This window comes from Xylocopa sonorina, chromosome 15 (assembly GCF_050948175.1).
Source record: "Xylocopa sonorina isolate GNS202 chromosome 15, iyXylSono1_principal, whole genome shotgun sequence".
NCBI lineage: Eukaryota > Metazoa > Arthropoda > Insecta > Hymenoptera > Apidae > Xylocopa > Xylocopa sonorina.
The window spans coordinates 4,012,765-4,084,853 of record NC_135207.1 but is presented as its reverse complement, the minus strand read 5'-3'; the positions used below and the strand labels follow the sequence as shown (position 1 = coordinate 4,084,853).

The 72,089-nt window shown below is 50.0% G+C and overlaps 1 protein-coding gene across 1 annotated transcript; it reads right to left on the bottom strand.

Annotated features, from left to right (window-relative positions):
• Positions 1 to 25,358: 25,358 nt before the first annotated feature.
• LOC143430591 (zwei Ig domain protein zig-8) lies at positions 25,359 to 44,742 on the bottom strand. Its single transcript, XM_076906936.1, has 5 exons — positions 44,139 to 44,742; positions 32,897 to 33,096; positions 28,982 to 29,210; positions 27,997 to 28,296; positions 25,359 to 25,543 (listed from the first exon to the last, which is right to left on the bottom strand). Exons 1-5 carry the CDS (start codon positions 44,197 to 44,199, stop codon positions 25,443 to 25,445), a joined length of 891 nt encoding a protein of 296 aa, XP_076763051.1. The 5' UTR covers positions 44,200 to 44,742; the 3' UTR covers positions 25,359 to 25,442.
• Positions 44,743 to 72,089: the final 27,347 nt, after the last annotated feature.

Sequence of the window (72,089 nt, the reverse complement as noted above, 5' to 3'; positions counted from 1 at the left end):
TGTCCGCCTCGAATCCATTCGACGATTTGCGAGGGACTCATCGAAGTCGGTTTACGTGAATGGAACGCGTTAAACGCGAGCACACGCACGGGATGGCCGACTAATTATGATGTTACTTTTGATAATTGGCTCGTTAGGGGACCGTCGTAAAGCGAGCTTTCGAGCGAGCTTTTGTTGCCTTTGAATGGCAAGCTTTTTCTTCGAAAGGAATGCCCTGGATGTCGCGGTAGTTGAGCCGGTCGTAGAATTAATTTTGCTCCAGCAAAGCGTGAGATGCGTTAAATGCTACTTAATACTAAATTTCGCGGTCCATTAATACGCTGCATCTACGCGTACCGTGCGCAATAATTAATGCGATGCATTAACGAGGCGAATCCCGTCGAACGGTTCGCAACAATTCCGATTTTTCCATCGTCGTGTTTGCGAACAGCGATACGCGGAGGTTTTGATTGAATAAACTATACGGGGCGTCCGCAAATAACAATCGATAAAGTGCCTTTACAATGCCCCCGATATTAATTTATCAACTATCAGGCGTGCGTCGACGAAACCTGGGAAAACCAGTGGCTGTATCGACGATGAATGATCTTCCTTTGAATACATTATACCACGTGACCCGTAAATTTCCTTCGAGAATTGGTTTTGGAACGTTTCCACGGGCAAAGTACGTCCACAAAAACCCTCGACATCAGCAACGTAATTGGCTGTCGAATAGCTTTAACGAGGGCTGAAGATTTATGCGTCCTTTTTTTATTCCGTCGCGAATCCCAGCAGAGGTAAAGCGTACGGAATCGACAGAAATTCGCCGTGAAAATTGTTATGCTAATTAGCCGGTAATGTAGGTGGATTAAAATCCGATTAAACGCGTCCGTGATAGAGGATATCGTCCAGTTATGGATATCCGTGTATATAGAAATCCTGAGCGATTTAATCGTAATTAATAACGACGAAATAATACCGTCGAATCAGCTTTCGGACAATTGTTTTTCTTCTCTGCTCGCTAGAATTGATTAGTGGACAACCTGGTGGTAACTAGAAACATTTAGACACTTTATTTTGTACTATTTAATGGGTCCCTCGATGGGTAACGTTTTTAACTCCATTCGACCAAACATCCCCTCATCCGTTCTCGTTCGCAAAGTCCGCAAAGAGGTTCGTATGGAATTGAGTTTCCCCAGAAATTTTCATTCCTTAAACCGCGTACTCGAAATGGCTTAATTTCGCCGAGTAGAAGTAATTTCCTTTGTAAATAACTCGCCGGGTGGAAACACCGTAATATCCTATCGAAATTATACGAAACAACAAAGCGCCTCGGCTCCTCTATTATCATGCAAAGAATCCCAAAGCAGCTTCTCACGGATTCTACCATTCGGCCCTAACGACTTCTCGTAATACGCTGCACAGCAATTAAGAGTTTTTTTGTTCGAGCGAAGTGTATTCACCCCAGGGAGAAGAGCGAGGGGAGGACCGAAGGGTGGATATGGAGGCGACCAAAGTCGGAGCCGAGAGTTGAGAGTCGAGTCGAGTCGAGTCGAGCCGAGTCGGTGATGAAAAGGTGAGATCGTAGAATAGGAAAAGGGTTCCTGAAGAACGAATTGTGGTACGGACGAAGGGCCGCAAAGGAAGCGATCGAGAACAAAGGGGGTTGGCGAGACAAAAGGGTCTCTTCGGTTGCACTCTTGATTTTGCGATCGCCCAAACGAGGAAAATAGCGATTCCATGTAGCTTGGTCTGCTGTGCTGCTGTTGCACAAAAAAAAAATGAGAGAAAAAAGATAAAAGCTAGAAAAGAGGGAAAAAGAGAGGAGGATCTGGTCCGCCATCGATTCTATTCTATTTTGATTTCATTTTCTGCGATGTAACGATATTGAACCGGCGGTGCTATTAAATATCCGTTAACCGATAAATCACTGCGCGGCCCCCATTGAGAACTTGCGAACCGACGTCCATCTCTATTATTCGAAACAGTTCGCGTATCAAGTAATAATATGTTATCTCAGAGAAACCTAATGGCCGGAATTTATTAGAGCCGCACGGATGCGGAAGTCTAATTATGCATTGACGTTATTGACGCGGATAATTCGCGAATACGTTGCACGCGAAATCAGTATAGACTGAATTAACAATGCAGCAGCCCCGTTTTGCGCGCGCCCCCAAAAGTACCAGGAACAGCGCACAGTAATTCCCGCGTCTGATAATATTCTGCGCGAATCCTGTCATTTTTCGCGAGCAAAACGAACAGCAATTAGACAGACTCCGCGATCGTGATTTCCATCCTCGTGATATCGTGTCACGAGAACAGTTGCCTCGAGCTTGGCACAAACGAACGTCTTTCTGCCGCACGAGCGTATTCTCTTTTACCGCCACAGCTCGCGCGTCGACGGAACAGAAGAATCGAGTGCACGTCGTCGATACGACCACGCGCGAACATAACCATCGTTGATCATAGACCACCGACTGTGCTGCATCTCGCTGTCGATTAATCAACGCGAATGAATCCGAGGGAAAAGCAATTTTCACCCTCGCGTTTAATGAAAGCTCGAAACCGTAAACATTGACGAGAAGCGAGCGATCCGAAGACAGGCTGCCCTTACGTTTCCACTTTCGAGGGGGTTGTGGCGGGGAGGGTGAAATGGCGTATTAAAAAGCGCGACTCGAGAGTCGCGTCCAGATGAAACATAAATTCAAAGAACGTAACACGACCGACACGGGGGATACGCGGGGTGGTATACACGGGGCTACTTGTTTGTTTCGATCTCGTACGTAGCGCGCGCGTTCGTGTTGGCACCGCGCGATCGATTCCGTCGCAATTGAAATGCGATGTTTGCCCTCCATTCAAGCTGTCTAATGTTTTTTGTTCGCCGACACATGTCGAGCGTTGGACGGTACACGGTGGCCGGGATCGGCGAGAAAAAGGTGCGCGGCGCGGGGTGCCTCGCGTATGGAAATTCACCTGTTCCAGCTAACGCCACGCGTATCGAACCCGAACCACTGAACCGTGCAACTTGTCAGAGTTATGCGGGCCGAGGGGGAGGATTATTTAAAAGCGAAGGCGGTGGAAGTCGCGCGGCGCATGGATCGCCGGTCGCGGTCGTCTGACCTGAATCCACTCTCGAGATATTACGAATCGTATCGGACCGAGGGGTGGCGCAAGGAAAAAGAGAGAGAGAGAGAGAGAGAGAGAGAGAAAAAAAAAGAAAATTCCACCCGGAACGAAGGGAATAGTTGCACGAACTCTCTCGCCAGCGTTCGAAGGAACACGGCGGATGGAAAAATCGTAAAAAGTTACACGCGGAATGTTAGAACTTCGTAGAATTCTAATAGAAAATAAAGATCGTCGGAGAGGGGTGGAGGCTGGCTGCAGTTCGTAATAAATTCTTGCCATAAATGTTAAGGGGTATCGATGCATCGACGGCTGTCGTGGAAACGCCACGCGGTATCGACGATCTACGTATAGCGATCATTTCTGATGTAGCATAAAATTGCTGATATGCTGCCCGCTGGAAAATACATTCGGGTCCCGCGAGCGAGCAAGTATTTTCTATATCGCCGTAAAGTAACAATCCTCTTTCGGGCTTTCCCAACCAAGACTAACGAAGTTCTCCGGCAGCCTGGAAAATCGAACGGGCGTGCTCTTTCTCTCTCTCTCCCTCTCTCTCTCTCTCTCTCTCTATCGTCTTTCATCGACCTGAATTCACGTCGTCGAGAAATTTCGCTAAAGAGACAATATGTAGCAAAGTAAAGGACCTTTCGGCTGTCCTCGCGGCCATCGGGGATTTCGCGTTTTCGTCCAATTAATTTTAATATCAGATTCGAGCCAACGATAAAGCTCGACGCTTTGCTCCATTTTTGTCCATAACTGAAGTTAATTTTACGGCGAAATTTATTAAAAAAAATAAAAGGAGGGAGAAAATATATAGAACGCCTGGGATAGTACAGGCTCTGCAGTTGTTTCCGTGTTTAATTGTTAAATTTCACACGTTTTCGACGAGTTTGCAAAGTTAAGTGATACTCGGCCGAGCACTCTAGTTTGTTAACGACTCGAAGACACTTAACCCCTCGAATCTACTTAAACAGACGAATCGCGCCGCGGATGAAAATTAAAATAGCCGGGTTAATCAGGCCGCGACGAGATAGACCAATAGCGCGACTGAAATTAAATCGAGTTCATACCTCGGCCCCGTTCGTCCCCGTTGAATCCATCGTTCCCGCTTGCGTGCGCACTTCCACCCCGAAGCATTTTTTGATTAATTACTCGCGAGCTGGCGCATTCGTACGACGGTCAGGAACAACTGGACTGCGTTATCTAAATGATGTTAGCTAATGAAATACTTATTCATTGTTTCGAGGCGAGACGGACAGTGGGCGACGAGAACGGATTAACAGCGAACAATTCCTTACGATACTGAGTATCCAACGATTTATCGTCGCGTTTCACAAATCGTTCCAACTAATCCATAGCGAGCAAGCTATTTTTCAAAATTGTTCAGAGCTCAGCCTACTATTTCGAATTTCGCGATCAACTTCAAGGGTAAATCCGTGGGTGTATTTGGCATTTGTTCGCTTCTTATTTTTTCAACGACGGTTCGAATGTTTTCTGATGAAAGAAGAACGACGCCAACCAATGGCGATTGGGAGAATATTATTTTCATAAGCTGGCGTACGACGCGAGGAGCGTCGCAGGTTCCTTCGTTCAACTGTCACGTATATCCCGTGACGATGGCCGGAAACCGGGGCAAACTTCTCGGACGAGAGAGCGAAGGATGATTGCTCGAGCCGAAAATGGGATTCGCCTTTTCGTTGGCCAGCGGAAAATGCGGTGGCTGAGAGGCGCACATGCATCGATGTCAAGCGGAAGCGCGCGCGGTGCGACCGCATACGAATTCGAGTTTATGTCAACACCGCCTGGCCCCCTCGACGTCCCTTGTCACGGATCCGCTCAGCTTCCGGCGCGCTTGATTCCATTAAAATCTGGGGAAAACGCGCGCGTAGACTGTTCCGCGAAGGTACACCTAAGTGCTGCTATTTGCGACCACGTTCCAGGACGAGATTTCCGGCGAGCGAAGTCGTCCTCGTGTCGCGGGCACCAGCGCCACCAGTTTATGGACTCCGTGCCGCATTGGAGACGGAGTAATGCGATGGTGGAACGTGTCGCCTGAAAATCTTCAGAAGGGAACGTGGGATTTGTAAAACGATCAGAAACGAAAGCGCGTGTCGCATTAAAGACGAACTCTGGGAAAGCGATACACTGAAGAACAACACGCCAAGGTGGACCAACGTTCGCGTCGAATTTATGCGAGATATATGTAAACGATTATGGTTAACGTCCCTTCTTGTATTCCACCGATCAATTGGAAAGTTTCAGGGGATCTCGGTTCACGCGACTGGTTCTGAGCACCCGCGCAAACGGTGAACTGTGCTTCGCGGTTTACCCACGTCCATTAAACTAGCCCACAATTCTCTGTTGTTTCCACGGTACCAAAGATGATTCACGACCTCGTATTAAATATTCCCTGGGTCTAGTGCCACGTTCAGATTAGTCATTCATTTGCGTTATCGCGACCTGAAGTTTGATTAAAGTAATTTGAATTAAGGCGAGCAATTAAACGGAGTATGAGAACGAGTGTAGGGAATCGAAGTGTCGTTTAAAATGCGATGAACGTCAGCGGTTTTGAACCGTTTAAATCGAAACGACGGTAATTCGCGTGAACTGACCGATCCGAGCGAGGCTTAAGTTACCTTTTGTATTCTGAATTTTCATCGTGCTCGATTAATCCGCTCGGCTAATCTGGCCGAATAATCTACAGAGTTTGGCGGGGACTTTTAACTTTCCCGGCAAACGACTACATCCGCGCAGAGCCAGCTCGGTTGTTTCTCATTACCGCGCACCGTCTCGAGACGGTGGCATTATACCGATAAGTAAGTTTCGAGTTTAATTGAAACCAATTTCAGCGGAATGGTGGATGCTCGGTGTGTACGAATGGCATCGTTGCCTGTCTAACAATACTGCAGTGTTTGTGTAATTTTCAATAAGTGCGCTACAAGATCGGATACTTTGCTCTCGTATTCCGACTGTTCTCGACGTACATTAAGAATGAATAATTACGCCCGGTACCAGTCGTATTAATGCATCCCCCGAGTCACCATCGCTTAATATCACCATTTACCTCGGAGTGGAACTCTATCGCGGAACGGTTCGCGACAAAAGCCTGAACGCAAATTGCGATCCTCGCCCGCGATAAGCTCTCTACAAACTAACGATTGAAACGCGATCTATTAAACAAATTGATCCAGAGCGTGAATCGAACGCAGCTGAAAATGTTCTTCGAGGTGTGAGAGTGAACTCACTGTCGTCTGATCGATCGTGGAAAATCTATCGCGTAAACGTTGACGCGTAGCTGACGAAACGTGACGATCAAGCTCGAGGCTGAGACTCGAACGTCGATGACTGATCGTTAATGGTAATTCTCGTTGGTTTAAACAAACTCACGTATTATTCGCGTGACACGACCAAAATTTGAAACAGATCTTCATGGTCCTCGAGAAAACTGCAGCGCGATTCTTCTGTCTTCGACCTCAGTCCTATCAACGTCGATGCAAACGCCCACCCCTTCTAACGGAGTTAAGAACGAAATTGGATTTCTTGTCCCCGGCCGACAATTGTGGCCGACTTTGTCGCACTCCAGTCTCTTTTACCTCCCGAATTTTCCTTCCTCCGTTTTTTTCCGCCCCCTTTAGAGCAATCTCTGCTAAGGAGAAACGCTTCTCTCCTCGGCTACCCGCGATTCGACGGAAACCAACTTCTTTACCGGAGGCTGGCGCTAGTGCTGACTGGCCGTGATCGCATCTCGCCGCTTTTGATTATACAAACTCGTTCCTGGAGATGTACAGGGTCTCGAATATGGGCGATTCAAATTGCCCAACCACTCGTAAGCCTGGTGTACCTGGGTCGCGCACTGCAATTGGGCAGGATATGACTCTACGTATAAAAATAAATCGTAAAAAAAGGAGTATCATATTTCCCTTTGACGAGTTGTTTCCGTGGAAATCGAGTTTGGGAGTCTATGAACTAACGAAGCTTTCTGAAACGGACAGAATTTTAATCCCAACTTCTCCGATTCGGTTATTACACGTGAAACTTTAATACTCTGTACAGTAGTGATGCAGTTAATCTTTAACGCTGGAAATGAACTTACAAATGCTGAGCATCGATCCGTAGTAATTTTATTTGAAAACGCACGCTTCTGAGAAGACGAATCGTCGACCAGCAGAACTGTGCGAGTCTCCAGCACCTTAAAACCGAACGAAAACTCCGGTACAAGGGTCTAATGAACGAACGAGGCTGCGAGCCGCTCGTCCTCTCCTCCAGCGGCGTGAACTTCGCGAGCATCCGGAAGCTTAATCTTCTGTGACGTGCTGACTTGGACTGGTCTCGGAAGTTGGCCGAATCTCGTGGGTGTGCTCGCGTCTCTTTCGCCTTCCGGTTAGCGAACGCGCCGGGTAACAAGAGGCGCACGCTCGTGTTAAACCATTCTCCGGGGTGCTATTGTTTGAAACACATTTCGGACCTATAAACTATCCGCTCGATTTCCAACGGGAGAGAGAACTTTTCTCTGGAATGCGCTAAGCATCCGACTGTTCGAGACGGCACGGTTCGTTCGGAGCGTATTAGTGGCTCCGAATTGAATCTTGAGCGTTCGAGAGGGGCTAAAGTTTCCATTTGGAATGCGAACAGTGCGCTACGCGAGCAGTTAGTATATGCAGAATGAAAATCGTGTAGAAATTTCCGGTTAAAACATCGTGCGTGAGAGGGAGGAATCGTAAAGATGCAGAGAAACATAGCTGAAAACGTTTCCATACTTGCTCTATTTGCAGGGCAAATATGAACCACTGGAGACAACAAATTGGTACGAGCCAATAAAGGTGCCTGTGTACACACCTCGGATCGTTTTCTTCGTTCCAGTGCGTCAGCCAATTTCTACACGTGTCCCAACAGCGTTGTTGCAAACGAGGTTCGTGGCGACTGGGCGAAAAAGAGTCGAGAGATTAAACGAGAAAAAGTTCGCGATAACATTTGGGGTTACATTCTTCCTAAACGTTCTCGCGTTATTGCCGATCGTGGCTGGATTCCAATAGCGAGCTATGGGTAACATTTGCGTTCGAACACGTGTGTACACACGCTGGGAATGTTCGTATCGTAACAAAGATGGCGGGGTCTTGGTCTCGAAGAGAATCTAGGGGGGGAAAACTCTAAGAGTTTGTGCAAACGCGGGGAAAGAAACATTCCGTTTCGATCTATCGATGTTTGTTTGCGCTATGGTTCGCATCGAATCTCGAAACGCGGCGGTCGCACGAGGAATGAATTCGCGGCTGTGTTGCCACGGCAATGAAAACGGACAGAAGGAAGGATCGATGGTGCAAGTCGAGGAAAAGTTTAAAGGCGATCACGAGCACGAAATGCAGAAATTGTATTTGCAGGCGAGGAGGGAGGGATCGGACTGGGGAAGAAAAATATAGTGGAATGGAGAGCAAATAGGAATGGTACGGCGCGCGGATAGCGTTCCGCGAGTTCTACCAGCTCGTATGTTATTCCACTTGGAGTGTCCAATCGCCGTGGCGTCTGCGTCGCGCACAGCCAGCCGGGACTTTCTTCCGTACGATGATTCGCCCGCTTTTGAACGTTCCCGCGGTCCAGCTTTACGATCGCGCGTATTCGTAGCCATCCATACACGCCGCTGCTTTTCTAAGAAGCGCATAGAGAACGTTTCCGCTTTATATGCGAGCTTCCCTCTATCGCAACAATCTGACCCAATATTCTTGGCATATCTGGCTCAATAAAGTCGCAAACTTTACGTAACGACAGGTATCTTGATCAGAGCTTCGTCGTACCTTTGCATTCTTTATCGTAAACGTTACGATTCTTAAATCATTATCTCGATACGAATTATCGAGAGAAAAGGAGGAAGAGAACATTCATTCATTAGAAACTATTCCACGAACGCAAAGCCACGGAACAAAATAAAATACTTCGATGTTACGAAAAACCTCGAAGGGTACAGAAGTCGTACTTGACGATGCCACGATTAAATTGAACCGCCAAATAGTTGGTGGAAATTTTAACGAGCACCGTTGGTCACGACAGACCAAGCAGCTCTCGACGCGGTTTTTCGCTGCGCAAAAGTACGAGGACTCGTCGTTCACATCGCAGAGGCCCGTTCTAATCTATCAGACTTCGAAACGGTCCAAAATTGGAACAACGAGCCTTGCCAGCGGATAAAACGCTTCGCAGGGATCAATGGCGCGCGACTAAAACCGCGATGCGTGTAATTAGAAAGGATATTTTCATAGTCGATTGTTCGATCGTCACGGACGGGAATTACGCGAGCAGAGTTCATCGCCAGCTATCGAAAACTGGTACGCGAGACACGAACAAGCTCGACGACAGTGCACTGCCCACTGAGCAGACTTCTTTCTCGTCCGTTCTTATGCAAATCGCGAATCAAACTTAGCCTCGACAAAATCGTGGATTCGTTACGTAAACAGAAGCGTTAAGTAGGTTAGTTTAAGAGGAAACAGAGGAAAGAAGAGGGAGCGTGCACTCGGCCACGGTGTACATAGAATAGAATTTTCGAAAGTTCCTTCTTTCGCGACCTACTTCCTCGACCGAAAGTTTCGAGCGGCCGTCTCATAGCGTCGCGACAAGCATCCCCCGACGTAGGAGTATTTTTCTTCTCTCGATTGCCAGGGAAATTATTGCCATCTCTGGTGACCCTCGTCGCCTCTTTACACTCGCACATACACGCCAGCAAAGTCGTAACAGGACCGCACGAACGCTTTGCATTCCGATAAGAAACCATTCGAAGATAGATGAACCGTGTAAACGTGCGAAGCGTCTCGGACACGACTAAAATCTGGACCCAATCGACGTGTCGAACGGTCCAGCGAGAAATCGATCTGGCTCGTCCCATTAATCTCGACTTCACGGACGCGAGAAGTCCGGTAAAAAGCGAAACTCGTTGCTTCCTGGTCTCGCGCGCTGGTCTCGAGCTCGCGGCAATCGGAAGCGGAAATACCGTTCGTCGATTCGACAACAGTCACGGAAGAATCGCCGCGAGGGGGAGAGTAAACATGCGCTGGGTGGTGATCGCAGTTTTACCCGTGAAATAATACCAAGTGTCGGATAGAGCCGGTTGATTGCGCACGAAGAAATTGAATTTCGCTCGGGGCTGCGACGAGCCAGAGGGCAGAGCGGCCAATAATGCCGGGGTCACAGATGATCGCGCGCGCCGCGCGTTCAAACGAGTGTGTATCTTGATGATTTCGTTGCTGGTGGCGGTGCTGGCGCTCTGGCTATCGGCTTCGTCGGAAAAAGGGGCGAAATTTGACGGGAAATTGAATTGCGAGATACAGAGGACACCGTGGAACACAAACAAACACCGGGAAGAACAAAAAATCAGACTCGCCATCAATTAAATTGGTCCTCTCTTGCGATAATCTCGATTCTCGTGCGAACCAACGATTGATCAGGTTTTGCATCGACACCATTGCTGCTCGCGCGACACAGAGAAATGCTTTTTGCGTGCCTAAAAAATTTGATACGCTTTTATACAGCAGGTTTTCAGCGACGCGCAGAAGAGGAAGTCGCGCGGCTAATATCGCGCGTGTTTTCTCCAGTGTTTAGGGTTTCTTTCCGGTATCGTTGGATGGAATTACCTTCGCCACGTATCCTAGCTGCTTGATTAAATGCTAAGCCGACTATTTAATCAAGGTTCGCCAGGTTCGACGTGCATGATGCGCGTTGTGGTTTAATTAAAGTTAGATGTAAACCAGCCTTTTTGCGTAGTTGGTTATTAGTTTGATTACCATCAGGATAATTCCATGTATTGGGGGGCGAAGGGGGTATTAAATTTTCCAAAGAGCGAGGGATCGCGTTGATGCAACAACGCCACATTTAATGCAGCAAATTACTTGATAGCGATTTCGCCTAAAGTTATGAAGGTACAGTTAATATTCGGATACCATTTTATCGTAATCATCGGGATAACTCAATGAAACCGAAAATCCGTCCAATTTGTGGAATTAATGATACCATAGTTATCTTCAATTAAGCGGTACATACTGAAATTAACATTGTACCATTAGGATAAAAATTTGCAGTTTCATTCTAGAATACACCGACGGTTCGATAATTGAAATTATTCAATTATTCAATTATTACAAATAACTAACAAGACCTATAGGGACTCGCATCCTCGAGAATAATAATCCAGGAATTAGGTCACAGTTCTACTATCACAGTAATCGCGAGGATATTGCGGAGCTCGATGTTATTCTCTTTACACGATTATCGTTCGATAACAGTTTATCATCGCGGAGTTGATTTTAATGCGCGTAAAACAATCGCTATTTCCGCGTTCGCTATTCGCGGTTCCAAACCGTTTCCGTTCGTCAGCGATAAATTTTCGAGGCTCTGCTAGGGTTTTTTAAAATTCCGCGGAGCCGCTCCGTTGCAACTTAAAAGACCCGCGTTGGTGGTAAAAAATTTATGGACAATGGCTAGAGTTGGGTGGAAAAGGGAGCGCAGAACGAGAAGAATTCGGCGGTGGAAACGGACACACCTGCACGTTCGATTCAGCAAGACAATCTGTGGAATGTACGAGCTACCGCGGTGGAAACTGTTCGTGCGGCGAATGAGTACAGATATCGGTGTTATGGCCAGCTTTCTTTGTCCCTGTCGAGAAATCGTGTTCAGTGGGCTCGCATTCTTTGGCGAAACTGCGAAACTTACCGCGGTTAGAACGAGTACAACGATGGATGCTCGCAAACAAAGCAATGGGACAGTAAAAACATCAAAAACCTATACAAACAACCAGACTAATAAGTTAAACAAATATAAAAATCAGTCGCGACGTTCGTTTACATTTATTCCATTTATTCGCTCGCATCGCGTCAGCCATCGGTGCTCGACTTTTCGAACGTTCATTCCCCCGTGAAACAACGATACGAAGACAGAAACGAGAATCGCGCGGACAAATGAAACGCGTTTATTGAATTTATACCCACCGCCCAATGTTTAATTCAATCTCTGTACACATTGACGAACAATCGAGCGAAAAGAGGGACCGACAGACGCGCATGAAAGATGAATGCGTACTAATAGCGGTGAAAGTAGAAGGAGGAAAGTTAGTGGAGCTATCGATCGGGGTTGGTTAACCGTAGGTGCTGCGGGCCGTGTTGCATACGCGGGAAGATTCGCGCGTGTTGTGCAATTGCCCTCATAAATTATGCCCTGAAACCAATTCGATCATCGAATGCCGAAAGTCAGGCGCGTCCAGTTACGCGATTAACAGGCTGAAAATGGAATTACTCTCGCGAGGCCAGCCACCGTGCGAGCGTCATTCGGCGCACGTGATCGCGTGTGTCGAAAATTCGTCGCACGCCTCGCGCGCCACCACCACCGCTCACCCACCCACCCCTTCTGTCAGTTGTTTCCCGTCCCTCATCTCGCGCCACGGTTATATCGGTATCGATAAGCTTTTGCTGGAAAAATCATTTGCATGCCTGTGTGGGGTGGCGTCGCACGAAATCAGGCCCCAGTAAAGCGGTAAGTATGCACCGTAACTGCGACCAGCGCTCGGGCACGCTCTGATTACAGGCTTTTGTGTACGCGATAAATCAGCACGGTCGATTTATCGTACGGTGTTTACTTAAATTTTCAATCTCGATGTGAATTGCCGGCCGCCAGGATATCTGTTTAAAATTGTCGCTCGTAAATCATCGGGCAAGAGTTGCGCGGGACAAAGAGAGTGTAATGCGATTCGCACGGAGCGTCGCGTTGCACGCAGAGAAGCCAACTGGCGTAAAAATCGTGGCGATTTTGATAAACGAGTGCCCTCGCGTGGTGAGTTAGAGCGACGCAGTGGCTTCAGCCGTCGCATCGCTCGATTTCCTTTCGTCTCTAGACAGAAAGCGATTCTCCAACCCTCTACCGTCCGAGGAGGAATCCGCAGGGGTTGCTGAGAGAGGCGTTAAGTCGTTCGTTTCGGCGGTGGGTCCAGAAATAGCTTGGCAGCGGGTAAACTATAGCCCCATAAATCTGAAACTCGTACGATAAAACGCGCTGACAGCGCAGCGACGGTAATTGCATCGAGTGGCTCGTAGACTGTGCATTTACATGGGACGCGTGCGCGCCCCTGTAAACAGCATACGCGATGGAATGTCGCCTGATGTTTCTCCCGGTGAACAAACTTTTCTGCCAAAGTCGTTGGCACATCTACACGTACGGTGAACTGGAACCCATTTGCCGTCCTAAATTCGCAGCAAACCCAATATCCACACCTCCTCTGCTCCTGCACTTTGCTATCCTGTTTACGTGCTGAATCGCGAGCTTTTACAGACTTGGCGGTGTCCCTCGAGCGGTGGTTCTCTTTAGCCCGCAATCCCTCGACTATCTTTTTGTTTGTCGCGATAAAATTAATTGCGAAATCTTGGAAGGCTGGCGGATCGATCGTAGAGCGCAGCTGAACGCCTTCGCAAGGCGTTCAGGCACAGAGGTAAACGCGACGTAACAATTACGCGTATCTGCACGCGAGGCGACGCGACGTCGCGAAATTACAGACGCTAGTCGGCGAGTTTCGAATCGCAGCGGCCGTTCAGCTGGCTGTCAAAACAATGCCATTTCTCATGCCGTTGTGCGCGGCCCATTTAAGGGACCACAGTGCCAGTGGCGTGCTCGCAATTCTACTCCGCTTCCACCACGCCTCGCTTCATTTCACTCTTGCCAAGCCTTTAACTCGCGACTCGATAAAATAACTCGCGACCCTTCGCTTATCCCCTATTAGCCAGTTTTACTTATCGAATTTCATCAATTACACTGCCAACTACCGACTGTCTCGACTCGTTCTCAGCTGTGCTTGTCCCGTTCGAACGTCGCGTATCGAGTCCGATAGAATTTTATTGAAAAATCAAATAGAGAGATTCATCAGGTGCGATACAAGATTGGCGTTTTGAAAAATTTAGAAAATTGTCCGTTATAATGGTCGTCGATGTCGAATGCGAGCGTTGAAGGCTGACGTCGCGTATATCGTACGGCTATACTACTTGCACCGCTGTATCGATGCAGCGACAAATCACTGGACGCGTCGCGATAGTTCATACTTTCTGTCTTGCTTTATTCCTAGCGTCATCTTTCACTGCTATTTGTTCGTTAGGTAGATCTCGCGGAATCGATTCGACAGGTTGAATTAACAGGTTTTCTCATCGTGGCTGCGCGTTAAATTCCGCTAGAGCAGATACGAACGAGCGTATTCATTAAAATATGCATTAAGTAGAAATGTTCGAAGATGATTTGAATTGACAATGATATACGTGATTAAGAGCGCGATCGAATTTTCAATGAGGTCATTCATTTATTTAATATTCAATCAGCCACTGATTGAATGTCTGCCGAATCCTAATAACAGTTACCAGGTATTTGCAGTCTAACGCTATCTATTGCTACGCCAAATTATATTTTAACGGTCCGTGACAATACCTAGAATATCGATAAAACCTTTCCGATAACGGTCGTTCTATTATTTAATGATAAAGCGTTCTTCGAATCAAAATCCATTCGCAACCATTATCTTTCGCCTCTAGGGGTAGAACATATTGACATTGTCGAGTTTCGAAATATTCTGCGCCTGTATTGGTAATACGGTTGCTCGATAAATTGCTGGAATTGAAAGGTTTTCCTTGACGCGGCGGGAAAAAATGACGGTGTAAAACGAAAATAAAAGCCAGCAGATTTGTTTGGCTTCGCGAATGTACGTATCTATTTTGCGCGTTTCCCCTCTCAGATTTGACATCGTAAATTTTTATAGTAAATTTTAATCGTAAATTCAATCTCGGTAATAGCATTGTTGCTCGCAGCGTGTACGCGCATTTTAATCAAACGTATCGAAAATACGAAATATTAATTCGACGATTAACAAATTTCCGAACGACGTCATCGCGTGTGATTTAGATTGGAAATGCTGTAAAAACGCGGCGAAATTCTCTATCTTTCGATCGCGCGGTAATTACATTCAGCCCCGTCGCGCGGTAATAACGTTGCTTAAATTAATAAAAATACCGTGGGAATAATATTATTCCGCTAAATGATACGTAACGATCGAACGGGGAGATTTCATCAGCGCGATAATGGATTCACTTTCGCGTCACATAATAATACCATCGAATTATTACCATCGAAATGCGTGCAATCAGTCGGAGGAGAAAATAATTTCATTGAACCGCTCGCGACGACTGATGACCGCGCCTAGACGTTTCATCGATCGACTCGAGGATTTTTAATCCGACGTCGATTATCCCGTTCGCGCGACGAGAAGACGCGCGTCGGCTCCCGCAGCAAAGTAATTCAGCCGAGCTTAATGCGCGACCGCGAACATTTAATCCGCGCTGGCCAAGTCGGGGAAATACAATCGCCGGCTACGTTTCTGTGTAATCTGATAACGTAGAACGAAATGAATTCGTCGGCGATCCGAGTAACGGCGCGTTTAAGCCGGCGCTTTCGTCGCCTTAACAACCCTGCGAGAGCGAGGTCCGTAAAATTCGGGCGCAGCGTCGTCCTCGGTGTTGGTACGATTGTTTAAAATGCTAATATTGGCAAACAAAGGTTGGTAGACGACGAAGTGTTCCAGCATCGAGGGAGTAATCTTGGAGGATCGGGATAGAGCGTAGTCTACGGCGAACTTCGAAACGAATAAATTTTCGCGGCCGCTTGCTTGCTTGCCGCGTTAAGCCTGTATTCGAACTTAATCCGTAATTTAAGTTTCCCGGTCACAGGCCCCGGATGCATCGATTCCATACGCCGGTGGTCGCGCGCGTTACTCCCCCTCGAACGATCGAAACTTGAGACAAATCTCGCGTACAAACACGGCCCCAACGTCGCCTCGAAGGGGTGGGCCAACCCCTTTCTTTTCCGCTCGGCCCTCCTCGTCGACCCGTCGCCCGGCTAAGGACTCGAGTCTGCTGCTTGTGCAAATTTCACCACCCTCCCCGAGCCAATTTCTCACGGTTGATTTGAATCGTTAATTGGAAGCGCTTATCGCCGTTCCAGCTCGTCGTCTAACCGAGCCCTCTGTGTTCGTGCGAACGATCCGTACATGTACAACTTAATCGCGACACCCTCGGTCCCTGCCTCGTATTCGCCTATCGTGAGCTCACCTTTCCACTCGCTATCATCCACAGTTAATTACCGTCCGCGTAATTGTCACCTTCTCCGGGAAATAACTTGCGCGATTAGTCCGAAACTCTCACACGCGACGCGCATCGGGATCGCGGTTTATAATTCTGGGTCCTGGGTCCACGTCTCATCTTCGCTCTGTATATCTCGTCGGTTAGATGAAAGTGTAATTACTATCAGCCCATTAGCGTGGATTTTGTTTTGACCGCCTTTTTAAAAGTTTCATATTTGTTGTTCCTTTGCTTTTTCCCTCTTTTTCCTTTTACCATCCGGTTTTTATTGGACGTGAAACACGGGCAATCTCCTCGAGTGAGCTGTGCAGAGTGGCGGCGCGATGGTGTAACGCGATCAACGTTACTTTTAAAAGGCGCCGCGGTAATATGTAAATTTCGGTAAGTGCACCGATAAAACAAATAACCGGCGGGAGTTAAGCGAATCAGCGAGTCCGCCTCTGAGCGCGCGACGAGAATTTCGGTGCTGGTACGATAACCGGTTACGTTTCTAAGCCGCTGAATGCGCTACCACTTTGTAATCCCTGTTTCAACCGACTCTGAAAGCATCGCGATAAATTATCAGGGTATTACGGTTCAGACATCGCCCGGATCATACTACCAGCGCAATCTCTATTACGAGTTTAACATTATTCTTACGCATTAATGGGGAGCTTCGCAATTGTTACCATCGTTGTGTTGCGAGATTAATGGGCGATTAGACAAGTTCGAACGATACGTATGGATATCGAACAACTGGTGGATCGATGGCTCTGGAACACGTTTCTCGACTTCTCGACGAGCGAGAACCCATCGTCGACGTTTGCATAATTAGAAAGCGCACGTCTGTTCGCGCGAGGACACGTCTGCGCGTCACGAGGTCAAGTTGAAACGGCAGGCTTCCGGAATCCATTCAGTCGAAAGGTGTTATTAGATTCTGATGGTCTGCCGCGTCGCAGACTCGTTACCGCGCGCGCTTAAAGGGATTTAGGCGAGCCGTCGAAACAAAGTTTCATGCGCGAAGTTGGATAGACGCAGGTATCGCGTCTGCGGTACATCGCTGCCAGCTCTCGAAGCTCGCAGGATAATTGGAGTTTCGAAACGAGCCGATCGGTCTCGAAAGGATGATTTATCGCGGCTGCGAGGCGAGCCGATGCTGGTTTCGGCAACAATCGATTCGTCATTAGCAGGATCTCTTCAGACGAGGTTTATCGCCGATTAAGAAGTGGTACTCGCACGTTAAGCGATCCTACGCGTTATTTACCCTTCCGTTAACCAAATTTCTCGATTACCTCACCATTTACATTTATATCAAACTCTTCAGCGATATACTGTCATACATGTCATTCTCATCTCATAACTAGTTCCTTCGCCTCGTTATAATTTCTCAGATGTATAAAAACAAATTGAATCGCGAATGGAACAAGAACAAACGTAACGTTGCTAAACATTCGCAGGACTAATCCAAGTGAAACGTGAATAATCTCCAACACGTCCGTGGCGGCGTTACTCTTCGAGACTGGTAAATTCGTCGGTGTCAAGAAAGAGTTAATGGAAAAAGGGTATCTGTAACGTGTCCAGCATCTACCGCCCCCACTTTCGCCACTGTTCTCCTGGCGTTCTTTTTATTTCCCTACCACGTTCCGGGCCATCTAGCCAAGGCTATAAAACGCTGCCCGTTTCTCACCCCCTCCTTCACGTCCCCTCTACGTCGTCCGCGCACCCTTTCGATCCCTCTCGTGCCGCTCATTCCGTCCTCTATCAGTCTCCATCTTTCTCCTTTAAACCTGCATCCAGCGCGAACGTGCCGTTCCACGGCTACGTTAAACTCGTCCGGCGCTTTTTCCGCCCGTGTCCCAACCCTGGCGCCCTAGCGAGCACTCTTTGTCGGTTTCCTTCACCCTTCATCGCCTCGCATCGCTGCCGTAAAGTCCGACGGGCAAATAGCGAGATATATTCAGGGGATGCTCGTCGGTTCTGATACGTTGTCAGGCCTGAAAATTCCAGTTAACTCGGGGAGGGGAGGTAGTCGACACCCCGTGGCAAGTGGTTCGACGAGAATGATAAAGCGATCGAAACGGAAAAAGGTTTTCGACGTCAACGGAGATGAATCGCGACACGGTCGAGCTCGTCCTTCCGAAATAAAACATTTTTTTCAGCCCCACGGTTTTCGGTTCTCCCGTCACCAGCGGCATTTCGGTTACCAGCCATTCAGCTCGAAACTGCGGAGATTCATGTCAGAAAATGAAGTTTAAGCGGCTCGTTTGTTGCCCGGCTGCCGAGGGGGAAGGAAATAACGCCCGCGGTTCCTACTACCGGTCGCGACAATGAAAACAATGAACGAATAAAATGGAAAGCATTTTTCATTTTCAGCGTGCAATGGTTTTCGTATTTCGTGAATTTTCGTGGGAGAAAGGGACATTTGAACTGAACAGAGTGTATCGTAAACTATGAGTATGCCTCGAGCCGTTGTAAATTTTTTACCCGAGGCTGTTATTCTTGGCAATATTAAAATATGATCATGTGCGAGGATAGTATTCGAGTGAAACGACTGAAAGAAATTTGCTTCTCTGAATAGGTACACTCACCTCGATTGCGTCCTCCTGGCGACCGCCGCAGGCCAAGTGACCAACCGTGACCATCCCCCTCGAGAGCTGGCTCGCATCGTTGCTGCGCTAAACGTGGAGGCGGACGTCCAACTACGGTCTCTGGTCAGGGCTCGTGATAAACCTACCTTGGGAACTGGCTACGTGTGTCTCGTTTAGCACGCCAACTTCTCGCAAGACGGTCAATGCGTGCGGAAGGCCGTGCACGAGGCTCGCCTGCTGCACCCCCGGCCGCCGTTTCGCTTTGTTCGCCTCCTCTTTGGGGAGAAAAGATGCGCATTACGAATGTAGAACTCGAGATTGCGAGGAAACGCGATGCAAGAGCGGATTGCCGGCTCGGAACGGTCGGCAATTAATTTCGCGGATAATTAGAAATTCCACGAAGACGGAATTGCGGGAGGGAACAATGAGGGCTGATTTCCAGTGGCGCGCAACCTTTTTTCAGGACAGAGATGGCGGCCACGTTGAATTAAAATTTGATCGTCCCGCGATCACTTTTGAACGGAGACAGACGAAGTTTGGAACGCGGATAATTCGAAGTTCAAAGGCGACGATGTACAAAGGCGCTTGTTTTCTCTTTGGACAGTCCCGTGGAATGTAATGAGCGTAATCGAGGAAAAGTTGGAAACGCGATTCTTTTCGTCAGACTATTTCAGTTCATTATTACTTACCCGTTTACTTTTTCGTTTTTTTTGTTCGTCGACCAATTTCCCTTCCATTCGGTTGGCCCGGAAAACACGGCTCTCTCGCCGCGCTTTTGCCACGCTCCTGGCTGCGTCCCGATGAATACTGCGCCCCGCGACAGGGTGAATTTCAGCCGTGGTAAAACTTGAAAAAAGATGTCCTGTCCGCAGCCAATTAGCCTTAATTTGGAGCACGGCCAGTTCGCAGTTATTAAGAACCGACAGACCGTATCCCGGCCGTTTAAAGTTTCAATTTTCATAGTCTTGCGAGATTACGAGCCCGCGGTGCCTACTATTTTCTTTTTTTCTCTCCCTACGTATGTATTTCTTCCTCTCGTATACCATTGTGCGCTGGATATAAAAAAGCATTCGCGCGTCACTGGTTTCAGAGAGCGATTTAGAGAATTTTTTTTCACATTTTCCGCGCTTCGCTATTTTCCTTTTTCGTTACAAGCGTTCCGGTTGTTTTTTTTTTTTTATAGTCCCTCAGAGCTATTTTTAACGATAGGCAGTTGACATCCCCCTTTTGTTACGTTCGATTCAATAACGCGTTAAATTTACACATCGTTGAAAGCGTGTCAGCTCGCGTGATCGACAATTTTAATTCCGCCAACACAACAAGTCCTCGCGTGAGTTAAATGGAAAATAATTTGTTTTCGACGGCGTATCGTCGCGAGGCGATCGCAAGATCCGCTTTCTTCGATTGCCAGGCGCGATAAAGGGCGTTCGGAAAAGCCGCGTGTTTACGTTGACCGGTATGATAACTATAAGCGTTGTGCACTCGTTGCTCGTTGAAATACGCGAGCCTTTAATTGGCCCGTTGCGAGGCAGTCACGTAACCGGCGTTATTCGAGCTAATGAAAGTTCCAAGTTTTTTCTAGTCGTTACCGGGTCGCGAAAGTTTCCATTAACGAGGCGATCGATGGGATTCACCGCGGGCCGGTTGGACTTCCGTCGATGGGGATTCAGCCAATCTAAAAGCGAGAGAACGCCTCGCGTCGCGTCGCCTCGATCCAAAAGGGTGGCGTTTCGGTCCCAGGGAAGTTACACGCGTTCACGGGACGATGCATAATTTCAGAGGTGAGGTGTGGGACGTTTCAGTGAGGGGGTAACGGGTGTTGGCTCGTTTCGATGTTTGCTGGCTCGTCCTGATTACAGAGAGAGCCGTTAACACGGCGAATGTATCGACGCGGTAGTAACACACCGTGAAAGGGTGTCACCGTGTGCCCAACGAGATCCTTTGACGCTCGTTACTTATTTATCACCGTCGCGGAGGGAACGGTCGCGATAAAGGATCATGGTCGACTCTGGATAAGTACGAATAAAAGGGACCACCTCGACAGGGACGCGCGCGCGTTTAGAAAGATCCGCTCGTTTTCGCGAGACGCTCTCAAAGACGGAAATCGCGACAAAGGAGCACAGAGGGGACTAAGAAACTGAGCCGTGAATACGGACGCGCGAGAAGAGCAGGACAAGAACTGAGGCCACTGAGAACACTGGAGAGGGGGCTGGGCCCGTAAAAAGTCGCGTGACACCTCTCGTCTCCCTTCGTTTCAACGTTTTTATTTATTAAACATCGTAATGTTATAGTATGTACAATAATATACCTATCTAATCTAACGATATCACTGCGATTACAGATTCTTCCGTGGTTTCTCTCTTGCCGCTCCCGCTCTTCAAATTCGTTCGCTCGCGTCGTACGCTTTGTTTTTCGCTTATTGTTTAGTATCGTCGATTAAGAGCTACAGGCTGTCGAGTGCGTTTACGACGCGCCGTTTTTGTTTCATCCTTTCTGGTTTCGTTTGTTTCTTTCTTTTTTTTTTGTTCGTCTATTTCTTTTTTCCCCCGTTTTTTCCGTTTCTCGTTTCCGCTTGTCTCCTTTGGTAGTCGTTTGCACCGTCGAACAGCCGTTTCCGCGGAACTGCGCGACGCGCACATGGCATTCTCGTTTTAGTTAGCTAGTCCGTTGGGTCGTCGACGTGTTGTGCATCGCGAGTCGAGTCGAGCCGAAAGAGAGCCGGAAAAGGGCGGAGCCAGCGGCGCTTTTTTGCGGGGGCGCGCGATCGGTGTTCCCGTTTTTCCGCTCTTTTTACCACCGCGCCAGCGCGCCGATATCACTTTTCCTTTCGAGGGCACGAGGAACGCGGCGGGGATCGGAACAAAGTGGGCAGCGCGAGGGCAAAGCGATTTGCGCACGGTCACGGGAGGAAAATCGAAGTTGGCCAGCGGGGGTTGGGGCCGACAACCTTTGAATCGAATTCTATCCGCGGCCGGAATTTGATTCGCGACGAGCTAGTCCACCCGGAACGAACGAAATACAGAGTTTGTTTCAACGCGTCGATCCTCCTTTCTATCCTCCGCCATCGTCCCGTCGACGCGCAGCGTTTACCTCGTTTCGCGTCCCCGCGAACACTGTCAAACACGGTATTTCGCCTTTGTAAATTTCTTCGGAACGCGACTGAAATTTCCACTGAGCCGGAACTGGCATCAATTTTCTTTCCGAAGAACAGACTTCGTTTCTAGCGATTTTTATTCTTGGTTCGAGGAACGTCAATTATTTAGCGTAACGCACGATGCAGCGTGCTTGGATATAATTTATCGTAGTCGCGCGAACCGAATGCAAGCGAACGAAAACAGTGTACACTCGTCCCTGAACAGTTTCGCGAGTTTAAGCAACCGCGAGACGCTATTATCAATCAGTGACGGATGAAGTAACGTATCGCCCGGTTTCCCGGGGAACGAGCGCAACGTAAACGCGATTCGCGAACGCGAGATCGAATCCACGATCCTGCTTAATGGACCGCGTCCTATCCGTTACACGTAGTTTCCGCTGAAAGGGAAGAAAAATCCGAAAACTTTCGCTCCCCCTAAGGTCCTGGCAATTATTCTCCGGAGTTCGCGCGAGCGTTCGAGCAGGGGCGCGAGGGGGTGGCCAACGTTCCGTTCCGTCGACCGCACGTGTATCGCCGTATCGACGAAAACTTCCGTTTCACCTTTGCGAAAGTTTCCACGAAACATCGGCTGGCTCTGCCCCGAATCCCGAAGGTTAGCCTCTCCTCCTCTCACCTTCTCACCCTCTTTCAACTTGGCCGAGTGTTCGCGCGTACGTAATCCAAGCAGGTGGAAAATAGCCGGCCACCGTGTTGGTAGGAACACAAAAAAGTGAGAGAGCATTCGACTCGTGCACGGCCGCCGTCAGAGAACGATTTTTCCCCCGCGCGATACTTTCGTGGGCTATCTGCGAGGGTATCACATCGAAACACACACAAATAGAAAGTGAAAACTGTCGCCGCGCCGTTTCGCGTCGAAGCAGATCCATCCGGCGATGATCCAGCAACCCCTGGTGGCTTACAATTAACGGGCGCGCGTGCCTCTCTCGACGCGGCTCTCTTCGCGTTCCCGCGTACACGACCAGCGAGAAGCCTTTGAAAGGAAGGAAAAATGTACAAAGTAGTAGAAAGATTTTCTCACGGCTCAGAGGGAGAATCGTCTAAACGTTTAACCTTGCGCGTGGGGCTCGCGGATCATCGACAGGCAGGAACGACCATGTCGTTTAACGAGGCTATTCAATAGCGATACGAGGCGGGATCATCAAGCTAGTGTTCACCACGCGCGACTTATTGCTTTCGATCGTTAACTCTTCCGTCGCGAACGATCGTCGCGTTCGAAGCGATGATCCAGCGTTCGTAAACGAAGCGAGCCTCGAACGGTTGGTTCACCAGCGAAGAAGGTCCGCTTGGTACCGTTTGCGGGGTCGTTCGCTCGGAACCACTCCGGCCGCGAAACTCGATTTCCACGGCGGTAAACGCGATTACTGGATCCACCGCATCGCGTCGTTGTTCAGGTGTGAGACGCGCGTGCACGCATTTACGCTCGCGTCGCCGGCGCGTAACTATCATTACCCAGCCGCAATTTATAACACAGACGCTATATGTACAGGTTCCTCGTGTTTGCTCGTCGACGCTAATACCCGCTCAACGAACGGCAAACAGACAGATTCGGCTGGCAACGTCATCCGTTGGGTCGCAACTCGCCAGCTGTGTTAGCGTTCAATTCGAGCGTCCAGGCTATGCTCTCGCATAGTTGCTCGCGGAACACCGCAGCCTTCCTCTTTTCCGCTTGGTTACTATGTACACGCGCGCGGGTACCTGCGATCGGTCGACGATGTCGCGTTCCAGTGACGAGCACCGCCGCTCGATCGATATCGATCGAACGATTAAACGTTTCTTGCGTTCGACTCGTGGTTCCGCCAGAATTGCTGCTGAGACTCGCGCGTTGATTGTTCTCGCTATGAATAATGTCTCTGAACGGAACGTGGTTTCTTCGTGTTGGTGGTTTTTCGTCGCCAACTAGCGCGCCTCGATTTAGCACGTTTATGCAGGATTTCGTTTCTAGCTTGCCAGCAAATCCGGCTTCGCACGGATCAAACGATCGATCGATTATCCGACGGTGGCGTCAAAATGAAATTGTTCGAAAGCAACGGTTACAGTGGCGGGTGAAAATGATTTATCGAATATTGGGCGGGTGGACGAGGAATCGGTAAGCCGGACGAACAATAAGCCGTTTAAACGATCCGAAATTAGCCGACATAAATTCCGCGCGCTTAAAACGCAACGATTACTTCGCCCAGATTGGTAATAATAATTTGCCGTAATTGTTTTCGATCGCGACACGATCGCGTCCGAAACTGTTTATCGGCTGCGAGGGATTTGCCAGCGTTTTTCCTCTGACACGCGACAATGATGCATGCCCCGACAACCGGTAACCGTTAATGCGCTCGCCTCCGAAATATTAACATTCGTCGCACGCGTGTACCTGTCAACACGGAATGGCAATATTTCCCGCTCTCGACGCTTCAACGTTTCTACTTGTTCGCCAGCGCTGGCTCGATGAAAATCGTCGGACATTTCGAGGGACAACGCGTGTCGCATTTTCGAGTCCGCGCGTCCCCCTTCGACTGATCAACGCGTCCCCGCGAAATTCCCCTCGTGTAATAACTTCGTCACGGTTACCCACTTCTGTCTACGACGCTCGAGGAAAGCAACACGGGACGCGATCGGACAATCGAGTCACGTTTTATCTCCACGGCGAACGCCGCGTCCCGCATTTCAAGGATTCGACCAGTCGTAAAGGGTACCCGCGAGACGGTTGTTTCGCGCGTTTACGCCTCTCGTAAATCGGTTTCCGGCCCGTCGCCGCGGAGGATCGCGCGCGTCCCGTTCGTTTCACCGTCGATGAGCGAAACCAGCCGCGCAGCCGTTGCTCCCGTCCTCGTTTCCGGTATATTAGCGTCGACGGTTTATCTTCGCCAAACGTTTCCCGGCAGACGTACAAAAATTTCTCCGGACACGCATACTCGTTGAATCACGATCCCCCGTTAAATCGGAACGCGCGTTCCTTTGACGTCTCTCTCTTTCTCTCGTTCGATGATTCCAGCATTGCGATCGCGCAGAGAACAACGGGAACCAGCCAACCAGAGGGAACGCGGACGTCGACTGTGGAGTAGCTCGGAAAGATCTGTGCTTCGTCCGTGAAATTCCCCTTTACGTTCGATTTTCTTCTCGTTCTCCCTTTTTTCTCTTGCTTTTCCTTGCGAAACGAAGGCAAGTCTTTCCATTTCCGGTAAAACTACAGACGATCAAAAATTGTTAGCGCGCGTGGAACTCACTGACAGGTACAAACATAGATCGAGCGTGGAAGTACAAAACTGCGTCGAACCAACGACTCGCGGGGAGGCGCGGACGAGTCGCGTATCGTTCATCGTTGAACGCTGACTCGATGCTCGCGCGGATCACTCTTCGATCGTCGGATGACACGCTCGTGGGTCCCGCACCGGCGATCTTCGAATCGAGAACGCGTGCCCCGACAGATTCGAGCCTGGGCCTTGACGCGGCGCCACGGCGACGCCCTCGTCCGTTTCGTTCGACGTCCGTTTACATTTACAACGACGATATGTACAAAATGATCAGAGACACCAAAAGACAGCTCGAGGATAAGATAGGTCCCGCCGTTCCGGTCTGCATCGCCTCCGGTCGCTCGCCTGCAACAAAAACGCAACTCGTTCTCATCACCGCGTGCACACGCCTCCCGCGCACCCTCCGCCCAGCGTCAGACAGCTTCTTGCGATGTCTGCCTAGGACGCATAGTTGCGCCTCTATAGAATGCTTTGTGCGACCTTCTGCCCGCGTGGCATTCGCCGCTCTTCTGATAAATTAATATCGGAAGTACTGGGATTCCTGCGAGCCAGCCCCTGTGACGAGTGATCGCGGGTCAAACAGCCGTGGTTAGCACTAAATCCACGATCCAAGAATCCCAGTGCACAGTGCGACGTTACGCGACTGATCTCGATGATCAAAAGCAACGCGACCAGCAGACCACGCGCAGCTAAATTTCTCGAATGTTTACGATCATCGAATTTACGGGCGAAGCACGTTGCCATTCATCGTTGCGAGGACTCGTTACTTATTAATCTTGCCCTGTGAAAGTTTTCAACGCAGATACATTTCAGTCGCGAACTTTAAAACAGCGAGCAACGCTCCAGGCGGTGGAAACAAGTTTTTCACGTTTTAGGGGTGAAAGTTGCGGCGGTGAGATTGTCGCGTCGCGTGGAAAGTAAATTCGAACGCAACGCAAAGTTGCGCGAATCATTCATCGTGGTGGACGGGACCGCGTCGATTCGTTTTAATCAAAACTCACGACGTCTGCTCGGACGTTGAAACCTGCGCGCCGCCACGCGAATACCTGTTCAGCGTTCTCGCGAGTTTCTTTTTCCCACCGCGTTATTTCCGAACGATATCTCGACCGGCAATGGAGTCCCGAAAGGCTGAAAATCCTGTTCGAGTCCCGCCCGTTGCTTCCTCCTTTGTCGAACGCCGCCCACGGCCGGCGGACTATTTTATGCGACCGATTGAAATGCAATTTCCGCTCGATTTCAGTCCGATTCTTCGAACTTCCGAGGAATTCCACGGCCAGCGGACATTGGAATCCGCGTAATTTACATGAGCAGAAATTGGTCGGCCTCGATCGAGATCCATCCCGCATTGTCTCTCGTGGAAACGACTCACTTTCACGCGAGGCCCGATTACAACGAACGATCGATCGCGCCGGCAGGAATTCGCCGTGGCCGCGTAATTTCGTCCCGTCGCGCGACCTCGCGTGCAAATATTTGAAGAGGACGCGCGCGAGCACGGTAAACCGCCGTCGCGAAACTTCGAACGCGGCGGTGAAAATTTGGAAAATTTCTACGCCAGAAGCGGCGTTAACGAGACGATTTTCCCGGGTGGCCGTGCCCTATCAGGAAGAACGACGGACCGGGAACAGGTTGAGGCGAACATTCTCGTCACGCTGAAACTCCTCGTGTTACCAGCGCGCGAGCCTCGCTGAATAAACATGCAAAACTTGGCGACTGCGTAATTGCCAAGTTCTGATAGGCTGATTGCGAGGTCCCAGATGCCTGGGAAATCTGGGAGAGGACAGGTGCCTGCGGTGCTGGTACGTGGCAGCAAAATTCTCCAGCTGCGCGCGAACGGATACGAGCCAGCGTATTAAAACGTGGACGCGATATTCCACGCGTGGAAATGAACGGGTTAAGAAAACAGGCTGGCGACGGAGAACGGTCTACGGCGGAAGTTCGTGTTCAGTGCCAGGGAAATTGTACGTCCGCGGCTGGCTCGACGTAAACGCGGTCGCCTCGTCGAACGTTTCGCGGACACGGCCGTTTTTTAATGGTCCAATCATCCGTGGAGCTCGTTTCGGTCGACGACGCGGTCCTATCGGCGACGTCGACGACGATTTTACTAAGGGACGCTGGGATTATTTCGCGTCGTTTTTATTATCCGCTCGCAAATCGGGGCGAGCGTTCCGCTCCGATCCGCCGGGGAAAAGAACCCGCTCGTAAATAACTCCGCGCGTTGCAAAAACTGAAGCCGTTTGTTGGGAAAATGTTGTTCTTCCCGCCGCGGAACTTTTGCGTGCGCGACGGGATCGATGAAAAATTTGTTGCACGCGCCTCGCATCGGTGGTAGGGACCATGAAAAATTCAAGCGTCTGCCTTTACGTTCGGCCATCCTGGATTCTGGCCGATAATAATAAAAATGCTCTTAATAAATCAACTTTATCCCGCTAACAACGTTACGAATTTAATGACGATATAGGGGCGCGGAGGGTTCAACGATTGAAACCATCGGTTTTGCTTGTTTTTAATCCTTCGTTAATCTTTTCATGTTACCAGATATCCATCATTTTTAGGGGACCGTGGGCAAAAATAAACGCGTGTTTTTGCAGAATTCACGGTTATTATTGCAACAGCTAAATTACTGCAATCACGAAATTTATTGGAGAAAATATAAATTTCTCATCTCGCAACATTTACAGATAGCTCAGAGCAACAGAAAATGAAAAGAGAAATCACGAAGCTACGAACAGAGTCGCTCTAAAGTCATAGAAATAAGGCGACAATCGCGACGAGTCGTAAGGCGGTCTGTTAACACTTACCATTTAGAACATGAACTTTGATGGACGCCGTATTGGCGTTGCTGGGCGTGCATCTGTACTCCCCAGAGTCCGAGGGTTGCGCCGTCTGGATAAGGAGCCAGGATGTGGTGACGTCGGTGCCCTTCTCGGTTATCACGGAGACACCGCCCCTGGGACTATCGTAGCTGAGAACGTTCTCGTTGTAGTACCAAAAGATGAAGGCTGGCGGCTCGGAGCTGAAGTGTATGGCGCACGTCAGGTTTATCGTGCTGCCCGCGCCCACGTAGAGATCCGGGCCTCCGAGTATCGTCGCTGTCGGCACTGCGACAAACAACGACTTTTCTTTCTTTCCCACCCGTCCGACCGTCCGTCCATCCGCCGTTTGAACCTTGTCGCACGCGTCACGAACCGCGCAAACCGTGTCTGGAGTCTGTGCGCGAAAACTTGCGAGCCACGAGAGAACCGTTTCCACGCGGGAAGCCACTCGAGGTACGACGACTTGACAAAGCGAAGAGTGACGAGGGTGCTTTAAAGGTCCGCGGAAAGTAACGAGCCGAAGCTTGTTAAATGGAGCCCAAGGTCATTGTAATCGGAATAACGAGGTCGACTTTGACGACATCGCGCTCTCTGGAATTAGGTTCCCAGGCCTGACTCTCGACGACGCTAACGGACGACTCGACTCGTCGTCGAGCGGCCCCGGGATACGTGCTGGGATCGTTATTTCGATTCGAAATGTTTCTCGAGAGCAATCGACAATTAAGGGACCGCGTGCGGGGCATTATGTACTTTGGCGTGCCCCAGGCGAAGAGCGCGATGTCGAGCTAACGATCGCAGTCGACGCGGATACTCCTCGAGGGCGCGGATATGGAGAATAAAATGAGGAAGGAATAATGGGTTTCCGTCTGATTTCTTATGTATCCGGGACGATTGTTCGCGCGTAACGCTTGCAACCTCTCGACGACGATCTTTTGTCGAACGCGTTAGATAATCGGTGGATTGAACTTACCGACGACGTTCAAGTGAAATTGGTGCGCCTTGACGGGAATAGTGGAGATCTGACATTCGTACAGTCCTTTGTCTCTCTCTTGCGCCCACTTTATGCAAAGAGTCCATTCAGACCATTCGCTATTTTGGTCTCTATTTTGCACGGGAAGCGCCTGGAATCGCTGATCGCTCGTGTACGTATAGTCCCCCGCCGTTAAAATATGAATGTCCCTGTGCCTGACCCAGGATACCTTGGCAAACGGAATTTCACACAGCAGTCAATATACGGTTATCGTCGAGGATCGACGCGCGAGGGCGAAGCGCGCGTCGACTAGTCGCGATAGATCGTTAAGCGAATTCGTTACGCGATATATTCGCGTGTGTATACCGGTATATTCGGTTTCCATCGAACGATTTGTTCCCAATACTCCAGTACGTCGAGACGCGAGAATAGCCGTTTGAAACGATGTCACCGTTGCTTAACCAAAAATTCAATACATCCCTGATACGCGAGCTGGCATCCAACCGTAGCGAATTTTCCTCAAAATAACGAACCGTCGAACCGGCCGTCGAAGGTAGTACCGAACTGCTGAATACTGCAACCGCTAAAAGTATCCATCAACGGCGAACATTTGAAAAATCTTGAAAAAATAATAAAAGGGAAATATTCACGAATACGCCTCGAAGAGGGGCGGGCGACGAACGTTGCAGTGGCCGATCAATATTTCAGATTCGTCTCGTCATTCCGCGGCGTTAAATATTTCAAGACGTCGGGGTGCGAGGCTCTGAAACTCGACGACGTGGCCCGCGCCATCGGGGCACGGAAATATTCCGCGGCTCACGTATAATATACATAATTCGTTTCGAGGATGGGGACATTTAAACTTCGGTCCCAGGTGAGTCTCGACGTCCTCCGAGACGACGGTAATTTCATCAGCCGGTGTATGTGCTCGCAGCTGCCGAGCTGTTACCGGCAATGAGAAAGTAATCCGATAAACTCCAGCCGAGTCAGCCGCACGGCGAAACTCGCTTCCCATTGTAGGGTCACGGGGCTAGCGAAATCTCGAAACGAAAGGATCGAACCTGGACCGACGCTCGTTCCTTTTCCGCCGTTTATGGCGAACCGAAACAGCCAACCCTAGCCAGCGTGGTAGATTCGGTTCCCAGGAAAAGATTTCGCTGCAACCGCGACTACTCTGCTAATCACGATCGAAGCTGAGATTTCCAGAAATCTACGAGAGAATTATGTCGAGAAGCTAACCAATCCAAGAATTTTACAATTTCACTTATTAACATTGTCTACTTTCAGAGATAGTTCAACGTAATATCCGCAGAGCCAATCAAGATATCGCACTTGGCCAAGTAGCGAGGAAATTATTTCGTAGCTTTATTGGTGCAAGAAATTGACTTCTCCACGGAAGTATTAGCAGCGCGAAAGGGGGAAGGCAGATAATCGGATGACCAATTGATCCGGGCAGGCAGTCTGAACGGAGCAGGGCTTCGGTGCTCGTGTTTAATCGGACATTAATAAAAATCCCGTTAATTTCGCCTGGCTCCTATATCTACGCCAAGTGGATTAAAATTCTTTCAATTACCCGTCGAACTTGAAGGAACGAACCCCGTGAAACGCGCAGCGGATCAATTTTTTCAACCCTTAACTTTACATACTCGAAGAAACGTTGCAGGAAGCAGAGAAAGTTTCGCATCGACGTTGAAAGTCTCTAACCTAGTCACGATGGTGGGTTCTCTTATTACCATCGAAACTAGTCGCTGGAAAGTCGATGTCCACGAGAAAACTTGACTCGTAAAACCAAAGGAAACTAGCGCGAGCATGAACAATGAGTTTTATTCGTCCGCCGACCTGCCGCCTGTGCTCGACTGCCAACAAATAGCTTCGTGTAATAGCCGTGGTAATAACGGGTTGGCATTAATAATATCGGTACGATGGTTCTCAGTGCGCGTCGTTTTCGTTCGTGAAATGCTTGCGGAAGAATCCTCGAACTAGCTCGTCCGCGGATGCATCCTTCGTAATCGAATTCTGAATGTAAACCGGAAAAGGCAGCTGTCTGGGATGATTCTGGTAGTCGCGTGTCTGTGTGTCGCGTATTGGCACCACTTAGCGTATTTACTTCGCGGAAGTTTGCGTCTCGCAGCGTCTGGTGAGGTTTGCAGTTAGTTCGCCAGGAACAGAAGCAGTTTAGCCCCTTCAAACTTAGTCATCGAGACGAAGGCACCGGCGGTGCACGAGGAACACGTCCGAGATGATGAACGTCGAGCTTTAAGCGGAACTACCGGTGCGCGCGTAGCTGCGAATGGTCCAACGTTTCGTCTGTCACGTGAAAGCCTCCTCGCGCAATGTGCACTGCATTCGCAGACAGAGTTCGCTGGAACTCTTTCACCTTTGCTGTGGTGCGCGTGCAGTGTTGTTCGAGGTAACGTCGATTTGAAACAGAACGCGGTACGTGTCCCTATTGGCGAGCCACGCGGAGGAGTAAAAGTGTTTCGACATGCAAAGTGGCGAGGATCACGTATCGAGGAAATCCGTGTGGCCCAGCAATTCGGGCGGCGAGCAAATAGAATTTCACGGCTGACGCGGGAACAACGAATGAAATTTAGATACCTCGGCCCTCGACTGTATAATGAATTTACTTAATACGGTTTTACACACTACGGGATACCGAAATTGAACTGGCTTGTTTCCGCGATGCGCCTAGCCTGTCCGCAGTTACGACCTCGCTCCTTCCCAAGGAGCCAATTCTGTTCTTCTTCCGCGTTTCTCGTAATCCTATTTTGTGTTTTCTGCTTTCTTATCTCCTCTGCTATCCTGTATCTTCTCACTAGCACGGGAGGCTCTTGCTGCTACGGAGCTCGGTCGAACTCTTGTTCGAGCATTTAATGACCGATGAGTAGCTCGATCGAATAGAATCAACTCGGTTACTGTAGGTTTCTAGTTGTTTTCAAAGTTTAAAGATCGACTTTGTTTTTCAGATTTTCTCGCGGTTTTAAGAAGAAATTCCGATCTTCGATTTAACAGAGACGATTATGCTTCATCCATTCGACTCGGATGAAGCCCTCTCGCGAATGAGCGATCGATGAACTTCCATGAAAACGTTCTCCCATAGAAGCAGAAGATGTTCGAAGCTGTCGATTCGTAATCTTTTCTAAAAGCAATTATCTCGCGTACGTTCGAACGCGATGCGAAAGAAAAGCGTGTTCGCAGCGAGGTAAGAAGCTGATACCAAGGAGAAAACCGTTCGTTTGGAGATCCTCTTGGGTCGTAGGCTAGATCTAACGTCTGCTCGCGGCTACAAACGAGGTATCGAACGCGTCGCGACAACTTCGCAGCAAAGGTTAGCAATGTAACGCGTTCGTGGCCGTAATCACCGCGCGTGGCTGTAATAACTCGTACGCACCCTCACACGTACCCTCAGCGTTGCTCTCGATCGAGCTGATACCCGCGCAGCGTCGATACCGCGGCCAGCGATAAAATTGAGTTTCCAGTTGCCTTGAAGGTCGATTAACGTCCAATCGAGCCCGAGCAACTCGATTATTCCCAGCAAATCGCTTTTCCTAAGGTCTTTACGGAGGTCGGATTTCCTCTCTCTCTCGCTCGACCAACGGGTCTTTGTCGTAATTGCCTGGCTGCCACAAATTTGTCGAAACCCCGTGGAATAACGCGGTTCCGCGAACGAGGCGGCCAGGGCATTTTTCTGAATCATTAACTTGTCCCCAGCACGATTTCTCGCATACCGCCAGCGAGCTCGACCTCGCGAATCGAGAACAGCTTTCGAATGGAAATAAATGGCCACGATCGTCGATGGAAATTGTTCCACTGCGCGAAGGCGGGGCGATTCTTGCGTAACACGGCTCGATAATAGAAAGCGCGATCGAACGATCGACGGGAAGGCAGAGAGATCGCTTTAAAGGAGATCCTTACGGTTTTGTCGCCCAGGTTTCGAACTCTGCACGTGAGATACGCGGTCTTCCCGACCAGCGCCGTCACGTTGGTGTTCTGCGAGTAGTCGAACGTCGGCTCCGCCTTCGGCTTCAAGTCCACCAGCAGCTGATTCCGAGGTCTGCTCTGGCTCGCGTGTCGATCCATGTTGTCTATCGTGCGATCGCCCAGACTCAGCGTATCTGCAACAATAATGAAAAATACGTCGATCAAACGCGCTGCTCTCTCCCCGTTCTTCCTTCACCCCGTAATAATACGGCCAAGCTACGCTTCCAACAATGACGAAACGGAATTGCCAGCCGTACAGCCGTCGAGCATCTACCCATCTACCATTTATCGATCTCTGTACACCTATCCGCACGCTAATCCCTTTCTGTTCCCCGCCAGTCTCTCGTTTGTACCACCCGCTGAATCGCTCCATTCTTCTCCGTTCTCTCCCCGTATCCCCGTTCCACGTTCACCTAGTTTCTTTGATTTCGACAAGCTTGTCCAAAAAAATCGTGGAATTTAAAGGGCGCGTTCATAATCAGGTCGTTCGAGAAACGAAACTGATGACGAAGAAGCATTTTTACCTTTGGCAATACTGCAGTAACTTCGTGTCGAATCGAAATTCGATGAACGATTGGATCGTTGCTGAATTGCAGTTCATAGATTATTACAGAGACGGATTATTAACGTATTTCGATGTTTACACGATGACCGTTATTATCGTCGCTGTTCCTCGCGTCAAACGCTGACACGTTCTCCTTGACACGCGTGCCATTAACGTTAATCGCATCGCGGCGCGAAGAAAGTTGGCCGACGTTCTTCGTTAACGGCGAGCGAGTTTACCACGTCACCTGAAGACCCAATTAAGCGAGGAAAGGAAGTGTACACGCGAAGCGTGTGTAAAAGCGTGTCTCTGCAACGCCTCGAAGGGATGGTCTCTCGTCTCGCGTTGACGTTACCGTTTGCAAATATTAACGCTAAAGACGGGACAGGATCTCTTTAAGGAGAAACAACGGGGATGGTTGAACAAATTATTGGGGAGCACGTAAGAATAGGGGCTACTCTCAATAAGAACTCGCGTAGAAAGTGTCTATAGCTCGTAGAAGCGTAATGGCCACGGGATATAGTTATAGCCGACAGGAGATTGGACGGTCTTAGATTAGATCAGAGCTCATTACACCTTGGCTTAAGAGTGAATTAGGTAGAGAATAGGTTGGCCAGGGGCGGCGGTGAAATGCCTGGCTCGACCCCCACGGTGTGTCATCTCCCGTTGTTTTTCCCGTGATCCATCATGGGGAAAGAAAGGCCAGCGCGGTCGTCTGGGCCGCTTAAAATCCGCACACTGGCTGCGTGTGTTATTAACATACGCGAAGAGAAAGGTCGACCCTCGATCCGTGCCATTCCAACTATGCTAATTCCTGGACAAGCAGGACTGGACGAATTGCTTTTTCGAAATCTCCCCCCTCGTGACGTAAAGAAAATCGAGCGAGCGTTACGATTTCTTGTCTTTGATTCTTAGCGAAATTAATTCCAACTATGCTAATTTCTGGACAAGCAGGACTGGACGAATTGCTTTTTCGAAATCCCCCCTCGTGACGTGAAGAAAATCGAGCGAGCGTTGCGACTTCTCGTGCCTTTGATTCTTAGCGAAATTAATTTGCGCGCCAAGTACAGCGCGATGTTTAAAAAGAAATAGATGCAGGGTAATAAATAAACGCACGAAGAAGTTCGTGTAAGGAACGCGGAGAATTTCGAGCCGTTAATTGCTCTTTATCTCCGCTGTTGGCATCGGTGTTATTTAAGCGCCCCTGGTGATCAGCAGAATGGCAATATAATAAATCCGTCGGGTACGAAGTCCAGGGAACATTTCTAGATATTTTATGCACTTTACCACGCGTTCGCTCTAATTAATTCTGTAGCAACAACTAAGCTCCAAGAGCTTATAACGAGCTTTTCCGTGCACTCTGGGGACTCCTCTTTGGCTTTTCGAGAATCTCTCTCTCTCTCTCTTTCTCTCCCTCGTCCTCCTTCCTCCACCTCTTTATATAACTCGCTTTTGCACACTGACTTTCCGGCAACGTGTCACCGACACATTATCGTGGACGATGTTATTTTGTCTCTCTGGCTCTCGACGTGGAATCGCACGTACAAAACAGGACCGACGAGAGATATCAGTCGAGCGATCTATCCATCGCGATGGCTGATAAATCGATCGGTAATCTCATGTATAACAACCAGAGAATACGCTTGCGAAGCTCAGGCTACGATCTGAACTGATATACCCTTGTCTCAGTGTAGACGAACGCTCGACGCAACAATCGACGCGTATATTTCGACGCGATAGAAATCTCGCGGAGGATAAAAAATTCTGGCATTTGAAATTACCCCGTTAGACAACCGATCTCGTGAGAGACGCTCGACGAGGTATCGGGAAATCTCTCTATCCACGTAGCCACGGTGCAAATAGATACTCGTTTATTCAAATCGACGGTATTTGTGCTCCGTGTCATGTCGGATACCCAAACTGGCGAACGCCTCCTCCCCCTTTTATGTCCGCGTACACGCGAATTTCGCGCCGCGTGGCGATATTTCATCGACGACGATAAAAGTTGACGGTGTTTCCTTCGCCGTACAAAGAAACCGCGCCGCGACTGCCGTCGGAGATGACCGTAATTGCCGGGATGATTGAGCGCTGTTAGCATTCCTTATCGCCGGTAAATCGCGCCTAATGGAAAATAACGACGGATCTCGTTGGAAGTTTCACTGGCTGGTGAAAATAAAATTACCCCCGCGGGTACCCGTGATAAATCGCGATGACAATTTCCAATGACTTATGGACGGGTGGTAGTGCGACAAATTGCAGCCCATTCATTTCCAGCCAGGTGAGAGAAACCTCTGGATTCCGCTCGGTCCCGCGTTAATTTTTCCCCCATTTTTTTCCTTCCTCCCTTTCCCGCCTTTCTCGCCGTTTTGGCTTTCGTTAGTTGGACCCGTTGTTGCTCGACGTGGACAGTGAGTCTCGTTGCGACGACACGGTTGTGTCCGTACCCTTCGAAACTAGCAGCAATTGCTCGCGCTATCGAATTAAGTGGCCCTGAGCAAAAAACGAGCTGGCTGTCACGGTCGACGCGTGGCTGCTTAGGAAGTTCTCGAGCGCGATGTAATTAGCGGAGTAAACCAGCGTGGGAGGGTAACCAGAGAGGCCAGAGGAGGGGTGGATATCGAACGAGACGTCAACGGGACGAGCCAACCCCTATTCGTTACCTAGCGAAATTATTCGCTCGCGTCGCAGGGTAAAAAGGGATGATTGCGAGGCGGCGACGCGGTTGACGTGGAGGCGTGGATAGATATTGCAACAGCTGCGGTTATTGCAGTATCGTAAAACGCGGGGCGATGGAGAGGTCGCGTAACGGCGTTTCGCGCGTAGATATTGAAGCTTCGCGGATCGAACGTTGGCAGACTTTATCGCTCGACACGCCCGCTACCGTCGACGATAACTTAATGCAGCTCTGATCGAGGAACAGCGTCGTGACGGTATTATGGAACAGTAGGCGCGAGTGTATTCAGATCGAGCGTAGATTGACGGAATTACCCGCGCAAGGTTCACCGCTGCGTCCCGTCGCAGACTCGAGGCGCGTCTTGTTCTTCTCGAGTTAAACGTCAACGACTGAACACGCTCTAAACGGTGTTCGAACTCTGCGAACGGTATCCTAAACAACTCTCAGTCTCGCAAGCGTTTAGTGCACATGTGCACGCGTAACCGTGCAGTCTCTGTGATACGTTTAATCGACGCGTAATTTGAATTACTTACGAAGCTCTCGCGAATCCAGAACGACGATCTCAAGGTGTACGCGTCGCGATCTTTAGCCCCGCAGAGCCAGCAGAGAGATTGGAATTACGTTCGAACGAAATCCCCGATCCGACAACGGCACTGACACACCCTGCCTGAAGGATTTGCACGCAAATCACATTGGCGTTTCGAGATTAAGGTATTTAAGGGACTCAGGGCGCGGCGCCTGCCTGGTTTCGTCCGCATTTCGCCGCAATTTCCAAGCAGAAAGACCCGGAGCAAGGGATTCGGGGTTCCGTCAACGGCGATCTGAATATTTAGATCGGTCCATCTCCTCCCGGGGGGAACGACCTCCACCGGAGCATGGAATGATCGTTTCCACGAAAGTTATGATCTTATTCCGGGGTCTCGCAACTCGTGCCTCCCGATCGTGTCGTCGAGCAACCCCGGAACGAATTAAATAGAGTATCCGCGATAGAGTCCCGTCGCGCTTCTGCATATATCGCGTGTATTTCGAAGCTACGCGGTGGCTCTACGTTGCTGTCGAATCGAGTTACAAAAATCGTAACCAGAACCAGTTTGAAAAAAAGAACTCGCTTCCATCAGCGTCTGTGAGTAAGGGTTGAAACGTTGCAGCTACTTCTCATTGCAGTTCGAGGTGGTCGTTGCTGTCAATCAGCTGAGAATTCGAGTCCAGCTTAATTTCGCGCAGAATTTCTTTCGATAACAGTTGGATACCACGAGCGACATGATTCATACGCGAGAGTTCGCCTATCCAGCATGAGGTCGATGGAAAATCAAATTGGGTCAGGTATGTTCGGACGAGGATCGCGTTTGTTTTAGTGCGAAACAAAGGAGCGAGAAATACATTACTCTCAGGACAAAAAGCAGGGGCTGGAAGGTGGGAGGATAGGTTTTGCAAAAAGAGCAGATGAACAGAAAGGGAAAGAGAGAGAGAAGGAACGCGTTTCCATCGGATCGTTCATCCATCGACGGTATCGTCGCGCGTTTTCAGTTATACTCGCGAGCTCGCGTGAAAATCCACGAGCAAAGGGTTACGCTGCACCGCGATTTCGCTTCCCATTCGTTGCTCCGTTCGCAGGCCGTTGGTAATGCGCTTTCTCGCGGCGGATTGAATTAATCCCCGCGCGAGGAAGGAAGGAACCGCGGCGCTAATCAGCAGCGGGCGCTTGGCCAGGAAAAATGAGCGCAAGCTGTTCTTTTCAGGGCGCAGTTAATTATCGCCGCTGGCTCACGTGCGTATTTAGTGTAAATCAGGGAATTAAATGGGGCCGGGTGGAAACCGCGAGCCGGCACATCGGTCTCCCTCGAACGGCCCGCGCCAGTAAACCTTGCCAGGGTCCGATAAATAAGTTCGATAACAGGGCCTGGCCCTTATCTTTTAAATAGCCAATGTAATTTAATCACGCGCGTGGGCGGTCGCGTGACCGCGTCGCGGATTTGTCTTTCGGTGCTCGCGCGTTGGACGATGCCACGCGGTGCTTCGAATCGGGGCAAGAGTTACTTTTTTTTTTTTCCAACCACGACGCAGATTGCGAGGAAATAAATAGCACCCCCGTGTACGTACGCGTACGTGGTCTACCAGCATAACTTTTGCGGCCCGCCACGCGGCGGATGATTTGTGGATGCGAGCAAGACGCGAGCAAAACGACGGGAGTATTGATATATGCGCCGCGATAAGTTCCGGACGCTTGTTCGAGCGTTCATACGTGACTCGCGCGCCTGGGACGTACTCGCTCGATTATTGCGCCGCTCAATGCGACTCCAATTTGCGTTATCTATTTCGTGAATCATTTAGGCGGGAGTTCGTTTCGAGGGGATAATTGATTGTCGAAACAGTGGATTAAGAATAGAGTGGGATAACACTGGAGCGGTGTTATCATAGGTGCACCGTTTACGCTGTTGGAACGGCTACGCGTTCGACGGAAGTGCATTCGCGTCGAGTGGCGCTGCTGGAGAACGGAAAGTCGGCCCCGTAACTGGAGCAAGTGGAATATTACGGACCATTGGTGAACTTGAATTTCAGCGAAAGAATGAGCGGGACGATAATTAAATGGCGGACGAGCATCGAAGGATCGTATACCCGCGAAGCAACCGAAAGTATCCGCGGACGTGGTATTAAAAACTCGTAGCCGCGGAAATGAATTCCGCGGAATGAAATCATAAACTCGCGGGAGGGCGAAAATTATATTTACACAATAACAGGAGCGTAGGCAGTCGTCGGGAATGCGAATTAACTTCATCCGTTTTGCCCCGCGGAAGGATAAAAATCAACCGGGAGATTTAAATAACAATAACGCGACGCTTTTGTCATTTATATGGCCGAACAATCACCGCGCACTTTCGAGCCGTGTTATTCGTTTCGTTGACGGTCTGAAGTTCCGCTCGCCGTAGCAATTATTGCAACGACAAATAAACACTCGTCGCTACGACGGCGGCTGTACGACGGATGTAAAAATAACGCGCGTCGAAAAGAAAAGCGTCGACGCGAGCACGCGCTTTGAAATTAAATAATTGTGGAAGACGAGAGCAGGGTTAACGCGCGCAGGATATAGGAAAAATTGATGGCACGACCGAAAATAAATCGAAAACGCTGAGCGAAACCTCGCCATACGAGGCTCTGTTTGCGAGGAAAATGCGTCCCGATATTCGACGAGTGCATTTGATACACTCGAGAAGCTATTAAATCCTAGAGAGGACAATGGTATCCTCGCATTGGGCGAGTTCAGAAATGTACAGTGACACGTGGGAAAGTTAATTTCCGAACAAATCGCTGTCGCGGCGATTCAATTTACTTATTCAATGGTTTCGATCGACTTTTTTTATCATGACGCGGAGCTTCACGCGAAAAAAATTATTCGTATTCATTTGCCGGTTAATCGAACGCACTCGACGAATTTTCAAACTCGATTTTCTTCCGAACGATGTTTCAAATGGAACGTGTCGCTCTATATTTTCGTGTAAAAATATATCGTCGAACGATTTCATGGAAGTAATAACTAAAAGCATATCGCCTGGATCATAATATCGCGACAAGTACTTCGAGTTTGAGTGAAACACATTGTGCGAAAAATTTCTTTAAGAAGCGATCGTCGAAACGATAAATTACCTCATCGAAGAACGTTTCAAGGCGGGGTCCTCGCAATTTATTAGCGCGTAAGCTGCAACGTATCAGCGCTATTAGAACCGTTAACGTCTACAGATCAGATTTCGTTGCTCAGTTTTGCCTTTTCCCAAGCAGCGCGATCAGAAACACGGCTGGAAAGACGATGAAAATGTCACAAGGGGTGGAAAAAACGAGGAGGACAGCGTAGCGAGAGAATAGCAGAAGACAAAGGCAATTAATTAAGGGTCGAAGCTTGCTCTGCGACCCTCCAGCCGGATCTCGATCAGCGTCATCCTATCTCTTCCACCTCTCTTTTTTTCTACTTGTCGCGTAAATCCAGCGCGCAAAGGTCGATCCTCCACGTTCGCCGTGGAAACGGGCCGTCGACACGACGTATCCATTATGGGACAAGTGGGCCATGTCGCGAAATAATGGAACGGCCATGATTTCGTGAGTTTATCGTCACTCGTCACGTGACACGGAAATGCAGCAGGAGACTGGTGCAGGCACCCGCCCTTAAACGGGTCGAGGGTGCTCGCGCTTAGGCTCGTAATTAAAACACGCCGGAACTTAATGTTTCCTACTCGACGGGGACTTTGAAGTAACAAGCCTCGCGACGACGTGACGCGAGGCGTCTACGCTTCTTTATACATCGGTGAATACATTCTTTCTGAATGGATCGTCGATATTTCGACAGCCTCCCCAGAAACCAGCGACATCAATACGCGGAAGGAGATTGATGGACCCAGTCGCGAGAAGAACGTTCAGCGAAATGTTCGCGGTTCGCGCGAGGTCAAAAATTGCAGAGTCGGCTATGGAATGGATTCGAAATCTCGTTAGCTGCGAAAATAATTACCAGCCACTTTATTCGCATCGCACGGTAGCGTTTCCTTGGCGGTATAGAAAGGGTCGAAAGGAGATCCGGTCGAGTAACGAGGCGTGCTCCAGGCTACGAGGCCGGCTTGGAACGGAGTCCTGCTGGGGAAGCGACGTTTTATTATTGCGAAAAGTTATTTCAAGGTTCGTCATACTTTCCGGGTTTCTTAGCTGCGAGATAAAACGATTCTGGGGGCGCCGGGAGTTCCCCCAGCCCCTTCGTGTTCGCCAAAGGAACTTCTCGGATTGACGAAGCACCTGCCAGCTACCGGACGAAGTTTGTTTTAAAAATAATACGCTTTAACGATCGACCGGCTCGTCGAAAGTTTCGTTCGAATCAGGTCGTCGAATATGAAATTAGCAGAATAATATAGGGGAAGTGGCCGGCGGGCGTGCGCGAAATGAACTTCGCGAACGAAAAAGTTTCGCAGGGTCGCGTAGCCACGTTTTTCGCCGCCACCCTCGATGTTCGACATCTCCAACCATCGTACCCGGCCGACTTATAATTAAGTCGCTCGAGAGCCGAGCTGCGTGCAGGTTATTTCCCTCGTTACACGGAACAAACCGTTTCACCTCATAAACGGTCGGGCATTTCTTTTCCGTTCCCGTGCGCCCGATTTACCATCCAATTGCTATAACTACAACGAAATGCTTCTATCCAGGTGAGAAGGACAAAGGAGGAAGTAATATATTTCAAACGGATCCGGAGGAAACGTTTTACCGTTTTCACCCTTATCCTACCTTTTTTTTTCTTTCTCTTCTTCTCCTTTCTTTTTTTTTTTTTTTATTTCCTCGCAAGGGATTTCAGAAAAGCGAAACGAACACCTTGCAGTTTCAATTTCGTTAATCCCAGTAAACGACCCTCTCGCCTTTTGACCCGTTCCAAATGAAAGTCATTCTTTATTCGAAATTTACCCTTCCCGCGAGCAGCTCGCTCAGTAGTCTCGACGTTCAGCCACAGTATCGCGGATAAATTCCAGTAGCGAATGGTTGAAAGCACCGAAGATCATAACGAGTCGTCCTAATGGAAAATAGGAGTCACGATCGTTTCCCTTGAACTCGACAACGGACGGTTGGATGGTCCCGATTTATCATCCGGATAAAGGAATCACAATGGTTCGGTGGCGGAGCGGGGCAATAAGATAAGGATTTCGAAAAGTTCCACGTTTGTCTGCGGCGTCTGCGTGAAAAGGAATAGTCGCCAGCGGAATCGTGTGGAGATACGAACGCGACGGCTGTGTGCGCCGCGACTGCACAGGAAGTATCGTGTCCTCCGCAGAAATGGGTTACCATTTTTTATCGAAAGTTACGCTTTCACGCTTCCCTTTCCTTTTTTTTTTTTTTTAAACCCAATCTCAGCGAATTGTATCTCAACGCGATTACCTAAATACGGATTTCTCTATCGCGCGATTTCATTGTTACGGTTCGCGAGAGACCTTTCCAACGCAATGTTATCGATACAACCACGGTGTTGCCGTTGTTTCATTGCGAGCGAGCATCGAGAAATCGGATCGTTTCGTAGTTTATAATCTTCATTGAAAAGGGAACACGATCCGTTTCTCTTGTTGCAGCGGATATCTCATTAATCCTGCCAGACATCTCATTTTATTTAGACTGCCGTACTAATGCGCGTCGTTGCTGCCGATACGAGTCGCTTGTTTTATTGCGGAGGAAAAGGAGCGAGGTCCTTTTGTGGAACACCGTTCTATTATCTGTCGGATAAATTTTACTCGCATTGTTTAAAGTCAGTTATCATGGCATGCGTGAGAATAGCAGCGTACATAAAATGCATCGGATTTTACGACGGCCATTAGCATAAACTTTATGGTTGCATGGTTGTTGCAACATTGCACGCGCCCCCTCGTACGATTTTGCGAAGAAACCCCGGCGGTAAACTGGCCGATGCACACGTACACGTACACGTTTTACGTACCTGTCAACATTCTGAGAGATCGATCGCGTCAAAGCTCGCTGCTCGCGAAATGAGATAACGTTTCGTAATTAACAGGCCAAAATATTATTTCGCCCTGATTGTGATTGAAACCGGCCACGTAAAACGAATTCGCATTCGAATTTAATTAAACTACGCCAGTGAACGTATCAACGAACCCGTAAAAGCGGTTGAACGAACGAAACGGAAGCATCGACGGGAGCTGACGGAACAGCTTTTACAGACATCGACCTTGACAAGAGGCGTCACTTTTCTAATAAATAAAAAAAAAAAAAATCGTCGCGTTTCTATTCCGTATTCAGAGTTCGATTCGAGTTAAGACGATTACGCGAGCGCCCCTTTATCGAGCGATCGAAACGATCGATTACGTGCTTCTCGCAAGGAAGAGGAAGATCCGCGAGCTCGAGAACGACGTATCGAACGCAATTCCCTCCTCTCCATGGAAATAGCTTTGAGAAACGATAGTTGGCGGTGAATTTCAATTTTCGAGAAAACTCGACTACCCCCTTAACGGAGTCGTTTGGAATCAGCGAACGCGCACGGTTTAATTTCAACCATTCGAAGCGCAATGGTATCCGAAACGCGTTATAGCGTTAGCAGAAAGTTACGCACTTCTGCTTGCTCGGTCATCTGACTGTTGCAAGTTGAAACAGGACGTTCCCAAACAATCTCGATCCAAAGACTCGTGGTAGAGTCGTAAAACACTCGCGAGGGGTAACTTAACGCGAGTTATAGAGCTGGCGTTGCTCGCGCTCCGCTCGCGCCACGAACGAACCTTCCGCGCAATCTTGAACCGATTGGCCGGAAGTTCCGCTGGTTCGAACAAACGTTGGCAAACGTTTCATTTGCGGACGGGAACTTGGACCGCGGGTAAAGTCCGCCCAGTCTGAGGCTGCGTCGAAACGAAATTGCCAAAGTTGTTCAGCTAGAACGACACTGGCGTAAACGAGGTGTGAAAATCGTGGCGGTTCGCGACGTTCACTGGTACCAGCGCAGCGTCGTCGCGCGTCGTAGGAGGCGTCGTTTGATTTTGGGGGTCGAACCCGCGCGCGGGTACCGGCGAACATTCCTGAGGCGCGCCGCGTCGCGCCGCGTCCCGTAATTAGTTTACGTGATCGATATTAACGGGACTCGTGCCAGTCGACGACCATGTCCCGTTTCACGCCGGAAAGGAAGAGCTTTTTGTCTCCTGGGGCGTATCATTCCCGAGGTACAACGCCACAGACGGCCGACTTATGAATAATGCATACGATAAATTCGTGTTGCACGCACGCATGCACACTGGTAATTCCATTAGCTGTATCATTTTACAGCTTGATAGCTGCCGTCAGCTTTTCGATCGAGTGACTTGTGCTTGTCCGTTGGATCCGTGCGCGAGTCAGTCTGAACGCAACCATCCCCTACCACCAACTGTTAGTTGATTTCGACCAAACTGGCTGCGTTACACCGTCTCCCGAGGAGGACAGTGACTTTCGAGCCGGTTGATAATTACCTTCCGTGCACATGAAGAGTATGGCAGCAATGGACAGCCTCGCCTGCCACCTTAAAGCCATGTCAGCAACTGTTTGATGACGCGTTCACTTTGATACTGAAACGATTCACATCCTCTTCACTGGATGACAGCGCACCGTCCACCCACTGGTTCCACCCACTGGCATACTATCACTACGCGGGAAATCCTTATCGCGAGCTGGCTGGCATCACGCGAATTTTGACAACACACTGGACGTTCGAGAAACACCGCGGGGAGGCTCGACGATCCGAGGCCTCGCGCGAGATTAATCGAACTTCAATCGCCGCGGCACCACGGTCCCTCTTCTTGGCCAATTTCCCACGGTCCCCCAGCGCTCTCGCGCGGAGTTTCCATAGGAGGATTTTCTATTTTCGCGCGCGAACGAACCGAAAATGTGCACACACCCCCGGGACCAGCGAACGTTGGCGAAAGTTTCAACGATACCACCTTGCACTCTTCACCGTGGCGAGATAACGCGCGTCGGGGACGTTCGCGCGGAAACTTTAGCCGTAACCGTGTCACGGTTACGAAAACTTTCGAATCGACTGTCGTAAGCGCTAGATCGTTCGAGCAGCCGTGTGCAATTCGTAGTTGCCTTCGTAGATCGAGCTCTGCTTAGCTGTGGACACCTAGCAACATCGCTGGACGATCGCGATCGCGTTACCTACGAATCCGTGTACTCGCGTCGCGATCGAACGAGAACGAGAACGAGAATAACGCACCAATCTTTGGACCGCGAAGAGCGTCACTAATCGCGTCCCAGAACGTGCTTCCACGGTTATCCGCGGGTCTTATCGGCGTTCCTGGTGACAACAGAGCGAAAGTTCGATGCACTTGGTACCCCCCTGTATCTCGGTCAATTGGGTCGCGAGTAAGGCGAAAAGATTCACCTCGCTGACTGGTCCCGTTCGAGATCGAAGATAACACTCGAGTGAGGTATCGATATCTGACGAACGATCGTAGCTATCTCGCGATCGTCTCGACGGATCATCCCGTGACTGGTTCACTTACGAAACCTCGATCGCGCACGATTCACACTGTTCACATCTCGACAAAGTCTGACGGGACGATCTCTGTAGATCGTCTAGAATCGCCGCGCGAATTCTCCACATTTTCAGCGAAGCTTCGATCCACGGGACGCGACGAGGATATATATATTTTTTTCTTTTTTTCTCAACGAGTATCTCCCGTTCGCGTCCGCGACATGGTATATAGGACGACGCGACACGCACCACGTCTTGATTCGGTGGCAGATTTACCCTGACTGGGGAGATTCTTGGCCGTGGGAGCATGCGCGCTTCCGATCCACCTCCTGTGACGGTGGAAACGCGCAGAGGGTCCACGAACAGGGTCCGCGCACACGTGAATGTCCTCTCGACACAGCAAAAGGACGGCGGCACACGTACGCGGGGGCAAACCCTCACAGACGCGACGCCACGGGTCAGCGTGGATATGTACAGTGCTAAGGGTGGCCCGCGTCGGTCGCGACGTACGGCACTGTGTGTCACGGGCAGAAAGTGTGGCAGGGCGTGCGAGGAGTACGAAATCGAGCCAACGAATCTACGATACTCTCTTTAGAGGGACACACGATGGGGTTCGAGATTCAGCCGCGTGTCCATTTCGCGCGTCAGCCAGATCGCAGATCTTGGTCGACCACCGCTGCTGGAGATCGGTACGATTACGGAGGATACGCGAGAGAATCTCGCGTAACCTCACCGCTTTCATCCGGTTCATCGCTCCGTGAACGTTGCACAGGAGTGTAGGCGGTAATCGTTGTTAACAGCCACCGCTGCTAACATCCAACGATACACCACGGTTCGTATGTAACGCAACCATGTTCGCAGTAACGTGGAAACTATGTCTAATTGCAACGCTATCTCTTATTCGAATACCAGGTCGACAGGTGCAGGTATATAAGTAACTTGTTTGTTCGCAGAGGATCCAAAGGGTGGAACAGGCGTCGCGGAGGGCGCGAGGCGATCGCGCGCAACCCTTAACGCTCTGCAACGGCTTCACCCGGTGGAGGTGAGTTTGAGCGATGGTTACGCGAAATAAAGAACGAGGAGTGCCTGGGTTAGCCAGCCCTGGGCGGTGGTAGCTTCGCTTGTAAGACTATTTTGCCTGAAACGTTTTTAACGAACGAACGTTAAGTTTTCCGGTCACGACGTCAAGATTGATTACTTCGACCGGCAAAAAGCTCGAACGCCATGCCACTTTGTACAAGCACTTACGCACCCGAGGAACTTTAACAGCGACGGTTTTCAACGGCGGCGCTGTTTTTGTTCCCGCTCGTATAAATCTGTTGCGACGATAGCCGAGCACGCTATTAGCGCGCGCTGTTACGAGAGCCAAATAGGGGCGAGCACGCGAGTAGGGGCGAGTTACACGCAATAGCGGCTGGTAATTAGCCGCGCTCGATCATCTATCGGCTTGGCAAGAATAATTTCACGGAGTTACTCGCTCAGATACGCTGCGAGAACGGTCCGCAAGGCTGTTCGTTTCTTTCGTTGATTCAATCGTTGTATATTTGTCGCGTGATACCGTCGCTAGAGATCGATGAGTATTATAATGCGTCGACGAGACGTCACGCATTAAGCTTGGTCCGTCGACAGGGGTGGAAAACGCCTTTGGACGGTTTCGAAAAGTGTTTCTCTCGACTGGTACTGGCGTTATACGAGGAATAAAACTCGTGAAAGCTATTACACGGGACGAATTGAAAAATCCTCTCGCGATCTTCATTTTCCGTGCGTCGCGCTCCATTGGATACCGTTGGACGCGTTTATGGCAGTAGTCTGACGGGGGTGTACTTTAGCGGGCGTGAAATATGTAAGGGCGGTGTAATATTTTGGAAGACACCAGGAAACAAATGACGCTCGCGTATCACGTGCACCTCAAGCTTAACAAGTATCTGGGAAAGTTTGATGAAATCTACTTTATAACCGCCCACGGTTTGTGAAATATTCGCAGGGAAATTTCGCGCACGTGGGACATTGATATAATAACCGTTGCGCTTTTCGCGCGGTGAATACACGTTCCTGGTTCGCGCGAGTTCGCACGCGCGTTAAGGGCGAGAATTATGAGCCGATGTCGGTGTAATTCATACTGGGATAGCAAATTCGTAAATCGTCTCGCCCGGAAAAACGTCCACCGATATTTCGCCAACGTTTAAAGCGCAAACACGACCTCTCGACTCTTGTCTCTCGTCCTGATTCGCGGTTAGCAAATTAACCGAAATGATACGAGCGTTCGTGAGAAGAATACGCACTTTCGACTAAATATCGCGAGCAGCTCGAAATCAATGAGAATTGTCGTCGACTCGCTGCGAGCTGCTGGCCGTTCATTCAAAAAACCAGACGGACTGACATACAAGCTCCCAGTTCGAAGTTATAAATAACATTTCGCGTGACGACCGTACCTTTGCAGACGCGGGACCATTCATCAGCTACAGCCAGCACGTGAACCTCACCGATAACGACGTCCTACCGGCAGAACTCGATCGTTCGATGAAAGGGGTGGCTGTCGAACGTACCCGCGAATCGCTCGCCCCGTTTCGATCTCTCTCACGGCTTCATAGTTCTATCGGATCGTTTCAGAGCATCGCTGCTGGCCAGGAATACGCGAAATAAGTGGAAAATAAATTGGTTGCTCCACACGGTCCTCGTTACTTTTATTGTCTTAACTAACAATTCGAATATCCGATAGAAACGACCATCGCCGTAAATAACGAATAGAGTTAACTGTAAAACAATTAGGAGGAACGGATGGAACCGTTTCTAGAGATCCATCCATCGAGCTCGACGTATTTAGAGGTGTATAATTTTAGTCCAACTCCGTTCGACGAGAATGATGTATTACAATTCCAGCACGAGGTGATTCGCCAAGTCTTTCGTTTAATTTAACTTCGAATCGATCTCGAGTCTGCTATTTCGCGCGCTCCAGTTATTAATTCATCCGAAATATTTAAAGGAAGCCTCCTTCTCGATATACCATTTTCGACTCTCGCTATAAATCTCGTACGTGATAACGAACACGACGTTGTTCTCTCATTGTTTTCCCTTCGTCGAGCACACTAGCCCGTCTATTCCAATTTGTTTATAATGGAAACGCGGAAGAAATACTCCGATGGTGGGTTACGTATCGTCTGACCTGTTTCGAGTCGCGTCCCCTTCTACCGTCGTTTCGACAGACAGTTCGAGAAGTTTGTTCGCGCATTGGAAATTAACGTGACAATAAAACCGCGCGTAAAATCCGGCCGTGAACGGTAGCCTGGTTGAAAGGCGGGCCGATCTCTCACCCTCGCGAGACGATGGCGGAGGGGTGGGTGCCGCAACGAAGTCGTTACTTTCAGTACGGTTGCGAACGGTTCGTAAACGGACAGCAGTCGCTAATTTCCGAACGCGCGAGCGTATCGGCCCCAGCCGACAATTACAGCCCCGTAAAACTTGGCCAGCTTGGAACTGCGGCGTGCATAAGTTTCTCGAGCACGGCACCGCGATAAACCGGCCGATAACGGTGTCGGCATGTGTGCACACGAAATCCCGTAGCCAGGCTAGAGAGCGAAACGGTTAGCGGTGGCAGATTGGAAGGTGTGTCGAGCTGCTTGGCAGCCAGGTAAACGTTTGTCTCCGCCAGCATGGCGAAGGCGTCGACCTCCTTTTTCCATCGCGCCCCTCGAACTCGCCTACGACACGCTAAGATTTTCGATATTTCGAAATTGATGCCGATAACGAACCCCCTCGCCCCGTGTCATTCTTGTTTCCGCGTTGCTTTATCGACGCCACGCACGAACGTTTCCTCCGCATGAGATTGAAAAACGCAGCGCCAAGCGAGAAACGATCGACCGCGACTACCGACTCTCGTTTCCTACGTTCTCTCTGGGGCGAATTGCGAATTGAAATCCGCGAGGGAGCGTTACGCGGTGTCGCTGAACGATTTCGTAACTGGCCGCGAGTTGCAAGCCGTGCCGGTCAAGTCGCGTTTACAAACGGAATGGAACTGCTGCCACCGTCGCGCTGGCAACGACCGACTCGAAGCTCCGCGGGGACGTCGCGGCGAACGGAAACGCCGGGACAAAAGTAAACGCGTTCTCGCTTCCACCGTGATAACGCGCGGAATTAGTTTGCTAATAATGGATCGACTCTCAAAGGGAATTCCGGGAAAACGTGGCGGAAGTTCGTCGAACAAGTATTAATTGCGTCCGCAAACGGGTTCGTTCGGCTGGCTGGCTGCGACGCGCGGTTCTCGCCGCTTCTTTAAATGAAACCCACGCACCCTTCTGAACACCCTGCGCGCGCGCGTCGCGACGAACGCCACCGCGCCGTTCGCATCTGTTTATCGCGGTGAACGCGAAACGCTGTTTACGGGGCAATAAAAATCCCTGGGCGCAAATTTGTATGAACTACCGTGCCAGCTATCATCGTGGACATTAATATTTGTATTTTATAGTTAAATACCTTTCCTCCACCCAGGCCAGCGAGCTGGCTCTCTCTCTCTCTTTGTGTACAACGAAATTTTCTACCCTGGCCGAGTTCCAACCGCATTTTTGCGCGGACATTACAAATGCCTCGGACGTTTGTTTCAGGGGTAAGCGCATTTAGCTTACGATCTCCATCAATACTCATTACGTCTCCGTGTACCCTGCTGCATTAGCAAAATAACAGTCTTATTGTTCTCTGGGTCGCGCGCGCGGAAACTTTACAATATAATCACGCGAGTTACCGCGACTTTTCTCAAACTCCCATCCCTGACTCGTTCCTCTCGACGAGTGTAATTTATGCTCGTCTTCCAGCGAGACATAATGACGCGACTGCTAACTGTCTCGCGAAATTAAGTCGTCGCCACCGCTGCGACTGGGCCAGATCGAATATAGTCAATAGACGAGCGTGTCTCGGTTGATAGCGAAGTTACATTCCGGTAGATTTGTTCCGTGTACGTCTATCTATTAACGCGTCACAATACGTAACTTCTCGGACGTCCCTCTGTCAAAGGCCAGGCAATATCGGGTAACTTGAATTCGGTGAGTTCCAGCGTTTCGATTCTGCCGTTCGACCTCTCGCTTTCCACACCCCCCCGTCGGTTGACAGACCAAAACGTTACACAGCCATTCAGCTTGTTAACCAATCAGCCAACTTTTCGAGTAGTTTACGAATAGAATTCTGCATGCACTCGCCCCCTGCCCACGCTTACCCGTGTCCTTTGTATCGTCTCTGCAGCCAGCTCGTTGTTCCTCCACCAACCCTCTTCCCGTCTACGATTATATTTTCTCCCCGTTCGCCTCTTCTCCTCCTTTCTCCGCGACTTTTCATTTTTCCATCGAACCGTCTATGAATATCGAGGAGTCGACGTCGAACGTTAAGTCGAAGGCGGCCGCGAAGAAAGTTGGACAGACAAAAGTTGCGCCTCTACATTACGAGACGCAGATAGAATCTTGAGGTATATACTTAGTGGAAGGGTCGCTCGTACCGCGGTTTGGACATTATCCAAGATTTGCTGGCGTATTGAATTAACCCGGCTCCCAGTCCCTCTAAACTGAAAAGTTTATCTGCCCCGTTACGCCCGCCTAACCAATTCGTCGTTTGCGTTAAACACGGGAATTCTATTAACCAAGCAGCCGGAAACTTTTAAGTATCCAAAGTTCGATAGGTTTCGAAAGGCTCGGCTGGCTCGTTCCCCGGGAACGAAGATTTTTCGTCCCCAGCGCTGACAGCCACCGCGAACGAGGGAACGTTCCGCCGATACGAAACTTCTCGACCTCCGGGAACTCGAAACAGCTCTCTTTTTCAGGTCCCGCTTTCCGCGAAGTTAATAATACGCTCGAGTTTGGATAGTACCGGGCGAGCTACTTCTCCTCCGTTGCAATTTAAATAAAAAGACGTTACATCCGTTAGAGTGTGTTCGAGAGCACGCCTGGACGGAGGGCAGAGGGTGAGTTGAGCCAACAAATAAACCTGGACGCGCAGTAGAAGCCAGTGATGAAATATTTCGCGAACATTTTTCTGTGAACCACCCTGAAAATCGGTACCAGAGACGAGCAGTCGTCATTTTTGGTATTTATCCTCCCTCTGGAAGATAATGCGCTTAGCTTCCGGCCTGGTGTAAACTAAGCTCGAGTTAACAGCCTTGGCCGTTGTTCCGGCACGATGGTACTTGGCCCTTGAAGAGGCTCGTGCGCGTCGAGCACCCTGCCGCCGCGAGCTTCTGAGCTAACTGAAAATTAACGTGCCAGCGATACCTTTTAAACCGAGACGGCGAGTTCACGTGGCTGCAGGCCGTTACGCATAGACGAGGGGTGGTTTCGTCGAGCTGTTTCACGGCCCAATTACCAGATAGCATTCCCGAACGGACGTCTGTCCCGATTTCACGGGCGAGCCTGCGATTCACTCGTGCGATATTTCTTTCACGAAATTCCACTGGCCGTTCTTACCAGGGCGACGTTCAATTTCTCCAGGAAATCCGAGAGTTTCTTACCGCCGGAACCGTGGACGAACGGCGTATCCGAACGTCCGTGCGGCCCGTACGAGAGGAATCCGGCGAGAATAATTGAACCAGGGACGGAGGAGCGCCTCGCGACGTTGCTCGAAGTTAAACGAAGACGAGGAACGCGAGGGGTGAACGCGAAATAATTTCTTCGCCGAGAGTCGAACGGGAGTTTTCGGGAATCAACGTATCCGCCGTCGTCGTCGCACCTGTTGGCCGCGAAGCGAGAAGTTGAACCGGTTTAAACGCCCTGGAAATTGTTTCTGGTTTCAAGTTCCCGAACAATTTCGAGCGAATTCGCGATAAGCGTGAACGAAGATAAAGTTTGCCGGCAGTTCCGCGATAGTTCGTCCCCGTGAACGAGAGCTTATCATCTCGCAGTGGAATCGCGCGACGAGCTTCCGCGGCAGCCACCAACGAATCGCCGGACGATTATTTCCGCGCGTGCATACAGATTGAGCGGATGCTCGTTTCCGGACGAGAGGACGGGAACGGAAGACGAGCTCGACGCTATGAGAATTGAACGATACTTGTTCGACGCGTTACAGTTTCTCCACTGTATGGCGAATGCATTCTTGCGAATTCATTTCCATTTGCTCTTGCGATACGAGTGCAAAAATTCTTCTTCTTCTGATGAACGCTGAGACAAGGTTTTGGACGGAGATTCGGATGGAAACACTCTTGGAGATCGTTCGATCTTACGAATTAGGCTAGAATTATTCGATCGTTCGCGTGAAAACGCGACGAGACCTGGAAATTTATGCATCCCCCACTATAAACGCGTAACACGGTATGACTGATTGATTACCAGCGGACGACGGCGGCAAAGTATTCTCTACACATTTGTAGAACGCGGCGTATCGACATTCGTCACGGGACACCGTGTTCGCGTGAGCCATTAATCAGAAAGTTGTCACAGCCCGACAGTGCGTATTGTTCCGTATGTCGATATAATACCAGGCGCTAATGAACTCGCGTGTATATTAATTCGTCGATAAGCGAATCGCGACGAATATGGTGGCCCACGCATGATTTATTTCCCGCGTGGACGAGAGTCAACGTTCGAGCAAAAACGGGGAATCGAAAACACGGACGAGCCTGTGGCGCGTGCAGCAGGAGCTGAACAGGAGGATCTTCCTTCGTCCCTTGTCCACTCCTTCTCCATTCGTCTCTCGCTCTTCGTCGCTGTGTTTATCGCGGGTCAAGCGGCTCGCGAAGCTGCGAGAGCGCTCGACGCCATTGTTCTCCATGTTATCCTTCCGTACAGTCGAAAAATCTTGATTGTTTCCGGGCAAGCTCTCAGCTCGATCGACGAGAGCGTTTTAATAAACGGAACGAAATCACCGCTGAACGACCAGTCTGCGCGAGGGTGGATCACGAATGTTTTCGCCGCACTCGGAAACATTCCATCGCGAAACAATGCGCTTTAAGAGGCATCGGCGCAGCGAAAGAATCTCTTTAGACGATACAATGCCCGACAGTGGAGCGGCGCTGCATTCAGAATGCGTTTCACTGGCGAACGTTTGTGTAATTTTTCTCCCGAATGGAAACGTTTCCTTATCTCCTGGCTAGGCGCGCTGAAAAATCTCCAGCCAGAGATGTACAGCATTCCTCTCCTCCTTCGCCTAAAGTCGCGCATCCTTTGATTAATTTTCTACAGGCATCTGGATCCGCTGGAACACGACGAACACATCCACCAGCCGCGTCTCGCCCGCCCCGCGACGCATTTTTATCACGGTCGTACGCCCACTTCTCGACTGCTATTTCAACCACTCAACTTCGCCTGTGAATTTATCATTTCGCGTGTTCCCCGCTGACTCGATCTCTCCTTTAATATCCACCCGCGCGTCCTCGCGGCTCCTGTTTCCTCCTCGCCTGGCTCGCGGCGCGTGAAATATCGCCAGACGAGGTTAAACGAGCGACCATCGCGTGCGCTCGTTTTGCGATTAACTTTCGTTACTCGTTTCGATCAGTATGGATTTCGCTGGCAAATTTTACGTGCGAGCCATTCGATACGCATGATACGCGATTAAAACGTATCGCAAAAACGAGTTACGATTTTTTGCGAGCACAAGTATGCTTCGTAATTAGACCGAGTTTATACTCGTCGAGTAAATATTGGCTTCGTACCTTCGAATCGTGTGTTAACAACGGGAATAAATAATCAAATCGATAGCGGATACGCGTTCCTTCACAGCCGTACGATCGATGGAGTTAAAATACAGAAGTTAATAACGCAAACATTATTCGATTCAGATGAAACCGGATTATACCCGCCGCTATTTGATCCCTTTCGTTTAGGATCCCGCTATGCATACGAACTCTCGCTGAAATTGTTTTCCGATTCAACAACCGTGAACCATACGCCTACCCGTGGAGCCGTGCGAATTCTCGTCTTCTTTTACGTTCGTCCGTATACATCTCTCTCTCAGCTCTCAGCCGGATTCCTTTGTAACATTCCCGTTATTTTCCTCCTCGAAGATTTCCATGTTACCCGTCACTGCTTTTGTTCACCGCCTCTCATCTCGCAAAGCCCGTTCTGTTCGCCCTCCTCTTCTTTCGCTCGGTATCACGCGCACGAATTTCGACCGTCATCGCTTCGATTCTTATCTAACTTTCAAAATATCCTTCCTACTATTCTTCGTATTTATTTCGCACGAATTCCATTCGCGTATAAAATAAATGCCGATAAATTATTCGGTAAACGTACTCGATGAATGGCGCATTTTAAGGAGGATTTAATCCTCCTTCGCGTTTGGAGGAGAAAGAATTCTTACAGAGATCTCTTATTCGCTAATAATCTTTTCAGAAACGAATTTCTATTCTAGTCGCGAATTTCTTTATGCCAAGAAATATGCAATTCTTAGCTCGAAGCGAGCATTCAGGTCGTTTCAAGCTTCCCATGTGCGATTCGAGTGGCAATCGCGTTAACTGGCCATCGTTGCAACCGGCGTTTACGTTTTGCTCTCTGAAAAGTGGATCGTCAACGACGCGAGCTGGCCCTCGAGGATCGATCATTGGCAAAAGACGGTGGCCAGCAATTCCGTCGCGGGCAAATGGAAAGGAAGCCGATGGACGAGGCGGGAAACGATTAAAACTAAGGGCGCAACAAGACGTAATCAATTAAACTCGCGTCAGCGGAATTACAGCGTGCTTCGCGTAACGAGCGTTCCTGTCTCTCTGTGATTCAACGAGCGCGTCCGAAAATTGCGGCCCATTCATCAGCCGGCATCGGAGGAGAAGCCTGGAGGCCCGTCCGTCCGTCCGTCCGCGAGTGTGCCAGCGTTAACAATTAGAGCAGATAAAGGGGCGTAATTGAATCAGTGCCTTAATTAAAAATCGCAATTAGTGTCTTCGCCGGAAGCACCGTGGTGCGCCTACCTTACGTAAGCAAAATTGAATTAATATTCCGTCTGGCCCAGGGTACGACGGCACTCAACAACGGCCTCTCGCTTAATGCTGAAATTACGCGCGTTCCCGCGCGAGCAGGTGAGAGGGCGAGCGCCGCGGATGGCAAACAAAAACGAAGAAGAGAAAGGGGAAAACGAATCCAGAAGCCGTTCCAGCCGCGAAGGATCGTGCGGCTCTACGGTGCTCGCGAATAATGCGATTTTCCATCGCTCGGTTAAAATCACCGCGCGGAGCCAGTTTCACTGGCGTTGCTGAAGTTTGTTGCTGAAATTCGAGGAGAAAAATAGCACGAACCGACCGTGGAGGAATTGAAGTGCAGGGTGAATCGTGGGATCGACAACGAGTGCGGATTGCATAATGAAGAGAGGACTTAAATCCGCGTCTACTTCTTCTCGTCGCCCTTTTCTACTCGGTCCTTTAAACGTCGAGCGCCAGGTGCCATTGCGCGGTTACGTTTTCACGATTGGTCTCGCGATCTTTCTACCTCGACCAGTTTAATTGTCACGCTTACTGAACATTGAGAATGCACGAATAGCACGAACTACGGTGGTTTATAATGCGTCAGAGGGAGTTGGTTTCCAAACAGACGCGCGACAATTAACTCGGGATGGAGTATATCACGAACAATAGGGATACGCCGGTTGGAACGGTAGCCTTTGACTTGCGTTGAAATTGGAACTCCAGCGTTTGGTGTCTCTCTAATAGAAGGATATTCGGCGAAGTTTACTCGAAGCTAGCCTAATCGCTAATTGTCCCCCCGATGCGCGAGACGTAATCAACCGGTGATGCATCCGCGTGGCCCTTCACGAGCCGAAAACGCAATTACACCGTGACAGGCAATTAGTGCGCAGCGCTCGAAAGTAACCGATCGTCCCCGCCGTTCGTAGCCGTTCGCGCGTGTACGTCGCCCCGTTTCACTTTGCGACCCACTGGCGGTATTTTATTTCCAACGATAACGAGAATCGTCCGCGACGGCGTCACCGTCGAGAGTCTTCGCGTTTCGTTCAACGGCCGCCTCCTTCTAAAACCCGACCGCGTAACCTTCGTTCCACTGTTACGATTATTTCACGGACCGTTCCCCCACGAATTCCCTTTTGCACGCTGGATCGTATTTCCGGCGTTCAGCTTCCCGGGGAATTAAAGCGGGATTTTCGCAGCGTAATTCCCTTATTATTTGGCGAGAGACGTAGACACGGAACGCAACGGCATAAAAGAATCCCTGCGACGCGTTTCAAAGAGTTCCCTCGTCCACTTTCTATGATATGTGCATGTACACTCCCCTTTCATGCGCTTCCACTTTACTTGTTTCCTTTCCACCTTCACCGAGGATAGCTTCCCCCGGTCTCCTTCCCGTTTTCTCGTGGAATATTGCGATTCTGTCGCGTCGCGCAGGCCGTTCCCATCCCCGCGACCGCCACCCTTCGCCCCTGCGCGCTCTCGAACCGCTCGACAGTTTTATGCTCTCCAATTTTCAATTCTCTCTCGTCTCTTAATTACCAGCCGGACGGTCGCGTTGGATTTATCCGACTAATCAGCAAACTATTGCCGCGACAACGCGCGGCGAGACTGTTTCGCGTTGATCGTTTACTCGACGGGAAAGGAAACGCGGAATTTCGAGCGAGCACGACCGCGCATCGACGGTCGTCCCGCTGGCGTATTAAATTGATTGGTAAACACGGGAAGAGCCGAAAACGAGCATCCCGTGTACAATTAAAAACCACTCGATCGATGGATCGTGAGAAGAGTTAATTGATAACAAATATTAGCGAGCCAAACAATGCTTCGCTTCGGGTAGCCTTGTATCCCTGATAATTAAACGGACCTGCTTTGCTCATTATGAAATTCCTTGCGTCGAGTGGTCTACCAGCCGCGTTCATCGACTTGTATCACTGTTTTTGCTGGAAGAAATGTTGCTTTCACGATAAAAACGACGTGATATCAGTATTTACGAGTACGCGAAGGATTAAATGACAAAGCTCGCGAAAACAGCTGTTGCGAGGCTTTTCGTGAGCCGAGAAAAACGCAATGGAGAATTGCGGCGAACAACGGCAACGACGTTTAGCATAAAAATCCTGCGAAAAAAGCGTGCCACGTTGCATACAGCTTCGACGATGAAAATGTCCCCGCGTGTGCACCTCGTGAACGAAAGGAGTTTCGTCCACGGATACAGAGGAAGCGAGAAAACGATGGAAAAAGGGCAGGTGAGCGATCGAGGCTCTGGTCCCTTCAGCTAATTCCTCGAATTAGCTTGGCGAGTGCGGTTGGAACGTCACGCGCCCAGGATGGGGTGGTTCGCGTATCGCAGCGTCGATTCTCACGGCCGTCAATTAAGGAGAAACGCGTGTGCACAGAGGAGGGAAGAAGAGCAGTCCGCGTAGCGATTCCCGGCACCGGAGACAAGCACAAAACCCTTTGACGCCTCCGCAGGTGTAGCAATTACATGGAACAAAACAAGCCGGCTGCGCGCCTTTCCTCCGCCCTCTTCCACCTATTTTTTTTTTCTTTTCTCTCTTTTCCTCTCTCTCTTCTTTTTTCATTTACTGTCACCCTCGCCCGCGTTACACTTCTCTGCGGCTTCCGAACAAAACGGCCTCGAAATTTGCGCGAGCAAGAACCTTTGAAACGCAACGAATTCCCAGCCGTTAGCTTTGTGCTTTGAAAAGGGGAATTGTGCGGCCGAAATTTCAATGAACGTCGTCCCATCCATCCGTTGTACACGCGTGCGTGTACGAGCCAGGCCGCTTCCAGCTGTACCGGTAATTGTGCGATGGTTACGGGAAAACCGCAGCTTATGTGTTCACGCGTTAATAATGCAGGCACCCCCGCGATGCGCGCGGGCCTTGCGTGTCTATTTCGCGGCGCCAAAATTGCCCGATATTTGCCCGTTTTCTCGTTTGCTCGCTGGTCCCGTCGAGAAAGTCGTTGTCCCAGTCGCGGTGAAAGCGAAACGTAGTTCGCGCGGGGCCAGCCACGCGCCATTATTAATCACTTCGATCGACGCGACAGCTGTTGCTCTAATCGAACCAGCAGAAAAAGGTGTCGATGGATTTCATTGAAATTCATGATTCTCGTCGCGTTAATCGAAGGATTCGTCGATGGCTGCTGTAGACAGTGTGCTCGAGAAACGATACAAATGTTGGCCAACCCCTCGAGCTACCCTGATAATCCCCTGAAAATATGCGATCGACGAAAGCTTTCTCGAACGTGAGAAACCTGGTTCTCGCCTCTTCCGCACGGCTCCTCGATAACTTCCTTATTCCTCGTTTCCTCTTCGATCGACGTGCTGTGTCACGACGCTACCCATCGCCTGCTGTGTTCGTTCCCTCGTTTCGAAAACCAAAGCGTGCACGTTATAACCTGGAAGGGTTGCAACGAACGAGTCTCCCACAGTGGAGCTCGCGTTCGCCAATGAAATCCACGCGAGGAATCCAATAATGGTATCGCCTCGGGAGAAACCGCGCCCCGCCGTTTCGAGAATTCCAAAACGCGATGGAAAACAGAAACGGGCGACGAGGGTGGATCGAAGGTGGGTGTGTGCGTAGGAGCGCGTCGGTGAATCGAGAAACTGTCTGCAACACAGCAGAGGCGCAACGATAGTCGAGCGAGTCGATGCTCGCGGCTAATTTAACCTAGACGCGCTCACCAGAGCCACTCGCTTCGATTTCTATCTTGGCAACGCGCGAATCGAAGCTCTGCGAGAGTCGACGCTCGAAGCGTAAACTCGCGAGCGCGAGGTTGCGCGCGGGTCTGGATTAAATCGCGACTCGTCTTTCGTTTAATCGGTGTCAGCGAAATCGAGAGAGAGTATTAAGCTGCCACGGAAATGTAAACCCGTTCCAGGGGCTCGAAATGCAGCCTGGCCGCCGGAAGCACCGCGCTAAATACCACTCGTCGCCGCAGCGCTGGTTCATCATGGATGAATCGTCTGAATCGCGCGGGGTGCACACGCGAACCGCTCGGATACGCGCCCTCGCCTCTTCGTGCCCGCTGGATTACGCGATGCGAGCCGACCGACCCTGGAATTTATTGCGTTTCGATTAGGGAGCGAATAATGGTGGATTCAGCCTCTCGGAACGCTTAGAACGCTTCGAGTGCTTTGGAAGGAACAGGGGTGGGCCCGAGGCGCGCGCTTCTACAAGAGAAACGATGAGTCTCGATGGATGCTTCCGTCTTGGGGCCGACGAGATCACGGTCTAAATGAGATGTGCTGTCAGCGGAGCACGCGTCTGCACGCGTTGCCTTCTCCGCTCGTTTCATCCCCTACCTTGCAAAGAAAATAATGATAAAACAGCTTCCAGTTTCCTCGCAACTGGATCGTATTCTGCGAGCTACGAGAAGAAGAATCGAGAAGAAACCTGACGTGACTACCAGCTGAGACACTGAGAAGATGTTTATCGAGTAAATATAATTATAGTAATTTCAACTGGCGTTGTTTTCTCGCGTCGAAGAGGGTCGGAAGAAACACGGAAACGGAGGCACGCACCCTTAATAGGCGACCTTTAGCACTCGAGGAGGACGAAAGGGGCGAAGAGCGTGAACGCGAGATCGTTCGAAAGCGTTGGGAGAGGAGAAATATCGTTTAGGTGGTTCTGTCGAAAACAGTTTTCGGCTGGTGACCAGCTCTGGCCGTTCGCCAAACGAAGCTTCTGCCCAGAGCGCGCGCGTACTTGTCCCGCAGCCTGAAAACCGAGCGATCCCAGATCACGGAGGAACCGCGCGAACGGAAGCGGGCCAGGGTGTGTTGGTCGACGGGATAAGATAAAATGAGGGTCGTCGCGACTCCGAGAAAATAGAAAGTTGCCATGGGTGCGCGTAAACATATAAATCTCGTTGACCGAGAGAGAACGAGGCTGGGTTAGCTGCAGTTGGAAGTTAACGCTCGTTCCGCCTCCCCTGGCCCTTCCGCGCTCGTTCTTTAACCGCGTTTCATCCCCAACCCCTCGTCGTCGTCCCTGTCGTCTGGTCCTTGCGCGTTCCCTATATTTTTTCGCCTCCGTCCACCGCATCCAGCCACTGTTCCTCGTGAACGACTCGTGGAAGATGAAACGCATACGCGCCAGTCGACTCTGCTCTTTGAGCGCTGCTCGATACGCGTTCGCGACAGAACTGTCGAGTTTCGAGGCTCGATATCTGTTTCGCGTCGCGCGACGATCTTTGTCGATGCGATCGAAGGAAAAAAGAAGGGGTTGCAGGCGTGGGTGGTGCTGGAGCGAGTCGCATATGTCAAAGAACCAGGATGCGATTACGGACGACTCTTTCGGTCGTTGATTTAATCGGCACCGTTGTTTGTCGCCACGGAAGAACGGTGACCTAAATCAGGAATTCCCGATGGAGTCGAGATCGCAGCGACACCCTCTATAGCAGCAGTCAGAAACGAGCAAGGATCGAGTAAATTCAGAGACATTTCAATTACATCGAGGGTGGGATCTCGTTTTCTATAGCGGATTAACTCTTTCGATGCGATCCGTCGCGACAGTGGATCATTGTTGCAAGCTCCTAAAAAGAGCACTGCTCGAAACGATCACCCTCGTTCGTTGCACGCGTACCTCGACGACTCGTTTCGCCAACTATGTCCAATGTTTAGTATAATAATAGATGTAACGCTTGCGTAACGATACAGAGAGGCTCTCGTCAGGTTTTCTCGTTTATCGAAGCTGCGACAGCGTACTTAACCGCGGTAACGTGAACCAGGCCAATCCAGTTTGATCCGTAACGAGCGCACCCCCGCGTATCGCGTCGTAGTAAAGTATCAGCTGTTTATAGGGGCGATCGTTTAAAAATAACCGTGGAAAGAAGCGGAGAAGTGGCGAGCGACGGCGTTAAACGCGCGAGAGTGTCGCGTTAGATTGTTAATACGATATACATCGCGGCTGGTGTTTACCGCTGGACGATAATCCGCGTGCGACGAGCCTGGGAAATATTAAACTCGCTGGCGGGATAATTTTAAACGCGACTGCAGAGGGCGGGTATTCGCGGATATTCTCGCCGCTATTCGTTGACGAGGATCTCCATTCTGAATAGGGAATTCCACGAGCGTCGTCCGCGTCGATTATCGGCTGATTTTCGAGACGGTGCCTGCGAAATAAAACCGAGGCGTAATATAGAGATGCCATTGCTATATACCGAGGGCGGAATCGTGGCTGTAAAAGACGAAGAAAGATAGCGACGGCTCGACATAAATGCGGTGGTTGCTTGCTCGCGATCGCTATAGCTGGGCATTATCCGCGCTACGTCGCTTCGAGCTGCTGTATAAAACACGTATTCATATTTCTTGCGGGGTACGAACCGACGGGACCGTCACGCGATACATACGCGCGACCCTGTATAAATTCCCGTAAACGGTTTTACAACCGAAAGTTAAAGGTCTGTCCCCCGCTGGAAGCGACTGTAACGTCGCGTAGACCATCCTCGCGAGTCTGCACGGAATGTCAGAGCTTGCTGTTCTTACTCGCGTGATCGCGAGTCACCCTTTCGCGGCGATGCTCGCTCGCTACGATCGCGAGAAACTTCTTCGAGGATACTTCGTCGCCCTTGGCGAACGGGTAATTTTATTCGAGCCGTACTCGCGACACGCGTGCCTGAATTGACATCGATCGCGTCTGGTCGTAAATTCGGGAATCCGATCGAATGGTTCCCGCGAGGTGATTCGAAATAGAGGGACACAGGGCTGATTGCGAGATTGTCGAGAAAGTAGATTAATTCCGGCGGATAGCTGGGCAAACCTCGTTGCTTCTAATCGCAATTTGGGTAACCGAGGCCAGTAATAGCTTAATTCCTCGTTTCAAACAAGTTCGGGTTGGCCAGCTTAATCATCGATTCCCGGTTCACGTTTTTCAATCTGAACCCGGACGAATGCTGCGGCTGGCGTTCTCCTCACGGAACTTGAAACCCAATCGATAAATAAGAGTTCCTTCCGAGCCAAGAGATCGGAAGAAGTTGGTGGTCTTTGCTGAAAGAGCCATAATTCAGCGAGAAAAGAGAACTCGGGAGGACGGATCCTCCTTGTTACTACGCATTCGACGGTATTTCTGTTCCCAACGAGATTACACGAGTCCCTGGGTAAACGGTAGGAAACAGCCGGGAAACTTATGAAATTTTTGGGAAAACGTGGCTTCCCCTCGAGCTCGGAAACGGAACGCCCTGAAGGAGAGAGAGACGAAACCGATAGCGACGCGAAATCAGTACACAGGTTCCGTGGAAGTTCGAACGAGGTTCCCGTAAAGTTACGTTACCTTTTTCCGCCTGACGGCCCCGCTCGACGGCCACGATCCCATCCCGAGTGAAACTTCCCTCGCGTGACATTTCACAGTCTTCCCGCGCAAAAATTCCACGAACCGACGTACACTCCCGCGCATCGATCGGCGATCGTAAACGCCTTTATCACTATTTAATCCTTTCAGAGACTCCTACAGGCACCACGGCGGTGCCGTCCGTGGTATACGACCGCGGTGAACGTCCTCCGCCATTCGCGTGGACCTTGACGATCACTGGTTGGAATAAAAATTCAGTTCGTAAAGATGGTGGTAGGAACGAGCCATTAGTATTTGATCGCGTCTCGATGTTTGCGTTTCGTACGGAAAATTGCGGACATCTGCCAACGACGATGGTCTACCCAGTGGCCCCCGTACGGTCGTCCCTTCGATCGTATTATTACTTTTATTTCGTCGATTCCTGGTACACTTGGAGGAAATTGCGAGCGGAGGAAGATGAATAGTTCGCAGAGCGTTACATCTGTTGGACAGTATTTTTCTGGAAGAACATCGGTGCACGCGAGCACGGACATTTTTCTCTAACTAACTCCATCGAGACATGGAACGACTACCTGCAACAACAGCGCGCGTCGTCCCTGTACGCTGGAGTAATCCTACCTTGGCGATACCAGGGGGAGGGTTAATACGTTTGTACCAGAGAGGATTTGACGCGTCGAATCAGCTATTGCGAATGAATGGTACAATGGCAGACGCAGATGCTCCGCGGGACCATCTAATAGCGGGTATCAGCCGATGACGAGCCCCTATCATAACTGGACATTCCGCGAACCGAAGATCCTCTTGTCAACGATAAATTTACCAGCGATTATCGAGAGACTACGCGGTTAACGTGCACGTGAACGCTTCAATTTTGCTCTGCGGTCTGCTAGCTGCGGCTAATTAATGTAGCTAATGCAGCAGCAGCAGCAGCATAGGCAATGCGCGTTGCTGAACACGGTGGCATCTTTCCTGAAGCCTGATAATACGAAAAAGGGTCCGTCGAGGTCGTCGCGACGCGCACACCTGTCGGTGACGTTAATTATCTGCCTTAAACAGGGGGTCTGTGGGACGTCACAGTGCACGCTTCTGACAGATTTGCATACATTCCCGACGAAATATCACGTTGCCCTCGGTTGTTGCGTTTTGACACAATTCAGTGAAGTTTGCCAGAGAGTTCGCGATACATACTAATTTCGTTAAAGTCGCGTTACGTATGGACCGTTGAACTCTGGGAATTGAAGGCGATTGAAGAACGGAAAGGTTCTGCGGCACAACTGGAACAAAGATGATACGAGAGAAAAGATCGACGAATGAAAGAATGTGTATATATATATAGATTCGTTCGCGAAGCGCCACGGAAGCTGTGCGCTAGCCTCGAGCTGTTTTTGAAAGTTACCAGCGGCAGCGGGGCTCCACAAACAGAGGTTAAAATGTCTGAGAGAAATACGCTGAAAAGGTACATTTAACGGTTGCAGCTACCCGTTAAACCAAGAAATCCGGATCGCGAGAGCGACCAGTAAACTCGCACAGGCGTGTTTGCGCGTTCATTTGAAATTCTTCGCGCCCTTTCGAATCGTCTGTCCGTCGCTAACGCGATAAACGAATCTCGACTAATTTGGTGAACATCTCGTCGTTGAAACGACGGAAGAAAGTCACACGACAACAGGTGGCTCTGTTCACGGTGGACAGAATTTTTCAACGGCTTCTCAGCGACGATGTTTTCTTCTTTTTTTTTTTTTTGCTGTCGACAACAAAGTAGATATGAATTTGCTGATCGTGAAATTTCGCGTGTCCCGCAGTTTAAGCGAGCATTAATTCTATTTGTACGGCAGCTTAAGCACGCGGTAATCAACAGCCATTACCCGCCTCTAATCGCGGTAACGCCATTAAAAATCAGCTCGAGACTCGGTGCGTGGCTGTGGACCGTTCCTATTTAATTAGAAACCTGGTCAACTTTAAAAGGGAAGCTACGCTGCGAATTGGCGAGGGGGGAGAGAGAGAGAAAAAAAAAGAGGAGAACGAGGCGAGCACGGAGAATCGTAAGCGTGTAGAGCGTATCGCGGTAATGGTGCGCTCGAGTAAGTGGAATAAGCACGTAGTCGGACACGCGAACAGTAGAACGTCCATATATCGCGTCCGACCAAGTAGAACGAGCCCGTACGTGGCCAAGTGCATATGACGAACGGAAAGCAAAGTGGACGGGTTCGAAACGCAACATCGAAGCTTCTCTCGAACGTATTGCTCGAAATTAAATCTAATGAAATTTTCTCTCCCGCCAATTTACCACCGTTCAGCGTTGAATCGAAATAGTTCGTGCGATGTACGATTGCTTTTAACGGGAGCACCTACAGCAACGGTTCTTCCGTCGTCGACCAAAGGCGTTCGAAGTAAAAATAACAATAGCGAGATTTATCCGTGTTTCTCGTGCCCCTCAGCGATAGCCAGCCAGCGCCTGTTCACCCCTTCCAAACCCCCATTGTATTTGTAACCGCACCAGGAACATGTACAATGGTTTCGAGGCACCGGCGTATCCGCTCGAAGCTGAGTGGGTTAGGTTGGCAGCGATGTCGAAACTACCGCAGTTCTAACGCTAGATTCCAGCTTACGGCCGCAACGAACCGCGCTGACTGCGCGCAGGGGGATGGCAGCCGCGCGGGGGTGAGAAAGAAGAAGATTCGATGAAGGATTAACGTCATCGGTGGCATCCAAGTGAACCTGCTCGCTCGCGTCTCTCGAAGATTAAACGATTCCTCGTGAAAACGAACGAAACCACTCCGCCGCGTAACGAGTTTACGTGAACGTTACCCCTGACGAGCGAATCAGGAAAATAATTTACAAGCGGACCAAAGTGAAATCGTAAACTCTAGTTTACTGTCGGTACAGTAATCTCTGCCAGTCTGATATTAACTTCGCGGCGGGATTACAGGGTAGTGCCTTATGAAATTATACCGAGGTGGATGATGAAGATTTCTTCGTAGCGGCGCAACGAGAGAGTTAACGTTAAGGGTAGGAGGATCTCTAGCGGAGAAATTCCTTATCTGGCCCCTCTGCCCCTGGCGAGCCGTCTCTCCTCTTCGCGGATCTCCGTTCTAACGCACGAGAGTTTATCTTTTACCCCCGTAAAATGGACTCGATGGATACCAGAGTTAAGATGCGAAATACCGCGGTTAAGTTCCCTGCCACTTTGCTGAATTAGTAATCTTTGAAAGCGTCTAGAGCCGCCTTCCTCCGCCTTCCTCGTCTCTAAGCGTTCCTCTTTTCTTCAGTCTCTGATCCCCGTTTCCGGAGAACCGAACGCCTCGGCCAGAAATGAGTCAGCTTTCAGCCGATCTTTGTACCGCGCGTTCGAACGCGCACATCCGGTCCCAACGGAGTGCGCCAACGGTTTCCATTTCGGGATAAGTCAGCGGGAAGTAGAAGTCGGCTCTCGACGACGTTGGTGGCCGTTTGTAACGAGACAAAGGGACGTTTATTCGCCGCCATCGGAACTGGGTGTCTCCTTACGAATTACTTTCGCGTCTAGAATCGATTTCCAATCGCTCGCGGGCAGGATCCCCGCTGTTGACTCGGCAACGGGCCCTGGACGAGACTGGGGACAGCGTCGAGGAGGAGGAGGAAGCAATGCGAGGTGAACGACGGGAGAAGATTCGACGGCTGGAAAAAGTGAGAAGTGGACGGGTCAGAGCCTTGAGGGTTCCTCTCGCTCCCTCTCGCCAGACTCGCACCCTCGCTCTCTGCGAAGCTGACGGTGGTAAATATTCGAGAATCCAGCCGTTCGAGCCGTTGTTTTCCCGAGAGGAAAATGGAGAACGTGTACACATTTGGTGCTCGAGCGGCGTGAAACACGATCGGCCGCTACTGTTCTTAATCCGGCCGACTCGAAGTGCCGGCGATAAAAGTTTCTACGAAGGGCGCGTGCAGGCGAAATGTAAATTCGTCGAGCCGCCGAACAACGGGCGGGTATGAAAGGGGACGTGGAAAACAAACGGCGGGAAAGTTTGCCGGGCTCGTGGACCGGAAAATCGTTAACTTCCCCATTGAGGAACAGGACGGGACGAGAAGTTTAACGGTGTCTCGACGAAGCAACGATTTCTTGCTCGACAAGTCGTTAGTCGAGCTGTCGCGCTCGCGGAACAGAATTAATTAAATAGCCTATCTCGTCCTCTTTCAGCCGCGAGACGTTAAGAGAGAGAGAGAGTAGCTTCAAGACGCGAGCGTGTGTTTGTCGAAGATTTCGATAAACCATAGGAAGTAGTGGCCATCGAGTGCGGTTTCCTATACATCGTGGTAGTCGATCGCTTGGTCGGGATTCCTTTCATCTACTTTAGGCTGCACTTCGATTTCGAAACGAGACCAGGGACCAGAGAATCGAGACGGAGCAGATAAGATGGCGGAACGTCGTGGAAAAAGGGAGTACACGGGTGGAAAGGAGATAGGGCGAGCTTTGCCGGCTAGCAAAGTGGAAAGTGGACGGAATGACTTGGCGGCTAAAGAATTCAACAAAAGCGAAATCCCCGGCCCATCCTTCGTCGTTGTAACAGTGGTTCCAACTTTTCTGATAGATTAATGGTGTCTGGCTTGCGTAGCAATTATCGCAGCGAGCGGACGTAACAGCTGTCTCGGCGAGCAATTTCGAGCCGCTTTCTGAATATCGCGGCAAGAGAGCGGAGCCATCGTCGGCCTTTGTCGACAACGGGACGCGTTTTTTAAAGGTAAATTTGTCCTATCGATCTGTCAAACGAACCGTGTCGACGGCAGTGTTTCCCAGCGAGTATCCTTTAAATTAACCGGACTAAACTGCGCTCCTAACAAGAGCCGACCGCGTCGAGTGTATTGCAAATAACATGGGATGCAAAAAGTGAAAGAGTTACCAGTTAGCTTTGCCATGTCACAGAGAATCAAATGAACAAGCCAGCGTTCCGATGTAACAGAGAACCGGTTAAGGTAAATATTTAAATGCGCCAGAAATAGGGCGGACTTTTAATCCATTTAGACCCGTCATACGGGCACGCGAATTATTTTCTGGTAAACTATCGGCTCGTCGATGATTCGATTCGACGAACTCGTCAATCGACGCTAAATATCGCTGGAACTTCTATCCGGCGGATATTTACATTCTACACGGACACGAATCGATCGACGGGTTTAAAATATTCAAATGGAATTCCTTCGAGTCTCTTCGGACCGGACGAGCGTTTGGTATCGATCAATTATCCGAAATAAAAACAAAACGAAGGGGGCAAAATGGAGAAGCGAAGAATACACGGTCGCCGAAACGAACGCAAATAAACGATATGCGCGGGAAGAACCGCGCGACGCGAAAAACCGTGGGACGCGAGGGATCGATCGGAACGCGTTGCGCGAGATTTTTAAAAAATGCAGAACTGCAATCTGTCTAATGGATTCGCGAGCTCGACCGTGAGCACCGCGAGCAAATATCGCGGCCGCACGAAAAATATTTGTCCTCCAAAGTATGCTGCTATTAGCCTGGCGTTTGATTTAATGCGCCTCCCTGCAGGATAGATCGAATCCTTGGCTAATCGAATGAGCGACAGAAACGAGTCCCCGCTACCTCGAGGGGCGCGGAAAGTTTGCAAAGTTGAAAGTGGACGAGGTAGCTCGAGGGTTAGGGAAAATCGTCAAAGAAGCCGCCGGTTCGAGGGCGAACGGCGATTTTCTGCACGATTTGAAAGTTGCCCGGAGTGCAATTTTGCCCGGCTCCTCACCGTGATCCTCCGTGCGCAAAATCGAAATTCCTGCTTAAGAAAGTCCCGCTGGCTCGGTCGCTAGATCGTCGCGGGTCAGAGTTCAGCGGCTCGTCGAAACTGCGATCATCGAAAGCGACGGGGAGCAGTTGCGCGAATCACGTATCACGTCGACAATAATCGGAAAGCTGGCTGGTTATTAATAGTGGCAAACCGCGTCAAGTGTCATCCCGCGATGGCTTCGACCGATCGATGTCGCCGAGCGGTAAAGTCGGATAAATCTTCGATCGGATTACGGATTACGCGGTCAACTATCAGTGGCGTTGGTACCGTCTTCGACAACGTCGACGTGAAAAGATCGCTGTTATTTATCCGCGATCTAGAAGAAACGCATTAGCTCGTCTAAACTAGCGGACCATTTAACTGAAGCGTTTGCACGCGTCTTATCACTGAATACGACCTGAACCGTCCATCAAACGGATGATCGGTCGGTTTCCGCTCGAAATTCCGACGGCGTCTGCAAATTCCTAATTCATGGGAATATAATTGGACGGAATCTCACGGGGCGGATTAGATTCGGTTACCTTCGCCCCGACGGTTGATAACCGTTATTAATTACGGCCATTCCCGAGGTCTTCATCGCGCTATTCGGAGGATTTAGCCCTGTTCACCGACACCTGCGATACTTCGCAGTCGGATTGTACCGCTCGAGGATTTCGTAAACCGCCCCATTGGCGCTGTCAGTGAAGCATGCTGCTGACCCACGTATCGACCACCAGGGGCTTCACCCTCGAGCCCCACCGCGAGCGAGGTCGCCAGGAGCGGGCTGGATTTCTGGACGAGACCACGCTTCTCTGCACGCGCTCCCTAAGACGATCTCCTTCGTCTTCGTTCGCACTCCTCGCGCCTATTTACTCGCGTCGTTCATCTCGCAACGATGATTCGTGTCTATTGTGTACCTGTATGGCTTCATCGTCGATCGTTCGTTGCTTTGAAAGTTGCTTCACCAGCGACGCGTTTCGAGACTGAATGCAACAAGAACGCAGCCAAGAAATTTCATGAACACGTGTCAAAGATCTCGCAAGGATCCTTTCGTCAGTTGCGTATAGCGAAGTGTATATTAAATTTGTATCGCGGTAAATTAGCCAATTAATCGGCAAATCGAGCGATTCAATTACTCGTTTCGTCGACTGGCCCCGTCGCGGAATGTTGCTCGCGATCGGTTGGATTTTCGTTAATTAAGCGATTTTTGCGGACTAAACGAACGGTCGGGAACGGCAATTACGGTAATGAGATCGATTAAAAAGTTGCACGGATTAAAGCAGCCCGCTCGAGGCGTTGAAGGGACCCGGTGAAAGCGGACGCGAGTACACGGAATTTTCTAACAGACGCGTCGTATTCCGATTCCGCGACTACGGGGGATTTGTTTGAAACAGAGATCCAACTACGCTTTGATGTCGTATTATCTGAGGAAAAAGCGGAAATTCCTTCCATAGAAACGTTCCCTTTATACGAGCAACTAATCTCCGCGCACCGTGGACGAGGCGGGCGACACGTAGCAACTCGAGCAGCTAACTCGAAATACGGAGCGTCGCTGGTCACGGTTTATTCAGCTCCCGTTCCGCGAACCAAATCACGACGTAATAACACGAGAGCATTACCGGGGCGATCTTAGATTCTTCTCGAGAGCCACGCGGGGCAGGCGACACGGAGTCCATTAAATGATTACGTCGTTAGAATTCACGCTGCATACGCGACGACTGCGAATACAGGGACAGAGAGCTCACCAGGAGGAACAACCGCGCGAAAGTTATTTGGTTACCAGGCGTAATGAAACCCCCGGCGACCGTCTCGAGTGGCGTGGTTCGCGATTCAGCTCCTTGACGCGCGAGGCAGCGCTCGAGAGCGCTCTCACCGCTGACGGGAAGTATCGAGGTTCGATACGTGGATGAATTGCAGCACGGTTGTTGCCGCGAGCACCCTCTTGTCTCGCCGCTGGGACGATTGTGAGCAGCAGTCGAGCGTTAATCAGTCTTCAATTTGTCGCGACCGTAATTACGCCCACGAGCTGGCTGAAGCGTTCACGGGTGATCCTCGTAGAATTGCGCGGCCTCGCGAGACACGTTAACCCGTTTCGAAAGGCTACGCGACAACACCGCCATATCGTAACCGACACCCTGGCTATTAATATTGATCCGCCTGCCGCAATTTATACAAACCAACATCATCGTTGCACGAGCTTGAAATTCGTACGCGTGTGCGTCTCGTTTAAACGACGCGTCGAAAGAACGAGAGAAGAAAGTTAAACAATGTACCGTCTGCTCGCCTGCAACTGTGAGATACGGACGAGCATTCGAGAAGATACGCTCGCGATTAACTGCTACATTGGAATTTACCGGGAAAATTCTGTCGTTCGAGCCTTTAGTGGCTCGTTTTTCTCATTTCTTTCACTCTCTCTCTCTCTCTCTTTTCGTGGGACGTGTACAGTAGTAATAGCCAGCCACGAGTAAATTTACGTGGGCTTTCCTTCGAAACAGAGATGCAGTACCCAACCAGTGGTTGGTCGCGTGCGAACGTGTCGTGTCCGCGCCTCCCTTGAGAAGGCTCGACGAGGGAGCGTCAGAAGGATTCGCGAGGAGCACGCCAATCCGTTCTCCGTTCTCCGTCCGTGGCCAGCCCTGGGGAGTTGAGTAAACGCGGCTGGATTATCCTGCGACCCAGTGGTCGCGATCACCTCGAACGGGGCTCGAAGAAGGACGAAGAGAACACTCGAGGGCTATTCCACACGGTTAGCAAGAAATTAATTCCCGTTTAATGCAGTCCCTGGTTAGCATTGCAAATGTCCGCTGGGGCCAGAGCTCCAGCGGCTTCGCCCGCTTTTCCCTCGGGGCCCTCTCGTTTACTTTCGTCTCCCCTTCTGTCTACCTGCCCGTCTGTCTCAGCCTGTACACGTCTGTCCGCCTGTAAGCGCCGCCAACCACTCCTCGGCTACAACCACTTCTCCTTCTTTCCGCGTATTAGGCAAATTTTCCTACGAGAATCCGTGCCTCGCACCATCCGCGCGAGCTTCCACGCCCTACGGCGTCGACCGCAACCCTCTCGACCTACATATTTAGAGGGGCCAGTCGGTTTCTCGTTGCTGATCTCGTCGACGATGTTGAATGGGAATCGCGCACCATCCGACGGAGTTATTTTTCCAACAGTGATCGCTAACAGTTTCGCGGGAGATTTGTAGTTCAGCGAGGACATTGTTGCGCGACAGCCTTTTGAAGTCGATGCAGTCCTTTTTCTACGCCCCTATCGGATCTTTCGTTAATTACATTCCCGCTTCGTGGACCAGCTAGTCGAATGAGAAAAATTCCTCGATACGTTAGTGAAATTAATATTGGCTTTCAATATTTAAAGTTCGCAGTCTGTTAATTGAACATTCCTATCCTCGTGGCAATTAAACTTGTAGTAAACAGAAACGGGTGAGTACGATGTTCGTTAGAACCGATACGAATTACGGATTTGCTGTTCGTTGTTGCAGATATAAACGCAATAATCGCGCTGAAAATTGTAACGTGTAGTATGGCTGTAAGAAAAAATTGCGCTGCTTAGCTTCGATACAGGGAAGTGGAGTTTGAGCTACCAGCTTTCCGAGGATACTGTGAATACATTAATCTGCGATGTCTTTAAAAGGAATTCCGCTTATTATCACTGATTATACTCGTAACTTTCGAGTTAAGTTCGCAATCTCCGCTGCGAGGCGGGGCTTCTTCTTAAACGCTTTGATCTTGAAGAGGTCGCGAAGCTTACTCGCGAATTGTAGCGCAGCCTGCTAATCGAAAAGGCGAAACGAAAATATCGCGAACGAGAAAGGAACGCTATAGACTGAAATGGAAGAACGGAAATGGATAATTAATTTGGAAGTAAATTTTGTAGGTTAAATAAAATTCGAGCAGGATTCAACGGGTAATTCGACGGGGATCGAGGATTTAATGAACCACTTTTTCGAGGCAGCTCGCGAATTCACAGAAACTTTCCAAACTAATTTCCCTTAAACGAGTATCGCGTAAATTATTACGAACAACTTCGATATTAATTTC

Bases quoted from the DNA above. Each gene is read 5' to 3' on its own strand.
- LOC143430591 (XM_076906936.1), bottom strand. From the start codon at position 44,199: ATGGCTTTAAGGTGGCAGGCGAGGCTGTCCATTGCTGCCATACTCTTC. The intron at 29,211-32,896 runs GTAAGGATCTCC...CCGTTTGCCAAG, and splicing joins GAAACCTGGGCGACAAAACC to GTATCCTGGGTCAGGCACAG. The intron at 28,297-28,981 runs GTAAGTTCAATC...TGTTTGTCGCAG, and splicing joins ATTTCACTTGAACGTCGTCG to TGCCGACAGCGACGATACTC.